The 65,634-nt window shown below is 45.9% G+C and overlaps 4 protein-coding genes across 4 annotated transcripts in view; 1 reads left to right on the top strand and 3 right to left on the bottom strand.

Annotated features, from left to right (window-relative positions):
• numbl (NUMB like endocytic adaptor protein) overlaps positions 1 to 5,451 on the bottom strand; it is a 98,974-nt gene extending 93,523 nt beyond the window's left edge. Inside the window, exon 1 of the mRNA XM_012872658.3 lies at positions 4,986 to 5,451. The gene's annotated coding sequence lies outside the window, so the exon portion shown is untranslated. The remainder of the gene's footprint in view (positions 1 to 4,985) is intronic.
• A 3,773-nt stretch (positions 5,452 to 9,224) lies between these two features.
• coq8b (coenzyme Q8B) lies at positions 9,225 to 23,275 on the bottom strand. The gene is made up of 16 exons (XM_012872654.3): positions 23,162 to 23,275; positions 22,560 to 22,744; positions 22,323 to 22,473; positions 21,240 to 21,427; positions 20,810 to 20,876; positions 18,710 to 18,784; positions 18,422 to 18,541; positions 18,240 to 18,325; positions 18,010 to 18,150; positions 17,840 to 17,921; positions 13,990 to 14,083; positions 13,654 to 13,795; positions 11,860 to 11,967; positions 11,671 to 11,736; positions 11,394 to 11,480; positions 9,225 to 10,232 (listed from the first exon to the last, which is right to left on the bottom strand). Coding segments are annotated over exons 1-16 (1,899 nt in total). The 5' UTR covers positions 23,163 to 23,275; the 3' UTR covers positions 9,225 to 9,926.
• A 14,063-nt stretch (positions 23,276 to 37,338) lies between these two features.
• On the top strand, positions 37,339 to 52,655 carry fbxo46 (F-box protein 46). The gene is made up of 4 exons (XM_012872636.3): positions 37,339 to 37,748; positions 47,282 to 47,360; positions 48,152 to 48,752; positions 49,133 to 52,655. Exons 3-4 carry the CDS (start codon positions 48,276 to 48,278, stop codon positions 50,930 to 50,932), a joined length of 2,277 nt encoding a protein of 758 aa, XP_012728090.2. The 5' UTR covers positions 37,339 to 37,748; positions 47,282 to 47,360; positions 48,152 to 48,275; the 3' UTR covers positions 50,933 to 52,655.
• A 2,679-nt stretch (positions 52,656 to 55,334) lies between these two features.
• Positions 55,335 to 65,283, bottom strand: LOC118566668 (sodium/glucose cotransporter 2-like). The gene is made up of 15 exons (XM_036149568.1): positions 64,633 to 65,283; positions 64,484 to 64,555; positions 63,792 to 63,896; positions 63,322 to 63,381; positions 63,135 to 63,239; positions 62,947 to 63,052; positions 61,009 to 61,089; positions 60,429 to 60,658; positions 58,825 to 58,960; positions 58,532 to 58,639; positions 58,124 to 58,274; positions 56,695 to 56,863; positions 56,399 to 56,614; positions 56,156 to 56,291; positions 55,335 to 56,080 (listed from the first exon to the last, which is right to left on the bottom strand). Exons 1-15 carry the CDS (start codon positions 64,729 to 64,731, stop codon positions 55,866 to 55,868), a joined length of 1,989 nt encoding a protein of 662 aa, XP_036005461.1. The 5' UTR covers positions 64,732 to 65,283; the 3' UTR covers positions 55,335 to 55,865.
• Between the last annotated feature and the right edge of the window lie 351 nt (positions 65,284 to 65,634).

Here is a 65,634-nt window from a genome sequence, read left to right as displayed (position 1 = left end):
TATGTTAACTGGCATCATCTGGTTGGTAAGGCTGTCTGCTCAGGAAAAGCTGGTTAATTAACAGACATGGTGTCTGTAGAGAGCTGGGTGGGTCGCCTTTAGCTGCCACTGGCCGGAAACTGACCGGGCGTTTTTTCCAAAACAGACAAATTTCTCTTTCTTATAAGGAAAAACGTCGCAGCCGCCTTTCAGCCAGTTAACTGACAGTGTGCAGCAACAAGCGTGGGAGGGGCTTCTTTTTGGACGGACCTTAGACGGTACAAATGGTATGAGAAACCAGTTCAGTGTTTTTTTTTTTTTTTTTCAAATTAATTCTCCATACCTTGGTATGCCTTGAAACTGGTAACCTGTGGCCACGCCCACTCCTTTTCACCTCAGCAGTCCACACTGGGCACCTCCTCTTCCTCAATTCCTCTTTTTCCAATTCAAACTCATTCCAATCTCTCTCCTGGGATTACGATCTTCTAACTAGTTTTAATGAGTCGGCAGGCAGAATTATGATACTACCTCTAGGCTTTGAACTGCTTTGACATACATCTTCTGTATGATTAGAATATCACTGAAGACTTAAATCATTTATAATAATAATGACAATGATGATTTCTGTTAATTGTAATTATTATGACCATCACCTAATTAGACATAAAATGAATTCATTATTGCCATTAACTAATTCAGCTCAGATTATTTATATCAGGCCAAAACAAATACATTTCTAATACAGAAATGTCATTTCTATGTGATGGCCTACACACTATGGGGAAGACTGCTGAGCTGACAGGTGCAGACAGTGTTTGAAACCCTCCATGATGACGGTCAGCTTTGATGGGCAACTGCTGAGTCCCTGTTGATGGAAAGTTGAGTGGAAGGTAAAAGTGTCCGAGAAAAAGGTTCACCTTTTTGAAGCAAGAGCCTGGGCAGTATTCATAAGGCATGGATTGATGGTGGAGAAGTGCGTTTCCCACACACAGATGCGTTCATACGAGTAGTACCCCGTGCTCACTGCTGCACCCAGAATATGGAGGAAGAGGGAGAGCTACAGAATCCAAATAGCTTGAGGTGTTGTTTTCAGACTCAGTACAGTACAGACAATGCAATTAAATAAATGTGCATTAAAACAAGCTGGACTTTCTGAACACCAGCAGAACCACAGGCAGATCGCCTCCATGACACTGCACTGATGCAATAACTTATGCCCCGACCATGTATTGTGAGGATATACTCTACCGTACACAGACAGACTTTTAACTAGAATGACTTTTCTCAGTTTACATATTTTTTTGTTTATCGGGCTTATGCAATATTTACATTATCGGAAAAACTGAACATATGGGGTAGAGCCTAAGGATTAAAATGACACGTTATAAATGTGTAAAATGTAAGACATCAGTCTGTGTGCATTGAATTGATATAATTGCAACTGAATTGCAGAAATAAATGAACACGTTTTAAATGGCATAATATGCAGAGGTGGGTCTGAGCAGAGGAAGCCTTCACAGAGGCACAGCGCTAACAGTACGCTCTAAATCCTCCAAAACAAGATCAGTCACTGTGAAGCACTCCCATTATCGAGAAACGTAGCCCAGAGCCGACATGTTTTATAGTTTCCGTCATGCTTTTTTATGCCTGCAGTATTTCACCTTCAAGTCTCGGCAGTTCAAGCTTCACAGAGCCGACAGGTTTCAAAAGCATTGCAAACTAGTCATAAAGCAGCCAAGCACCGTCTGCAAACTGGGAATAAAGTTGACTCGCATGAGACTCCACAGAGCAGAGGAAGGACAATGTGGAGACAGTAGCAGGGGCCGGGGCTGGAAACGGAGCTGACTGTTTAGCAGACCCACCCTGACCAGCTCCAAAGGGCGGGGTGGTGGGGAGTGAGGGGGGGGGGGAGTCTCTCTCCAACCAGACGGCTCCTTGATTGGCCAGCTGGATGACCTTTGATCCCAGTTGTATTGTGGTTTTAACAGAACCCACCCTCCTCCTTGCGTGTGTGTGTGTGTGTGTGTGTGTGTGTGTGTGTGTGTGTGTGTGTGTGTGTGAAAGGAAAGAGAGTCAAGTCCTAATGCAGCAATCAGAGCTGTGGTGGAAGGGAAATGGTCTGAGGGGAAATGGAGAGTGGGTAGACCTGTGTGCGCGCGCGTGTGTGTGTGTGTTTGTGTGTGTGTGTTTGTGTCAATGGGGGCGCTGCAATTACATTTTGCTGTTGATGGCTGAGTTTCAGAAGGGATTCGTTACACAGCAGCTATTTTATGTCCCCCATCATCTACCTGCATCTCCGGATCTCCATCTGGGCAGAAGATCTAGACCCCGACTCTGAACCCACGGGGTTCTTCAAGTCGGAACGTCAGAAACCAACGTCAGGCTTCGTCTAGCCGCGGCTTCAAAGCACACGGGAGCGGACTTTTTGCTTCAGTTAAATTCGAGGCAAATATACGTGCGAACGTTCGCACCGACTGCACCTCACTGTTGGTCTAAACACGTCCGTCTCCTTCACAGTGTTGGTTCCTCCAGAATCACATTGGGAGGCAGTGACTGCACTGAAGTCTGACATCAGTTTGCGAAAACAGTTTAGCTTTTGAAGAGCGGAGACTAAAAACAATGACGGAGGAGAGTCTAAATATGGCTGCGAGTGGTTGCAACGCCTAATAGGCAAAAGGACTCCCGTAGACAATTAGTTTTTTAAAAGAGCAGGGGTCTACTGTTCTCTAACTTTTTCGACGTATTCAAGATTATATAAAGACATGGGCGGTGTGTGCCGCTTAAATTAGGTCAAACTGAAACAATGATTGACAAGCAGCAGGGTTCAAATAGCCAGGCCTTTATGAAGTCAGAAATTACAAAAGTTGTAATGAGATTGAAGGTTTTGATCAAAACGGTTACATGGAAACGAGCGTGTTATATATGTCTCACATGTTCAGCTCTACATTTCATGTCTTCATCTGCCGAGTGTCACTAATCAGTGTCTATGCTTCACCAGAGCCGTTCCCTAAGGGTGGTGGTGCAGTGTTGGTCATTTCTTACCTCCGTTTTTCACGCCTACAGGACGGTTTGGCACCAATCGGTGCATAGCTCTGTACCCGCCATGAAGATGTTCCATAGCTCTTGTGAAAACCGACGACCAAGAGGATCTTTTTGATAATAGTCTACTCTATATGGATGTGTGACAATGCCAAGCCGCCATGCTTTCTAAATAATCGGGAATCAAATAAAGTTAAGCATCAGACTTGAGCTTTTAACTACCAATATTTAACTTCTAAGAGAAATCAACTGAAATTCAGTGGTTCAATACAATAATGTTTGAAGGTCAAAAATGGCTACAAGTCAGCATGTAACGGGGGTGCAAACTGAGAAACGAGCGCCCCCCCCCCCCCAAAGCCGGAGCAAACACAACGGTGTTAGCTCACATCCTGCAGTGGAAAACCACAACTTGTCTTCCCTCTTTTCGAATCCTTGAATGAACACAAGCCCCCATTGTGGACCAAACTTAGGACCCCCTAGCAGTCCATGTTACAGCGCAGCAGGTATGTCCTATATCCACAAATCTACCTTCTTTCTTTCGGTGCTGTTAAATCCGAGATTTCTCAGACACGTTTGGTTTGGGCTGCATGTAGGAAATCAGCTGCAATCGGTTACAAACTTCTGTTTGTGCACTTCATGCAAGAACTAGCCACCCCCCCTCCTGCCTTATATTGAATGGAAATGAGAGGGGAAAATGTAAAGTATCATTTTTCAGTCTGCCATAAACCGCTAACCGCATACTTTTCGCATCGTGTCCTTCCTCTCTGGTGACTTTCTTGGCACCCCTCCACAGAAATGTCAGTCGTAATAGTTCGCCTTTGGGGCACCCGATGGAGAAAGTTCAGGTGCGCCGCCGAGACATTCAAGTGTTCACAAGTGAAACGTGGATGCAGACAAATGTCAGCCTTAAACCAGGTCTCACCTTAGACTAAACGAGTCCTCCCAACCTTCTATCCTCCGTCCCTAAACGAGGCGGCCGATCAAATCAAAACACTGAGAGGCTGGGACACCTTTCCCTGTTAATGCACCTCATGTGACTCTGACCTCGCTCTGAGCCCTTCGGTCTGGACAGACCCCACCACCCACCCACCCACCCAGCCCTCGCAGCATGACTGGCTGTCTGAGGAATGCCTTGTCACGGAACAGATGGAGACCCTCAGACAATAGGGCTGCATGCATTTACAACGGCCTGTGTACCAAGGCATGTGCCAATTGTCCAAGCGTGTGCATGTGTGTGCATTCTTAAAAGCAACCCCCCCCCCCCCTTCAAAAATAACATTTAATGAAAGTCGTCCTGGAAGGCAGGTTTGCACACATATGGCCACGTTCATTTTTCCAGCAGAAAACCAACGCTCAATAGGATGCACTTTGACCCCAAACATCAGGGTGTTTTAAAGTGCGTCAATGGAAAATCATGGAGACGGCTATAATCTACCAGTAGTGTTAAAAACCCAACGTGCCTTGCTTCAGGGGCCACAAGGACAAAAAAAAAAGCTAATTTGAGACTTTACGGCTAAATCGATATTAATGATGTCATCCTCGGGACCATAAGGACGCAATAAACCCAGAATCATGGCAGGATTGCCTGAGCAGGGCTCATTGATGAGGCTGGGTCCTTACAACAGCGCCGTAAAGTTGCATCCTTTGCAGACTGCTTACAGGATGCCCCTCAATCCGGAGCCCTGCTTCAGAAGAGCTGATCGGCCGGTTTTGGTCCTTGATCGTGGATCACGGCTGCATCCAATTATAGGACCGGCCGGTACGGCCCCGTTTCATTCATTTCTCACATAGGGAGAGATGCGTATAAACCACGTTGCAGCAGCACTGGCTGGGATGTTTAATGACCTCCACGCTGAGTAACACACCGCTAGAAAATCTTAACGGGCTCGTTATTATTCCTTTATTACAACGACGTGACCGCGTCACAACCCTGGAGACACCGGGGATTGATGCCAGATTGAACTCACCCAAGAGATCGACGGATGATCGGCTCCCCTCTGCTCCTCCTCTGAGTAAATCCAGGACCCCGGGCGATTAATAAAAATAAATAAAAAAATACTCAAATCAATCGAGGAATCTGGGATGGGGAATTTCACTGAACCTTCTGGATCCGCGTTAGGAAGGCGATGTGTGGAGGCGAAGCGAAGCCGCAAACCGAGCCGCTCGGTGCGCAAGCACTCCTTGGAATAATGGTGATGAACGGGTTCACAGCGGCGGCGCTCTCCCACTCGGAGCGGAATTAGCAGGAGGAATAAACTAGACAGTGTGAGGGCATTCGCTGGGAATTTGGTGCGGCTGTAGTAACCTCGGATGCTTTGGTTGTTGACTGTGCACTTACTGGGCCGCTACCCCCGGCTCCACCCGCTAACCCAGCCTTCCCAGGGAGCCCATTGGCACAGGCGGCCGGACATGCAAATCCAAGCTTCCCATTGATGTTTTCCAAAAAAAAAAAAAAAAAAAAAAAAAAAAAAAGACAGACAGAAAGAGAGAGAGAAAAAAAGAAAGAAAGGGGGAAAAGGGTTCGGTTTCATTCTCTCAACTGCGCCACCGTGCGGTATATTACTCGCCACTGCAGAGAAACCTACCCTGTTTCCCAAAGGGGCCCCTTCACAGTTTCATAACAATATGCTGTTTTAAAGTGTGCGATGTTCCCAGTTACAAATAACATATTTGTAATGATATGGGTTCTGTGACGTACAAACCAATAAAATAATGTACTTTCTACAGTTTTAAAAAAAAAAATAAAAAAAAATAAATAAAAAAAAAATCTGAAAAGTGTGGCATGCATATGAATTCAGCCCATTTTTCTGTGACACCCCCTAAACGAAATCTGGTGCAACAAATTGCCTTCAGAAGTCACCTAATTAATAAAATAAGTGCGCTTGAGCTTAATTGACTCTAAGCAGCGGTGCTGTGAAATGCCTCAAAGGTTTGTTATAGAACATAAGTTTAGGAAAAGAAGAGGACAATGAAGACTCAGGAACACACAACTCTGGTCAGGGAGAACGCTGTGGAGACGTTCAAATCAGAGTTAGGTTACTAAACACTATCTATAACTCACAACATCTTTCAAAGCATTGTTCAATATCCATCATTAACAGCAATCCCAACAAGAGCTGGACGTCCACCTTACGCAGCTGGCTGCACGAGACAAGTGCTAAGCCTGCTTTATGATTGGCGCATTCGCAAATTCATTGTCGCTATCATGCCCCTCCACAGGGCCAAAAGTTTCCGCTCTGCACACCAAGGAAAAGTCCTAACTACTCCGACAGTCCCGATCAGCAGACAAGCAAGCGCTCCTCTTCGTAAATATAGACATCTTTATGATTCGGCCCAAAAAGATCACGATGATCAACAAATTATTAACGATTCCTGGACAGAAAACGCTGTCGCTCTTGGAAGAAAGTAAGAGGCTTTAAAATGTTGGAAACACCCCATTACTGTTTTGTAGTGGGGTGTAGTACTCTTGGCGTAGGAGCACAACACTGCCCTCTAGAGTCTAGGAGAACAGTGCCACTTCAGAGGAAAAGCTGCACGGATGCTGTCGATGTAGCCGCACGTCTCATTTCTGGGCGGGACATACGTGTGTCAAACATAAAGCATCCTTCAATCAGAGGCCAAGAGGCCCATGATAACTCTGGAGGAGCTGCAGAGATCAGGTTGGGTGATCTGTTGACACAAATTAGTTATAACTATGTCAAATCTGGCATTAAGAAAGAAAAAAGCTATTGTTAAAAAAAAACAATTAGAAGTCCCATCTAAAGATGACAACAGGACATGTGGAGCATACAGCACACAAGTATAAGAGGATACTCTCGTTTGGCCTGTATGCAAAACGATATTTGTAGCCAAAGACTAGCCCCGCACATCACCATCCAAACTGATAAAGCATGGTGGTGGCGGCGTCATGGTGTGAGGATGCGTTTCTTTAGCAGGGGACAGGGAAGTTGGTCAAAGTTGATGGGAAAATCCACCTTGCTGAAAGACACCTTTAGTTGAAGGAACTGGGTAACATCTTCCAGAGTTCAGACGCTCACACTGAGCAGAAAGCAGAGGCGAGCTGGAAGCGTTCTTCCTCATTTGACTACGTGGATTTGTGCTTTAGTTTTTGCTCGCCCAGGAGACAACCCTGTATTATTAACGATTGCACTCGCCACTTCAGCGACCAAGCCAGTCGCATTTAACGCAACCCGCTTCATAGTTAATATTATGTGAGCCAGCGATTTCTCAACCTGACGGCAGCATTGACTTATAACTGCTAACATAACAATGAAACTATAAAGACTCTGTTGTCTTTTCATATCCAGCATATTTGTCCTTGGTATTAACCAGTTAGTGTTTGATTTAAAACTAACTGAAATCATCGCGACAGATGTAAAAGCAAGTTAACTTTCTGGCAAATAAATTTCACCTTTCGACATCGAATGCCTGTGAGAACTTCTGCAGCCACCACCGTTTAGTGGGCCCTGAGGGGCCGTTTAGTTTGGTCATGTTTTTGTTCCGCTCAAGTTGTTTTCTACTGAGATTTTATACACATCTTAAAATAGGACGGCATTCAATTTTAGCCCAAATACCATAAAGAGTGAACTACTTTATTGTGGGGGGAAAAAGTCTGTCTCTACTGCTGCACAAGGATCAAGAGGAACCGGAATCTTAAGGTTTTTGCATAAGAAATGTTAATATCTTTAATAAGTGGGCAACAATAAGATCAAATCAAATTGCAAGGCAACTGATCACTCTCACTGTAGTCCATGGTAGGTTTTCTGAGTTTTCCTCACATAAACATCTGCATTCCTCAATGGTCTTCTCTGCACAATGCCTTAACTTCATTAATAAACTGTTTTTTGGTAGAGACCACTTCGTACCCATCCAGTTAGAGTCCCAATAAAAACCCTCTGAGACAAGATTTATACAAAAAAAAAAAAATGTTTAAAAAAAAAAAGAGCCATTTCAGTGAAGCGAGGCCAGCTGCCTCTCACACGCAGTGTAACGCTCCAACTTTCCATCGAGGGAAACTACAAGGAAAGAATGCGCTTTTTTTCTTTCCCCCTCCCCTACATGTGCTGCACTCATTAACTGCGGCCGATTCCCAGAGCTCAGAAAAATAAACTGTGATTTTGTTGCAGCGTAAAGAGCCAGACGCGCTGTCGGAACAGCTCAGCAGATGTTCCTCGCAGAACATAAGTTGGCTCGGTGGAGCGAGGCCTGCAAGCACACACCTAGCAGACGCAGTTAGGAGGACGGGCGCCTCTCGTGTCAGCTGGCATCGCTTTACAGCTCAGTGTCGCTGCACTGAGGAACGAAAGCAAACTGTGACAATTGAATCAATAAAACCTTCACACATTTTAATTGGGTAGATTTAAATCTATGCTTCCGAGCGGAGATGATGTGATCCAACCAGTCTTTCACATGTACTGACTGACAGGGCAGCCCGGTTCTGGGTTCGAATCCCGGCCTGGGGTCTACCTGCGTGGAGTTTGTGTGTTCTCCCTGCACACGTGTGGGTTCATAGGGAGAACACACGGGCATGTGTCGTGTCATTGTCACGCTGCAGTGTCCAGTTCTCCTTTAGCTGTTTGTTTTATGGAAGTTCTCAAATTTTTCTTTCGCATTCTCCGATAAATGATGGATTCAGTGATAGCGAGCTGCAAGGTCCTGCTGCAGCAAAGCCAAACACAAACCATGACACCTTCACCTTCAATAAAGGAAATTATTTTCTATTTCTGTTAACCACAGCCTGGCGCATTTGATTTATGCTCCGTTTTTTTGATAAAAATGATAATAAGGGACGCACCAATACGCAAATCCCACCGGTTCCTAACTAGAACACGCCGGTGTAACGTTATTCCCCGATCTGAGCCGACTTCCGAGGCAAATCGAATGCAGCGTTAATACCCTCCAGTACACTTTTAATAGTTTTTAATGGCTTGTTTGGACAGCAAGCGGCCAGGATTACCTTGGAGGAGGAAAAAAAGCTCCGCTGAACATAGGCCCATCGATGCCTCCATTATCTCAAGGCTTAACTGTCTAAGCCTGTAATTATGCTTGCACATCAATACAAGACAATTGGAGGAAAACGGTAGGGTTCAAACATGGCCTCCAATTAGTGACGTTTCCACAGATGGGTCTAAGAGCTGAAATGGAAAGATCCATCCGGGATGAAGGAAAACCTTTTGGAGGACAGCAGCTAGAAGAAAGGCACACAGTGAAACCCTTACATTTTATTGATACAAAAGCAAGTATGCGAGGAAACTATACATTTTTCCCCCAGACACACTGATGCGTTCCAAATAAGCACACAAGTTTTATGTCAAGTACACTTTATAAAGCAAGGCCATTATACTGCAGGGTTCCATTAGGCTGTCTAATTCCTCCGATAATCTGCTCGTTTAGTCTAGCGGGCATCACATTTAGGTGAATGCTTTGTTCACAGACCCATCCTCCAACAGAGAAAAGCCCAGATATCCTCTGCCGGGACTATTATTTGCAGGCACGTTGTTGTTGTTGTTGTTTTTCTGAAATATGACTGACCTTGCTGTCAAGTGATTTTAAATGTTGCTTCTTTTGTCACTGAAGCCAAAAAAATACAAAGACGTTACATGACCAAAGGATTTGTGGAGTGGTGTTAGTGTATGTGCACAAATATAATTGAAAAATCCAGTTAACCAGTGACAGGCAGTCAGGCCTCAAAATTAATCTTTATCTTAATTTTTTACAATAATTCAAAAAGGACATTATCAGTTTCTCTTTATATTATTGTCTCTACAGGAGTTTAGCTTCACCTCAGCTAGACTTCTCACGTTGCATCTCCACAATCGTGAAGATCCAGAAGACAGAGTACAGTCCCGTGTCTCCACCCGCCCGACTCCTTGCTTATTAACGGCGGGTGTGATCGTCCCTCGGCCCGTCTAGGCGCTGGCCTGCGCCCTCCTCTCCGCCTCCCTCCTCAGCATGTAGGCGTTGTACACGTCCAGGAACATGTCCTTGCAGGGTATTGTGGCCTTCAGTTTGGAGCAGATCAGGAAGGAGCCGGCCATCTTGCGGTGGAGAGAGTAGGTCTCCTCGGGGGGAGGAGTGAGGCGATGGCGCAGCATGACGGGGAAGAGGTCCTGGATGCGCTGCGTGGTGCTCTGTGCGCCGAAGTCGAAGGGCTCGGAGGACGCGAAGGCTTCGCCGAGGATCATCACCGCCTCGACGTGGGCATCCTTAAAGGCCTGATGGTGAACAAGAAGCAGCATTAAAGCTGATTGTTTTCCCTCACTTCCCTGGTCTATAGTGCCTTGCACAAGAATTCACACCGCTTCAGCTTTTTGCACGTTACAGCCAAAAAGTTGGATGTAATTTACTGGATGTTATGTGCAAGATCAACAACAATGTAGGACATCTAAAAGTGGAGAAGCACTTTGCTCTGCACTTAATTGATGTAACTCTGATCATATATATATATATATATATATATATATATATATATATATATATATATATATATATATATATATATATATATATATATATATATATATATATATATATAAATTTTTTTTTTTTTTTTTTTTTATTATTTTTTTTTTTTTTTGCCAGGGAGTCAACACCATCAACACCAAGTCAAATTCCTTGTAGATGCAAACCTACTTGGCAATAAACTTTCTGATTCTGATCTTGTCAAGGGGCAGCTGCATCTTTTCCCCGTGTGAAAGAAGCTCACACCGTTACAGAGTGATTTACCGTGTTCTGCTCAACCAAGGACGGAGAGAAGAGTCGTTAGATAAGGACTGGATGGGACCAGCTGTATGCAACTCTTATGTCCTGGTGGAAGAATGTTGCTCAGGGGAAAAAGACTCCCTAAAGGTGCTCCTCGATAAACAGAGAGTATAAAAGTGCATTGTGTATTTATGTTCTCGCTCCGTTTGCTGACTGCATTGGGGGCAGAGACATTCAAACGCTCTATGCCTATGAATACATTTGCTGAGACAAAGATGCATCTTTCTTTGATTTACTGAGTAGTGTTCTCTTCCTTTTTGATAAAGCTAAATCTCTGACAGCAACCACAGCGGCAAGTCTTTTCAACCTGCTTACCAGCTTAACACATCTAGAGATTTGTTTTGCCCATTCCTCTTTTTCTTTGCAAATGACTTTAAACTCAATCAGATTGGACTGAGAGCATCTATGAATCTCCGTTTTATGTCTTGCCACAGATCCTCAGATGGATTCAACTTTGGACTTTAATGAATGCAGTTAGAAAAGATGATGGGCGACAAGAAATACCATAAAGCATTGAGAGTGCAAATGATAATAGCTGGATTAGACAGAAATACACACTGAATCAAAAATAAATGAGCACAGCAGAAGGCGCAGTAGTTACTAGAATAGCCCACCTTGGTTTCAAAGCCTGTCAGGAACTTCAGGTCCTTGGATTTGGAGAGAACAGTGTCCCGATCGCCAACAGAGGCTGCATAAACCACCTGCATACACGATGAGAGCTCAGACAAAAGCCAAACATGTGGATGCCGAGAGAGACACACTGCAGCTGTTAGCAGCTGCAGTGTGTCTACATGCATGAGGTTTCTGGGTAGCCAAATCCTCAGTGTTCAATTATTCACAGAAAATCTTCCTCCATAAATCATGGATTAGGATCCCCAACAGTCAGCATACCTGTATGTAGTCATCTGTGAATGTTTCTGGGTAACCTCTGCACGCTCCAAAGTCTAGGAGGACGACCTGCAGAGACGATCGGGGTTAGGGATCATTCTGCGATACTCTGATATCATTAGGACATCAGAGCAAGTCAAGTTTAACAAGTTCCTTTGCACTAAACAAGCGATCCAAATGCCGATTCCTCACCTTGTTGGTTTCGGAGTTGTAAAAAAAGTTGGCCCAGTTTGGATCAGTCTGCATGAACCTGAACTCAAATAGCTCCCTCAGACACAGCTGCAGGATGTTGTAGCAGATCTGCAGAGGAGAGCAGATTATGAACCTATTTCTGTCACATAGCACTGCAACAAAGTGCATTCTCTCTGGAGGGGGCAAAACGTTTGGGTCGTAGATTTACAAAGACTATTTCACAGCGTCAAAGCCCTGCAAAAAAAAATAAAATTAATTAAGACAAATGTGTCAAAAGTATCCTGTAACGCATTTGCTGAAGAAACAGAGCCAGCATTACCTGTCACAGATCTCCTAAAGAGCAGACGTTAAATAACACTCATACAAAAAAATAAAATAAAAGCACTCCAGAAAAGTCTGAAATGTGCCAGTCTGAAATTTTCCAGCTCTGGAAATATTTAGTTTCAACTGAAAAATATCAGAGCTTCCAGTCCGCCTCACTTATTCTATAATATCTGTGGCATGTTTGTTTTAGAAGAAGGCATCAAATGCAACGGGGTACAGATCATTTCTTATTCATTTAGCCTCACACTGATGTGTGCGTGACTGAATCTAATCCCTCTATAGGACTGGAATGTAGAATATGATTTGTCCATTCCTGTTTTATTAGTTATGAAATGGACTCAGCTTTCTTGTACAGTGCCTCGAGCTGACGGGTTATTAATGGGAGTCATGTAATCACACTGATTTTTGATTTAACAGATTATAAAGTTAATAAAAAAAAAAAACAATATGAAAAAATGTGGACACCAAGCTCTACTTTAAGTAATCTGTATTTAGAGTAAAATATTCAGTCCACATCTGACAAGTCTGTGGATTTTGGACTCTGTGGTGGCATCAGCCTAGCCTCGTGAGACCATCCTGATCTCGCGAGCTTTCAAGGTTTCACTCGCAGATCAGTCTGGATACTCTCTGTTGAAGAAAATTTGGAGCCGTTCACCAAACGAACGTCCAATCAGCGTTGGCTTTGAGGCGGGTTGAGGTGTGACGCAACGGGAAGCGCGTCAGTTCAGTCTAAAGAACATGGCGGTTTTCAGCCGATGAAACTAGCGTTAGCGTGGCTATGGAGCAAGTTTTATCGGAATTACAGAGTATTTCTTTGCTGAGCTAACGAGCCTTTACCTGCTGCAGCAAGAGTAGCTTGGCTTGTGGTTGTGTTTTCGTCGTCGCTCGTAACAGAGTGACGACGAATCTGATTGGTTCATTTGGCCCGTCTATCACCAACATAGGCCAATCAGCTAACCAGTATTTTCGCCCCTTCCCAAAATTACTTCAACGGAAGGTTTCCAGATGGATATGCGGGGCAAATCTATCTGGCGGAGTCAGGTAAGCATCAGCCATCTTCTATGGTGCAGTTTACTAGAGCAGAAACTCTGCTACCCTTGAGGCAAAGCGGTTAGATAAGCTAATAATCGTCAAGGCCAGCTTTGTACTAGGACGCCCACTCGGCCCTGTGCAGGTGTTGGCAGACAGGAGGACTCTGGCATAAATAACATCACTGTTATGTTTCTGTCTCCCAGCCTGCGCACTGAGCTGTTGCAGCTGTAGAACTTCTTTTGCTTTCACTTGCGCACCGTCTCCTCGTTGATTAGATGACGTAGTGTGTTCAGATTATCTTTGTTTACAAGCACACTACACATGGAGAGAACCTGGCCATCGCGGTAACCTGGCTTATATTTCACATTTGTGCAAGTGAACATACAAATCCTCCACCCAGACTCCTAGCATCCATGTGCTTATTGAGTCAAACAGTACCTGGTTCCTTATTTCCTGGTCCAGGTCGACGCAGCGATCCAGAGGAACTCCCTGCACCAGCTCCATGGATAACACCCTGCGTGCGGACAACTCCTCGATCACCTCTGGGACCTGGAAGTACGGGTCTCCCTCCAGCAGTGCCCTAGAGGCCAGAGACAGACGGTTCACAGAATGGAAATCCTGTGGAACCAGTGAAAAAGCCCGCAGACTGCGGGTGTGGCAGCACAGCCACCCTTTATCTCCACGGTAACGGTGCAGTCACACAGGGCTCGGTCAATGTGGTTTCATTTGGCATCAAATGCGAAGCGCTTTGTGGATAAAGACGTATAAAGTTACCTGAACTTCTTGGCGCACTCTGCTTCCCTCTTGTAGTCGCACTCCCACGCCAGCTCCCTCTGGAGAACTTCCAAGCTGCTGTCTGCAAACAGACCTGTGGGCAAACCGTGCAGAAATCAGCATGAAAAAAAAAAAAAAAAAAAAGCAACCAAGGGGGTTAATTCCCTCTACCGCTGATGTGTGCGGAGCTGCAGGGACAATAAAACAAAAAGGTGAATAAATTAAGACTCGGTGCAGATAATTTAGCCTTGGGATTTACACTAATGCCACAGAGGCAACATTTCCAAGGACGCGCGTTATTAATGAACACCAGGTGGGGAATAAAAGCAGCACTTGTTGAATTAAAGCATAAATTTCCACCTGTAAGATGATCCAAATGGTCATATTTTGGTTTCCTGCTGCTTTATTACTTTTCTTTGCATTTTGGCTTCTGTTAGTTTTACATATAAAAAGGTTAGCGGGGATAAAACTCAATAAACCCAGAGAGCGTTACTAAACAGCTGGTGCCATCTGCAACTATAGCGCCACCCCGTGGTCAACCGTGATGGTGACAATGAATAAAAAACAAAGAGGTTACATTGAAAATATCTTCAATAATGTTACCCGTTAAATAAATTATATCACGGTTGCTGTTTTTAAAATGGGGTATATTGTTATTTAAAGGATATATTCACAATATATCACCTAAACAGCTAATTTAAATGCGCTAATGTAACTTATGTTGATAAAATAAAATAAATGTTTACTTAAGCTTACATTACCTTTTGATGGTACCTTTAAAAAAATATTTACAAGGGAATAAGAAAATGTAATATAAAGCAATCATTTTTAAATTCTTTCCCATTTTCACTTTAGCCAATAAGCTCAATCCTTCTCAACAGAAGGACGTTGCTTACTTTTATCATCTTGACTATGTTTAAGTTTTTCTCTGGATAGTAGAGCTTTGCTGTCCGTTTTAAGGTCCAGGGGGAAGCTCAGAATAAAGCAGACTGGTGAAATCTTGACATCTGAAAATTAAGCTTTTGTACGATGCTCTGGATGTTCTCACCCAGCATGCTGGTGGTTTCACCCTGTCGCCATTGTGCATCTGCAGTTTGGTCTCATTGGGGGAAAACTTTGAAAACTGATTATTTTAAGTCATTTCTGGACATAGTCAACTGTAAGGAAACATCATTATGAGACTCCAAGAAACAATATCTACCATTGGGAGATTGCCCAGCTGTTTTAGTTGCATCAGGATTCATAAGCTGTCATATCTGATAAAGAGTCAGCAGACCCAAATGAGACAGAACCGCAAATGGTTGAAATAGGATATAATACAAATTCTTCAGCTACAATATAAACCTGAGCATTTATAGGATTATTCCTGTTTTAAAAATCATATAAATACTGAAATCTTGACAAATATACTGATATGCAATGGCTAAATTTGTGTGTATGCAACATTAGAAGAAAAGAATAAAATAGTAAGAACTGAGTAAAAAACGGCTGGATGAATTGATCCAGACCCTCCTAAGTATGTGACCAGATTACTTATTAAAGGACTTAATCTGATCGCACCTCTAACAAGGTTGGGCATTTTGTGCAACTTGCAGACACCGAAAAACAATTATGGTTAATAAATAATATACTGCAGGCAGTTAAGGAAGTTTAAAAAAAAAAGAACCTTCTGAAAGTGCTGATTATGGTGGAAATACAAATACAGAATGTAACGTAATCTCCAGAGTTTATAGGAATCTCCAGGAAATGAAAACAGTACCGGGAACATTAGGTAAAAATGGGAGAAACACTGTGGATGTCCTCTTTCAGAGGAATTATGGAATACAGTCATTTACAATAGAGAACAGCAGGTGTTTGGCCGAGCCATGAGGAGGAAACAACTGAACTGCTCAGCAAAAGGTACTGCTAAACAATCCCAGGATGCTCAGCATCAACCGATGTTCATGCTAGCATCCATGAAGAAGGAGTTCCCCACAGCTTGAATCACTATGATGTCATAGAGGTAGAAAAGTGTGAGCAGAGCAGTGCTCTTTCCTCCTTGCCTGCATCTCTCCACGGGCTGCATTGGGGAGAAGACGAGCACGGAGGTCTCAGCCTCACTGGTCCGGCAAAAGACTGCATCCTCTAAGAAATATGGTCTGAGGTTTGTGTGTCCGGAGACAATAGCCTGGGCCAAATTAGGACTAGCTGCCTGATCCTAGCCATCTGAGGTGCTGCAGAAAAGAAAAGTCAGCCTGAGCGGACGCTCGCCCCAGCCACTCGGCAGAGAGCAGCCGCCACCCCTCCTTTGTTCGTCGGACCTGCTGAACTCAACGTGCTCCCCTGTTCATCACAACGGTTCACAGTCACAGCCTTTGTCTAGGCAGGCAATATTAGTTTAGCACCGATGGTCCGTTAACGTGGGCTCGTTCACTTTCATCAGGGTTTCCCTCTAATCTGTTCCCCCTAAGCTGCATAAATGATGTCAACATAGTCCTTATACACATACCAAATAGTGTCTCCCTTATCCCAGCTGCTAATGCTAAAGCTAGGCTAATGCTAACATGGTAGCCAGTTCGATCTGCTGTGCTAACTACATAGTTTATTCTGTTCTCGCCAAATTATACATTGGGATTATGCAACCTTGGTGAAATTTGGGTTAGACACCAGCTCAGAATCGACATATAACACAAATCAAAGACATCCATGGAAAAACAAGCAATGAGCATCCACAGAAAAGACGCTCAAAATTCAAAAACCCAGTAAGAAAAGAAGAATCTAAATTTAAAGTTAAGCTGCAGTAGAGAGACTTTTCAGAAGGGGGGAAATACAGGGCAATTTTAACAGATAATAAGGCATAAAATGTTCATCACTTAGTGACTGTGATGGCTATTTATCACAGCATTCAAAATCTATTGTCCAAAAGGTTAACAACCAGTAATTCAGCTAATTATTTTTAAAAAAGTTTATTAAATAATGTTTTCATTTTCCCTTCAGCTTTGCATTGTGAACTGGGTGGTTGAACACCCAATCGTTGTGGTTTCTGTTAGCCTACAGAGCCAATTTGGCTTCGTCCCCATTTCTTCATAACAAACAGCACATTCACGCTGAACTCTGATAGCACTGCATCGTTTTATTGCCCCGTTGTTGCACAAAACATCTTTGGAGAACACCTGGTTAGAAAATTATGCAAGTCTTTTATTTTACTTGTTTTAAGTTTTAAGCGGTTCCGGCTGAGGAAGAAATTGTTGGTCTCAGGAACCTGATAATTCAAAAATGTAGCGTGTGATCTATGCAGAATCTGTAACTTTAATACACGTAAATGTATAATGTAATTTGGTTTGTCTCATTAAGCAAACCAGTTATAGATGAGGGGGAGGAGATTATTTACTACAGTTTTGTCATAGCAAAAAGAAAAAAAAAAAAAACATTTTTCCTAAAACTCAAAGAAGAAACATTTAAGAACCCTAGAAGTGATAGAAATCAATCAATCAGGATGAAAAATCCTGCTTTTGTTGTTTTAGTCTAGTTTTCCATCATTCATCCTTTCATGTCATCTTTTTGAGCACTCACAAGTCTGTTTGACAATTCTTAGTTTGTATATAAATAATTTGAATTGAGTAACAGATTGATTTATTAATAACATTTGTTTGCTACATACTGGATTTATGTTATGCAAAACATTTGATTTTAGCTAATTTTCCTACTTTCCAGCCTTACTTGTAATTTGCCACCAAGTAAAAAGTGTCCCTCATACAACGAATGGCTGCTTTCTGGTCCCTTCCGTTTCCAGCAGCCTTCAGGCTGGAGTGGACGCGTGACTTAAATGTTTGTGGGGGTTTAGCAAAGGAAATAAACATGCAGCCGTTACCTTCAGGCAGCGCCACACTCATCTTCAGCACAGACATCAGGTTGTCTATGTCACTCTGGATGCTCTCTGCTACTCCAGGGTACTGGGAAGGACATGGGAATAAGAGGCCATAATTGAGACAAACACAGGAGGGAGAAATAGGGTATCTGTGTGCGAGAGCTGTTCTCTACCTGGATCTTCATGGCAATCTCTCTTCCATCCTTCAACACCCCATGATGCACCTGCCCGATGGAAGCCGCGGCGAACGGCTTGTCCTCGAACGACGAGAGCTTCTCTTTCCATCCCGGCCCGAGCTCCTGCTCCAGGACTTTCTACGCGGGCAGAAACACACACACCGTGTCCTTTTCTGTGGTTTGTTCGATTCATCGGTCGCTGTGCGCGTGGGACAGATCGGGCTTACGTTCATCTGCCACGTGGGCATGAAGTCTGCGCTCTGCCGCACTCTCTCAAAGATCTTCTGCAGCTGGGGGTTGATGAAGGAGTTGTCTAAGAACAAGGAAAACAGGCGAGGTTGGAGGACAACTCTCCGACAACGAGGACAGGCGAGCAGGTTTTCCCCCGGGGAGCTGCGACAGCGGCTACCTTGTATGCTGAGCATCTGGCCGATCTTCAGAGCTGCTCCGCGGACCTTGCACAGCGTGTTGACGATCCTCTCGGCGTTGGCCTCGGACAGGAAGGGCGAGTCCATCAGGGCGCTCATGTCTGCAAACACCGCATTAACACAGGAAACAGTCGGGCATGCCGTATAAGAAAATGCACGCTGAAAACATACAGCGCCAACGTTTACCACTTTTAAAAGGGTTATTAAATGCTCCATCCAAAACAAAACGACAGAGACAACAGCACGGTGATGAAGGAGAATGTCTTTACCTCCTTTTGGTTTCCCTCCTAGTGACTGTTTGGCCACCTCTGCGATGGCGCCGATGCCCAGTCCGACAGCCAGCCCTGCAGCAGGGAAGAAAAAAAAAAAACAAATTTTCTGCTGTGGAAGAGTACCAGTCTACTTGAGTGTGGTGTGGGTGTCCTTGTGTTAAACTGTCCTGGGTTACATTCTGCATTTACTAATTATTTGTATTACTGTTCATATTTATGTTTTGTGAGGATCCTCTGGAAAATGAGATGTTCCATCTCAAGGGGTTATCCTTGAAATAAATGAAATGTAATGAAATATTGAAACTTAGTAAAAAAAAGATTTATCAGCACTGATGTGCCTCTGATGCATTTTTAAACTCTGGAAAGTTGCTGGCATTTGTTTGCTGCTGCCAGCATGAGCAGCACCTCGGGAGCTATTGTCTACTGGAATACGCGTTATATAGTGTTACATTGTGTAGACTACATATGCTGCAAGTATGAACGTCAACATTTTTATCCTCCGCTACCGGCCAAATCCATTTATTAGTCGTTTTCGATTTCATGAAGTCAATGAAGATCTATGTAATTTATAAGCCTAAAACTCAATTGCTTCAAAGTGCAATAAAATAAATAAATTACACTATAAGCTCCAGGCTGATTAACACTGAGCCATGAAACTGAGTTTTCAGTAACAGAACTGCTGGCCGGATCTAGTTTATTACTCCTGAGTCGACTGAATGCATGGACTGTAAGGGGGAGAGGTTTCATGCTCTGGGGGCTCTGATAATGCTCTTTACTGACGTAAGGTGATGGGTAAACAAGGAGCAGAGCCGTAACCGTAATCTTGCAGAAGTACTGAAATATGAAGCCATCACTGCATAGATGAGGACCCCCGCATCAAAAAATGCATCCAAATACGGTCCTTATTTTCCCCTCCGTTCAGCTTATTGTCATTTAACTCACGATTTAAATATAAATAAATAAGTTTAACTTTTCAATTACGTTTTTAATCTAAACTTATTAATGTTTTGTGATGCACTGAGGGAAGCTACACTTAAAAAGACATTGCCCTCCAGCATGCATTAAAAGCATCATTTGTATGAATATAGTTGCTGAAGTTTGAAATGTCTTGCTTGTTCCAATTGAAATAAACACAACCACCTCTAGTAAACAAACATACGGAGGTTTGCAATAGTATTCACACCGTAAACCTTTACACAGTTTGTAACTTTAGAAATCACAAACTCAATGCATTGAAATGGGATTTTATGGGATTAACCGATACCACCACCCCCCCAAAAAGAAGAAAATCCAGTGTCATCTAACTCAGCGGTTTTATGAAGACCTCACAGATTTGTTAGAGAACAGTAGGGGAAAAAACGGCACGGCAGACTCGATGTAAAACAATATTCAAAGCTTTGGGGCATCTCACAGAGCTCCGTTCACTACACCAACTGAAAAAAGACACTAACACTGCCCATCACCCTGAACACACACCATCACATAGTAATACATGGTGGAGGCACCATCATACTGTGGAGATGCCTTTGTTTGGCAGGGACAGTCAAGCTGGTCAGAGTTTATGGAAAAAAAGAATCCTGTTAGAGGCTGTAAAGGACACGAGGGTTTTGAGGGTCCAGCTTCCAGCAGGACAACTCCCCTCAGCACACAAGAAGGGACGCGGAGGATTGGATTAGACCAAAGGATTAATCATTCTGAAAGTGAAGTGTGGAGATGCTCACTGTCCAGTCTGACTGTCCGTGGCTATTTTGGTAAGAATGGCCAGAAACGTTACCCTAAGATGTACAGCTGCAGTTCTGATTAAAAAGGCTTAGGGTGGATGAATACAAATAAACGGCACACTTTTCAGACTTACCTATCATATAGTCTTAAAAGCACTTTTCTACTCCACAACTATGGACGACTTTCACATAAAATCCCATTTAAAAGTTGCTGTTTTAATGTGGCCAAAAGCAGACAAAGTCCAAGGAGAAGGATTTAATTGTATTTCCATATTATGCAGCATCTTCACATTGTAACGAAAGGACAGAAGGAAAACAGACTCTCTTTTCATCCCAAAACCGAACCATAACACCAAACCAAAAAGGTCGTCCTTACCACCAAAATTAACGAGCCGGCTGATTCTTGTGGAGGGGACCTTCCTCTCCTTGGCACGCTCAGACAGCTGAAAAACAAGGAGGAAACAGTTACAACAAGTACTCCGTAATGGTGTAATAACGCCTAAAAATTTAATTGTGTCGGCAACAAGCAGCCTTCTGTCTACCGAGACATCCATTTTAAAAAAGCCATTCTAATTCAGATTTACAGCTCAACAGCACTGTTCTCCTCCAGCATCACTCTGGGACATCACTTTCAAATCACAAACAAGTTCAGAGGTAGCCTAAAGTAATCTCCACGTCTTATTTCAGACACCAGGGGCTCTATAAGCAGCGGCTCAGAGAACACTTTCCCTGTATAAACAGTAAACGTTACATCATGTGCAGCGCAGCATGAAACAATATACGGCGCAGGCAGTTTTCAGACCAACCTTCTGTCTGACTGGTTTCACCAGCGCCTGTTTGGCCTCCCTGGCTTTCTTCATGTCCTCCGGCGTGAGCTTGGCCACCACCGTGTCGTGGACGGACCGGCTCTGGCAGTAGAAGAGCTGACGGCCGCGGAGGGTGTGCAGGAAGCGAGGGTTCTGTCCCGACCAGCCGGCTCCGCCTGGCGCCGTGCCTGGATGGGGATGGAGGGCCAAACAGAAGAGGAAAACGGGAAGTTTTTACAAGACAGAGACACCAAGGGGACAACTTGTTGCTCGCTGGGCCTGTGACGCGTGTGTTTTGGTTGTCTGCTACCGAGGCAGAACGAGGGACGCTGTTACCAAATCAACCAAGAAGGAACACGCTGCACTAAACATCGATGCTTGTTCATCGGAGACACCGGCAGGATGACATTTAAAGGGCTGATAAAAGCACGTGGAGTTCATGTTCATTGAGTATTTCATGTCAGCAATGTCTTTTCTCAATGTTTTTTCTTAAAGGACCTCTACCACTCTAAGGCAACATAGCCTGAGTAATTAAATGGAAAAATCTCTCCCTGTGGATGGGGAAAAAACAGAGAATCCACACTGAGTGGCCTTGATCCACAGGCTAACATGATACTGGGACAACGTACAACTTTTACCAAAGGTTATCAAACCACTGAGAGTTTTAATCTGGCCCATGCCTGTTCTGAAGTTAGGAAAACATTTTTAGTCAGAACCACCGCCAGTGGAAATAATAGTCCATCCATCCAGACAGACAGCTGAAAACATTGCAAGAACGATGAAAAGGACAGCTGCCTTGCGGCTTGTGGACTTCCAGCGTCAGATCTACGCTAAAGAGGACAGGTGCAGACAATTTGGATTTAACGGACGATACCGGGGCTTGAACGTGTTCATTTGGTCCGTTGTGACGTACAGTCATAATAAAAATATGACCAATGTCCTGCTTTGAATCAAAGCACACGTGTAGAATAATTTAAACCCGGCCAATCCCTCAGTCTCTGCCCAGGTCGACAGCCCTGGGCTTTAAAGAGCCAGCAGGCTTTGTTGGACTCCCTCGGTGCTCACAGCTAGGGGTCATGGTACCTGTGTGCATCCCTGCAGCCGGTCCCGCTCCTCCGGGGCTTTGCTCTGCACTTCCAGGCGGGAACTCGGACCCCACCGCCCATTTGGCCGATTCATCGGGGTCCATATTCTCCCAGCCCTCTGCATCCGGAAACACGTCTTCCTTTGGGGACTTCAGTTCACACACACACACCAGGCAGCATTTAGACAAGCAGAGCAGTGGTTGAGCAGATCCTCCGTAGTGTGGTTGACACTCACCTGATTGCTGGTGCTGGCCATAAAAGTGGCCGCCAGCCCTTCGGCCACATCCTGAGCGGCTTTGACTCCTGCGCCCACGGAGGAGTTGCAGGCCATCAGCCGGAGCTGCTCCCCCTGGGTGCTGACCAGGGCCGAGCCCACCTTGCTGGCCCCACGCAGCACCTGCACCACCTCGGACAGCATCACTTCAGACACACATAGGAAGGGGGGGGGGGGGGGGAGACACACGGAGCAGAAGGCTTAGAAATGGACCAACGCGTCACACACGGCCACGCTGGAGGAGCTAGACTGAAACGTTTATTCATCAACATCGGAGGCTCTGAGCACGAAGCCCAGAGCCCCTGCAGGGGGTTTAACCTTGGACTTATCTGGGTAAACCAGTTCCCAAACGTGCGTGTTCTCTCATACTGTTCAATAAAAACACTCGGAACCATAATAAACATGCAGGTACACAACAATAACAAGCTCTCGCCTCAGCGTTTGGTCAACCCTACGGAGCTGCGGCGCCGGAACGAGGCTAAAAACTACAAGCTAGCGGCTACAAGCGTACAAGCTGCTATAACCGCGGTGAAAACCCGCCCAACACCCTGCCAGGAGCTCACTTTTATTCAACAGAGTCGTCCTCCGGGTCTTTTCTCGGTGGTTGCCCTTCCAGCGGCTCTTTGCGGTCTGTTTTACAACGGTGCAACACACCCGGAAGCTAAACGCTGACACATTGAGCTAACGTCCAATCACAGTTCCTGGCGGGCGGGGTTTCGATGACGAAACGACGGGCATGTCGTCTTGACCAATAGCAGCACAGAATAACAGATGACGTATCTGCAGCTGGAATGATTTCGGCCTTGAAAGGCGGGTCAGAGCGGAAGAAAGCGTCCAATGAGGGCTTAGAGGCGTTCTCATACCGGAGGAGGGTTGCCACATACAGTACACGTGCTGCGAGAGGCGCAGTTACCTAAGAGACGACCAGGATTACTTTTCACAAGGTCCCCGGTGTCACCACAATGTCCCCGCTTCTCTGTTATCTGCCTTAAGATTCCACGTTTTTCTAGGTCTCTCACCACATTTTGTACGTGGCATAGTAGGCAGACTTGGAAGTGCATTTTTTGTACCACCCTAGAGCTGTAGTAAAAACATGTGATAACCCTAAACACCATGTAGAATATAAGCTATGTTTTTTGGCACATAATACATTATTTAAAAACGGATATTTTATTATATAATAAATAGTGTGTAAAAAAAAAAGAATGAAAACAAGACAAGGTTTCGCTAAAATGTATAACAGATTATTAGTGTGAAAAATAAGTACACAGATCATAGAAAGCACAAATACGGAATGCCCCAAAAACAGATCAAACAGATGTGATTATGTAGAGTGCATTAACGCAACAGCTTTTAAACAAAGCTTTTAAACAGTGTGAGACTGAAAGTTCTGTAGCATTGTGGTTATTCTGATTTCTAAAGTTTTTGTACAATTTGCCTGATGGCCACAGATTCAAATGTTAATAGACCCCTTGCATCTGACGTCACGGTCACGTGATCGGGGGTGCGCGCCTCCATCTTGGTGGGCAGGCTAGCCTCACAGCCCGTCTACTACATGACAAAACGGGTGATTTAGAGCGTACTTTTAGTTAGTTTATTTTTGGAATCTGAGCAATGCCTACGACTTGTTGTGCTCCCGGTTGCACAGAGAGGCATTCCAAATCGTTGGATGTACGTTTCTGTCGTTTACCGAAGGATGAGGAAAGAAGAAAGAATTGGATATTTTCAATGAAAAGAGCGCAGGCAGACACTCCCAATGGACTGGGGGAGCCATCATTCTACGAGAGAATTTGCAGTCTACACTTCATCTCCGGTAAATTACAACTTAATTCGGCTCTAGTCATTGTTCTACTTAAATAGCTATCGCTACCTCCCCTCCGCCGCTGTCTGAAGCAGCAACAGCGGCTCTCCGGCCCGGCCGGAGAGCCGCTGTTGCTGCGGCTCTCAGACAGCGGCTCTCCGGCCGGGCCGGAGAGCCGCTGTCTAAGAGCCGGCCCGGCCGGAGAGCCGCCCGTGTAGCTTCAGACAGACGCCGCTGTCTGAAGCTACACGGGCGGCTCTCCGGCCGTGTAGCTTCAGACAGCGGCGTCTGTCTGAAGCTACACGGGCGGCTCTCCGGCCGGGCCGGGCCGCTGTCTGAGAGCCGCCGGAGAGCCGCCGCTGTCTGAAGCAGCAGACAGCGGCGGCTCTCCGGCGGCGGAGGCAGCGGCGGCGGAGGCAGCAGCCGCGGCGGCGGAGGCGGCTGCGGCGGCTCTCCGGCCCGTGTAGCGATCGCTACACGGGCCGGAGAGCCGCCGCTGTCTGCTGTCTCCGCCGCTGTCTGGAGCAGGACCCGCTTCCTGCTGCTCCAGACAGCGGCGGCTCTCCGGCCAGTGTAGCGATCGCCACCTCCCCTCCGCCCGTTCACGACACCCCCACCCATTTAACAAGACAAAAACACCTAAATAATCCGTAGTGAGTGATGTTTTTTTAACCTACCGGGCGGGTCTTCCTCTCTGCTTTGTGCTGTTGCACAAACATGTCTGAACATCCATCCATTTTCTGACCGCTTAATCCCTCATGGCGTTGCTGGAGCCTTTTTCCTGATTTAAAATAATTGCAGCCGTCCAGTGGTTTCAGGGGCTTTCGTGCTCTCTCGTCTGTACTGGCCTGCGTGTTTATAAGGCAGCTGTGTGTGTCGCGGTACGAAACACTTGGCCAGCATTTCACAGACTCGCTCCGTCCCTTCAGGCTTTTGCTGTGTGGATCTGGCAATCTGATACCATCAACCATCAACTTACTCTTAAAACGATCTTGTGATACGTTATCTAAAGAAGAAAAATACCTGGAGAACTCGTCATTTCGTCAAATGGCGTGCCAACCAATATGGCCGCCACGCAAGGGGTTCTGGGTAACGGCGTCACGTGGTTGCAAGGGGTCTATGGTTAATGTTAATGTGAGGACTCTGTTCCCATAGAAGCTCTGAAACGGATCCTCAGCAGAAGGTTTAGGGACACTGCCATGACCTCTGGCTTCCCTCGATGTCTTTATCTAGGCCCCTTCACTGCCATGTTGCAGCTGGTCCACAATGCTGAAATGCAGGGACGTGCAGAGGGGGGGGCGGAGGGGGCTTGAGCACCTGCCCCTTTGTCCCTTGGTGCCCAAAGTGCCCTTTTGTCAGTTTTTTTTTTTTTTTTTTTTTTTTTGTATGTGTGCGTGTTTGTTGGTGTGTGTGTGCATGGTGCATGTCCAAAAGAATAATAATTTAGATATACCGTGGCTGGTTACATGATCCACATAACGTACCCTCACTCTGCCCTACTTTTCCTCTCGCAGCTCCCAGCTCCGCTGCCTCACGCTGGCCAATCTGTCCTGCCCACTGAGCTATATAATACACTGGAGTGCTAATCACCGTCTGTTTGAACGAGTCGCTTTGAAGCCACCAGCCGCCATATTGGTACTCCCTATTTCCCCCCAGTAACTAGGGAATATGTGCGCTACAGCATCGAATAACGAGGATTTTCTCATGTTCAGGGGGGGGCTTAAGACTTTTAAAATGTCAAATGCCATATACTTTTATGTTATGTTCTAAAAATATCAAGTACTGAGAAAGTCATGTGCTGAAATATTTTGCATTTTATTCATTTAAATAATATGTTTAACATTTATAAATATATAAATAACAATGTACAAAAACATATTTACATATGTGTATACATATATATACATATATACATATACACATACTTATATATGTCATGATTTGTCTTTGGATGAACCCGGACACAGCACGCACACACAGAGCTAGTTCTTGAAGTGAGTTTTATTGCACAGAATGATGAGTGAATGACGAGAGGAACCAGAGTCTTTATGGACGGAGGTGAAGGGTGCGGAAGCTGGCTGGCAGGAGGAGCACGGGAGACTGACCCGGAGGAGACTCGGGAGCGGAGGACTTGAAGGCTTGAGCTGAGTAGCCTGACTGGAGAGCGTAGAACTGAGGAGCTGAAGACCGTGGAGCAGAGTTGCAGAGCTGAAGACCGTGGAGCGGAGTTGCTGAACTGAAGATCGTGGAGCGGAGTTGCTGAACTGAAGATCGTGGAGCGGAGTCGCTGAGCTGAAGATCGTGGAGCAGAGTCGCTGAGCTGAAGACCGTGGAGCAGAGTCGCTGAGCTGAAGACCGTGGAGCAGAGTTGCAGAGCAGAAGACCGTGGAGCTGAGCCGTAGAGCTGAGTGGATTCTTGGAGGTGCAGAAAGGCGCGGGCGCAGGAACTCTGGCAACCAGACGTGGGAAAATCTCTGGTTGCTAACCCTAACCCTAACCCTGAGAGACCAAAGAGCCAGCAAGCACCAAAGGGACCAGAGAACACTAGGGGAACCAAAGGGACCAGAGAACACTAGGGGAACCAAAGGGACCAGAGAACACTAGGGGAACCAAAGGGGCCAGAAAACACTAGGGGACCCAAAGGGGTCAGAAAACACTAGGGGACCCAAAGGGGTCAGAAAACACTAGGGGACCCAAAGGGGTCAGAAAACACTAGGGGACCAAGGAGCTAGAGAACACTAGGGAAACTAAAGGGGACAGAGAACACTAGGGGAACCAAAAGGGGTCAGAGAACACTAGGGGAACTAAAGGGGTCAGAGAACACTAGGGGAACTAAAGGGGTCAGAGAACACTGGGAACCAAGGAGCTAGAGAATACAGGGGACCAAGGAGCTAGAGAACACTAGGGGACCAAGGAGCTAGAGAACACGGGAGAACCCAGGAGCTAAAAACACTGATGTGCCGGAGCACGACTAGGGCGTGGCACATCAGGGAAAGGTCCGAGCGCTTGACAGCGCCGGGGGAAAGAGCAAGCGCTTGACAGCGCCGGAGGAAAGAGCAAGCGCTTGACAGCGCCGGAGGAAAGAGCAAGCGCTTGACAGCGCCGGAGGAAAGAGCAAGCGCTTGACAGCGCCGGGGGGAAAGAGCAGGCGCTAGACAGCGCCGGGGGAAAGAGCGAGCGCTTGACAGCGCCAAAGGGGAGGAACGGCGCACACAGCGCCAAAGGGAAAGAACGGGCGTACACAACGCCAAAGGGAAGGATCGGGCGTACACAACGCCAAGGAACGGGCGTACAGAAACGCCAAGGGACGGGCGTACGGAAACGCCAAGGAACGGGCGTACGGAAACGCCAAGGGGGAGGAACGGGCGTAAGGAAACGCCAAAGGGAAGGAACGGGCGCACGGAAACGCCAAGGAACGGGCGCGCACAACGCCAAAGGGGAAGGAACGGGCGCACACAACGCCAAAGGGGAAGGAACGGGCCAACAGCAGCGCTAAGGAAGGTAACGGGCGTATGAAACGCCAAGGGGGAAAGGACAGGCGGGCTGACACGTCAGAGCTCAACAGCGCAAGAAAACACTGGAGCACAATAACGTACAGAGACACCGGGGGAAAGGAAAGGGCGTGCGAAAACGCCAAGAGCAAGGAACGGGCGTATGGGAGCGCCAAAGGCAAGGAACGGGCGTATGGGAACGCCAAGGGCAAGGAACGGGCGTATGGGAACGCCAAGGGCAAGGAACGGGCGTATGGGAACGCCAAGGGCAAGGAACGGGCGTATGGGAACGCCAAGGGGGTAAGGACAGGCGGACTGACACGTCGGAGCTCAACAGCGCAAGGAAACGCTGGAGCACCACTAACGTACAGAGACGCCGGGGGTAAGGAACGGGCGTGCGAAAACGCCAAGAGCAAGGAACGGGCGTATGGGAACGCCAAGGGGAAGGTACGCCGGAGGGTGAGGGAAGCGCTGGGGCCCAAGGGACGAGATCGCCAGGGCGTGAGGGAAACGCCGGGGCGCAAGGGAAGTAACTCGCCGGGGCGTGAGGGAAACGCCGGGGCGCAAGGGAAGCAACTCGCCGGGGCGCGAGGGAAACGCCGGGGCGCAAAGGAGAAACTCGCCGGGGCGTGAGGAAAACGCCGGGGCGCAAAGGAGAGACCGCCGGGGCGTGAGGAAAACGCCGAGGCAGAACGGGCGCATGGCAGCGCCAAGGGGTAAGTGCAGGCGTACTGATATGCTAGGGCTCAACAGCGTACGGAAACGGTGGAGCACAACTAGCATACAGATAAGCCAAGGAGGAGGATGGGCGTATGGAAACGCCAGGGAAAGAACTGGCGTATGGAAACGCCAGAAAAAGGTACAGGCGGACCATACCACTAGGGCTCAACAGCGTATAGAGACGCTGGAGCACAACTGGTGTATGGTAACACCTGGGGAAAGAACCAACGTATGGGAACGTCAGGGGAAGCAAGAACGAAGGCGTCCTAACACGCCAGAAAACGCGAACGGAGGGCGTCCTAACACGCCAGAAAACACGAACGGAGGGCGTCCTAACACGCCCAAAAACACGAACGGAGGGCGTCCTAACACGCCAGAAAACACGAGCGGAGAGCGTCCAAACACGCCAGACTCAGGGAATGCGCCGAGCAACAACAGGCGAGTGCGCCAGAGGGCTCAAGCAGCGCCTAAACACAGAGGAAGACTAGACAGGAGGACTAGGCCAGGGAAACAATGGACTACTCTATTAAGACAGGGACTACTAGACTAAGACGGTGGCTACAGGACTAGGACAGGGGCTACAAGACTAAGACAGGGCTCGAGGGGATCTACAGGGGCTAACGGAAAAACCAAAACAAACCCGAAAATTAGAAGAGGGACCGAAACCCAGAACTAATACTAATAAACCAAGTAAAACAAGGAGACGAGGGCTGGTACAACTAAACTGAAGAAAAACTAAATAACTACAGCTAAAAATAGAAACTCGAGAAAGATAGGAAATCTAGGGTGAAAACTAAAACTCAGGACCAGAATACGAAAGCCTAAAGGGAAACCTAGAACACTTGACCCGAACAGAAAATAAACCCAAAGCAAAACAGCAACTCAAATACTTCTAAAGAGAACAAAAACCTGCTAAATAATTCCAAAACACAAAATTCCTAGAAAAACCAAACCTATATAAATTATCAAAAAACTGAAAATCTAATCAACTTAAGAACTCTAGAGGAACACTAGAAAACTGTAAAACCAAAGAATACTAAGTAATTCAAAAACTCGGGACCAAAATAACTCAAAAACAACAACTAGAGAACTGGAAGTCTAACTAAAACGAGAATCTGAAAAAATAAAACTGAACTAGGTAACTAAGATCTAAGGTGGGAACTGAGACACGCAGACAGGAACTTGAGATCGCAGGTAGGAACTGGAGACACAGACAGGACGTTGAGAGCGGGGACCTTGAGACACGGACAGGAAGTTGAGCACGCAGACAGGAACTGAGGCGGGGCGGATCCTACCAGCTTCCGCACCTAGGCTCTGTGCGTGCTCGGGTTCATCCTTTGGCCGGCCCGTAACTGTCATGATTTGTCTTTGGATGAACCCGGACACAGCACGCACACACAGAGCTAGTTCTTGAAGTGAGTTTTATTGCACAGAATGATGAGTGAATGACGAGAGGAACCAGAGTCTTTATGGACGGAGGTGAAGGGTGCGGAAGCTGGCTGGCAGGAGGAGCACGGGAGACTGACCCGGAGGAGACTCGGGAGCGGAGGACTTGAAGGCTTGAGCTGAGTAGCCTGACTGGAGAGCGTAGAACTGAGGAGCTGAAGACCGTGGAGCAGAGTTGCAGAGCTGAAGACCGTGGAGCGGAGTTGCTGAACTGAAGATCGTGGAGCGGAGTTGCTGAACTGAAGATCGTGGAGCGGAGTTGCTGAGCTGAAGATCGTGGAGCAGAGTCGCTGAGCTGAAGACCGTGGAGCAGAGTTGCAGAGCTGAAGACCGTGGAGCAGAGTTGCAGAGCTGAAGATCGTGGAGCGGAGTTGCTGAACTGAAGATCGTGGAGCGGAGTTGCTGAGCTGAAGATCGTGGAGCAGAGTCGCTGAGCTGAAGACCGTGGAGCAGAGTTGCAGAGCAGAAGACCGTGGAGCTGAGCCGTAGAGCTGAGTGGATTCTTGGAGGTGCAGAAAGGCGCAGGCGCAGGAACTCTGGCAACCAGACGTGGGAAAATCTCTGGTTGCTGAAGATGTTTCTGTGCAGCCGAGAGGATTCTTGGAGGTGCAGACAGGCGCGGGCGCTGGAACTCTGGCAACCAGACGTGGGAAAGTCTCTGGTTGCCGAAGACGCCACCGTGCAGCCGAGAGGATTCTTGGAGGTGAGGGCGCAGGAACTCTGGCAACCAGACGTGGGAGGATCTCTGGACAGAGGCGCAACAGAGGATGAAACAGACAGAGACTGAACGGGAGTGAACACTACGGGCCGGCAACGAGAGCAGAAAGAGGTATGTTTAAATAGAGGTGGAACCAGGTGGAAGCAGTAGTGAGTTGATTGCAGCCTGCCAGGTGAAACCCATCAGGCTGCGCAGTAACGAGAGAGAGAGAGGGAGAGAGGCTCAGCATGCAGCCCTCACGCTGCATCCTGACAATATATACATATATATATTTAATATGAATAACATGTAAAATATTTCAGCACCTAATTTCCTAGTAGTTGAGTGTTAGTACATCCAATGACTGTACAATTACCTGTGAAACGTTTTTACACAGCCAGAAAACTGCTTGTTATTCCAAGCAAATCCTATGGGATTCTGTGAGAGTCGGGAGTAGCAAGATGGCGGCCAGTGACTTTAGTTTTTCGGCAAAATCAGCACTCCAGTGTATTATATAGCTCAGTGGTCCTGCCCCTTTAAATCTGCAGCACACTTGACTGTGCTCTGTGCTGTTTAACTCCACTGTCATTGGTTATACTGCTTTAAATCCCGCCTTCCCTCTTTCTGATTGGCTGTTTTCTAGTCTGTCCCTGTGCGTGCTTGCTTGGAGCGGAGATTTCAGTTTTGAGTCATACAGGAATACTGTGGTTACCACAATTAATACTAGGCTACGGAACTAGTCCCAGTTAAGAAACTAATTATCTGCAGTAAAATAGGTGAAAGCTGCTGAGTGCAGTTCTGTAAAGAAGCAGGCGAGAGAGTTTTGATTTATGGAACTTGAGAAATGTAAGTAACCAACGTTAGCATCTCAAAATAGCATCTAATTCTGAAGTATAATGCATTTATCAACAGAAACCTAATCTGTTTTATAAAACTAAATATTTTGTGCCAGGCTGGAGTTATGAAGCTGGAAAGATGGAAAAGCAAAGACTGTAGACTATTAAAAATTCTGATTCTTAGCCACAGCTGCCTGAAAAAGAAAAGGTGAGGGTTTCCCTTTTACCAATATTTCGTTGCTATTATTGTTTAATTTTTTTGTTGACCCTCTGATGCAGTTCAGGTATAAATAGCAGGTGATATTTCTTTTATATGATATACAACACAACAACACTATATGCTGCCTAAACAACTGCTATATTTTGTTTAGACTTTTACTTATTTATAATAGCGTAATTAGGATTTCACAAAATGATAGTGCTATTTATTTCACTATTTCTACTTCTAGAATTAGAATTATGACAAATACAACCGAGGAACACTATTTACATTGCTTTTATTGTACAAAGATTTCCACACTGTCTATTAGTAAATTAGTGCAAACCAGGGGCGGAGCTAGACATTCTTATCATCAGGGACTTAATCCATAAAATATTACTTCATTACGAGGGTAATTTGGTACACCAAAAAAGTAAAAAGTATTTAATCTGTTGATATGGTCGTAAAATTAATTTAATATAGGCCTTAACATATCTTAAAGTTTTATCTGCTGCTCTTTATTAGTCTTACTAGTATATTCCAATAGTATATTGAGTGATGAAATGGACAACCACTCATGAAACAATTCAGTTTTGGTGTCACCAATCTTACTCAAAGTACAGTATTGGGTCCTCCATGCTCCTTATGTATTAAGATTTACTGCACATTTAAACATCGACAACTCACTATTGTTAGGGAAATAATTTAATTGTCTGAGAAGATGTAGGTAAGGAGAAGCTGTTATCTACTCTTCAGATATATGATGTAAGAAATGTGTTTGGAATGTTGCAGATGGTAAAAATTGATAGGTCTCTGTTGCTGGTAAGTTCAAATGCAAACTTTTTCAAAGTGGGAAAAAAGTCTCAATTCAACGTTCATCAGATCGGGTGCTGCTTTATAATTTATAATAATAATAGAACTTTATTGATCTCACAATGGAGAAATTCATTTCTGCATCTTTACCCATCCCCTCGGGGAGCAGTGGGCTGCCACTGTGCAGCGCCAGGGGAGCAATCGGGGTTAAGTGTCTTGCTCAGGGACCCAGAATGGTAGTCTGTGGGAGTTGAACTCAGAACCTCTGGGACCCAATCTCAGTGGTCTAACCACTAGGCCACCAGATTAACAAAAAGCATCTAGTGTGTGTCGTGCTTATAAAATTTGTATAAATGTAGTAAGAAATACTGCTTTTCTCTTTAGACAGAAGAAACGCGCCCTGACGCTCAAGTCAAGCATAAAGAAATAGGAGCATGCATACTGCGTAGGACCAATGATGTCAGACCAATGAAGTGTCCCTAGGGTTAAAGTTCAAATCAAAGTTCAAATCAAACCTACGCCCTTGATTCCATGTTACATTCTTTATAGTATGGGTTGGTACATTTCAGCCGGATGTATAGCAAGGTATGTTTCTGTATCGTGTTTTAAATCCGTGCCCCATGTGCCCACTTTTAACTTTGAGCACCCGCCCCTCCAACGGTCTCTGCACGTCCCTGCTGAAATGTGAAGTTATGATGGGCAATAAAATTGTTTCAACATTTATGGAGAAACACAATACGCCAATGACACTGATAAAGGTAGGCTTTAAACAACAAGACAGTACGTGGCCAGATGTGGTCTAACAGGTAGCAAGCATCTCATAAGCAGTGGAAGGTAAACTTGATTTGCATTATTTTCTGATTGTACTCAAACGTATTTAGAAATAACAGAAATACAAATGGATTTTGTACAATAATATATTGTTTTTGTTGAAAGGTTATTATTATTTTTTCACATTTTCTAGTTCTTTAGAGAATTCAGTGATTAGTTTATATCATTTATGTTCATTTGTACTTTACATTTGATTTAAACATACTATCTTAAAAACTAGACTTTTAATGTGAAACTATTGTGATAATTATCCAGACTGTTCAGTGTTGCAGTGGGATAATTTAAAGATCACGTGTAAACTAAGTATAGTTTATTAACATTATATTTATTTCTGTTATAACTCTACAAATTCAATGGTACAAAACTTCTACAATGTGTACAAAAATCTAGTATAAAAATATTATATTATAATAATCAGTCGCTGGTTATTATTCCTGTAATAATGTATATATTAAGTATTTACAAATAGCTACACAAGCTCTGTAAAAATGGAGTTAACAGTGTAAAATAGACTTGATTCAGTTGATAATATTATTAACAACATCAAAGTATTAGTGGTGATAAACAGTAATACCTTCCTTGTACCTTTAGGCGTTTCTGGAAATTACCCTAACCCGTTGCAAACGTTCACTTTTTTTTTTTTACTATGCTATTTTTAATAACTGTACAGCATTTTTTCTCATGTTGTAAATTTGCCCTCATTGTACAATCTATTATTTTTTGCCCATTTTTTTAATTTATTATTATTTCTACCTTTGTGTGTATCTGAATGCTTCAGTTTGCCTGTCGGTTTGCAGCTGGTACAGGTGAATATCCCACTGTGGGACAAGGCCCACTGTGGGGGTATTGTCCCACAACGGGTCGACACAAAGCCAGGCTCTATATCCAGGCTGTGTCTCTGATGTACACCCTACAGTTAGGGGAGCCTGCTACATATATACATATATTTACAAATATGTATGTATGCAAAAAATTACTCTCCTGTACATACTGCCCCTGTTGTTACATTTTCCCTGACTAGTGTTTTTTTGCTGTTATAGATTGTAGTTTGCTTTTCTGCCTGCTGTTGCTCATCAGGCAATTTTTTGCACAATGCGAGCCTTGGAATCTGAAGTCAAATCCCTCGTTTGTGCCCACAAACTTGTCGAATAAAGTTCATTATGACAAAGAATATTTCTATTCTATCCTGTGCTGAATGTGTAAAGTCAAATTGGATTCACTGATAATAAACTCTTATTTTCTCTGATGTGAGGTGCAGGCCAAACGTTGGTCATTGAGAAGACTACATTTGAAGTTCTAACTACTTTTCTGAAATCAGAAATGACACGTGTTTCTCAGGGCTGAGTGATGGGGGAACTTGGTATATATATATATATATATATATATATATATATATATATATATATATATATATATATATATATATATATATATATATATATATATATATATATATTTAAATACACAACTTTCAAGATGCTCTGGTCTTTTTGGTAAGGGTGTTTTTTTTCTCTTATCTTCTTTAGGGTTGTAAGATTTTATCAGCAACACTAGGTGATTATGGTTATAAAGGAACCACAGCTGGGAGTTAACAAGGACTGGATACCTGGATGGATGGATGGATGGATGGATGGATGGATGGATGGATGGATGGATGGAATACTGTTGTAAGGGGCTGTATTTGGGAAAAGGCTGTTTGCAGCTCGCACTGACATGCAGCGTGAGCACACAGTGGTATGTGGCCCTCTGCTGGACAGACATTAGGACTCTGGCATCTTCCCAGCTCTTTTTCTAAAGCAGCTGTGCAGAACATCCTGATCACTAGGTGCATCTATTTCTTATCCTGTAACAAGCCATAGAAAGAGTTAATGAGTAGCTAGCCAGATATAGATGATGTATTTCACAGAAAGACGGGAAGGCTTTCTTTAACAAGCTTAAAAGCAGCAGCGGGTGTCAAACGTATTTTTTGGGAAACATTAAAGAAACATTAATGACCCTTGCTTGTCTGTTTGCGTGCTTGCTGTGGGACACAATGTGTCAGAAAGTGAAACAAGAGAAACTCGGCTCAACGCTGTTGGTTTCAGCGGCAGGCAGGAGTCAGAGAGCTGCATCTGCAAAGATGTCACAAAACATGAATAGTTCATATCACTTTTTAGAAACGCCCCATAGAGAACATATAGGGGGGCATCGCAAAGGAAAGTTCAAGGTTTTTGTACCATAAGAATCAAAGACCACGACGATTCCTTTTAAATTTGTTGTTTCATCTTTAACGTAGGATACATCCTTAGCCACTCAACTGAAAAAACATATGTTGGGGGTGGGGATTTTAAAACAAACAAAACAAATTAAATATGCATCATGGTAAAGCGCAGATATTAAGTGATAATTGCAGAAAATGAAGGGACAATAGAGGAAAAAATAGGATGTGTGTCCAGAATTGCTGAAAAAAAAAAGACCAACTGGTCAGAGAGACTGCCAAGAGTCCAGAGACCACAGCAACACGGAGGGACCTGCAGGAATGTCTGCCTGGTGGTGATTGTGTTCAACACGGCGACAATAGCCTGACTTCTTTGGATGTCGTCTGGACTAAGCGGTAAAACATTCAGGCCTGGCTGAAATCCCTCCGAAACCTTTGCGGGGTAAAGTGTTACGGTCTGACGTAGCCACGCATACGTTTTTACAGCCATAATTAAAAAAAAAAAGTGTTTGGCAGGAAAACAGCTGTGCTGAGTGTCCCCATAAGAACACGGCGTCCCACAGAGGAACATGGCAGTGGCAGTGGCAGTGGCATCATGGAGTGAGTGGGGTAACTTTACATTAGATGGAACAGTTGCAGATTAAATTATGAAAAGTCCCAGAGTCAGGTTGGAGCCAAAATCTTAAGTTATCTGATATTACTATATTACTATTACTATTACTATATTACTAATAAACTGGAGATGAAGAAGGATTTCATTTCCCAGCATTAAAGTGATATTAAGAAAGCGTTCACATAAAAAAAAAGGTGTCTTCATCTGGAGACAAAAGCAAAAATCTGACTCACAAATTGGGGATCATAAGAATAGAAAACAATGATACATTTACATTGAAGCATTTAAACATTGATTCAATAAAGTAAGTAAAGGGGCGTGGACATTTATGTCATCACATCATTGTATGTTATATATGTATGTTGTATATTATTAAATATTATTATTATTATTATTATTATTATTATTATTATTATTATTATTATTATTATTATTATGTGTCCCCCCAATCGATTTGCATGTCTCTCACTTAAATTGTACAGGATATATACAACCTATTAACGTCTGTAAAAGTTTTGAAATTATTCATCATGATCTAATTTCATAATCACACAAACCTGGATTTTTTAACAGCGGCGTGAGCGCTGGACATAAATAAATAAATATTTCCCTTTACAGTCTCACAGGGGGGGAAATTCTTCCCTCCGTTTAACAGGAGCGGTGTTCTGCCAGCACTGAATGGCACACAGGGAGCAGTCTGTGGTTAAGGGTCTTGCTCAGTGACCCAGAGTGACAGACTGCGCTTCACACCGACAACCTCTGGGCCCTCTCCAAGAAGCAAATGCCTGGCTCTTTAACCACAAGGCCACCACTCACGTTGTGCGTCGCCGACGAAACAATAAAAGCCTAATAAAAGTTTTCTGTCGGTGTAATAACTAGAGAACTCCCTGTAGACCTGAGGTTTGCCCCGAACCACACCATGCCAGGCTGGCTTTCCGCTTCCCCACCTGCCTTTGACACAGTGACCTTTACATGTCGGGGTGTCACGGTGTGGCCCGCTCTGCTGTCCGGGGGGAGCCGCGCGGAGAGGGAGGGCGCGGAGCACACACCATATATGGGCACACCACCGACTCTGCGCTGCCATTGGCTGCCGGACGTATGCAGCTGCTTGTCAACAAGATGGCCTTCCTCCCCTCGCCGTTTTAACACAGATTATTTTGGTATCCCCGAGAACATACTGTGAAAGCCCGTGACACTTCTAAACAGACAGCGGGGGAGCGGCTGCCGGGAGGCCCGCTTTGGCGTGCGGTCAAGTGGACCGTGTTAAGGGAACGGACAGGCCGAAACGCGGCGACGGTGGCCAGCACTAAGCAAGGTTGATAAAACAGAAAGTAGCTGGGGGCTAATGTCGACGTTAGCCTGCTAGCGGGTTAGCCTAGCTACGTGGACTCGGGATAGGCAACTCGTGTCACCTGTACTAGTTTGGTTGGAGGAAAACCCAGCCAACCAGGACTTGTCACTGACCTTCTGCTCACCGTGGGGTTTCTGTGGAGAACAACATAACAGGTATTTTTTACTCCTATAACATAAATTAAAATGTTTTAGTTATTTTTTTTAATCGAGGGTTGCTAGCACAGCTGAGAGCCCTGTCTTATTATTGTGCAGGTAAGTTGTGCTGCCCGGCTAGCTAGCTCGTTAGCTCAGGAGGGATCCGTTTGTTGTTACAATTTTCCTACTCTACACCCAAATGGATAATCGTTTTGTTTATTTTTTTTATATATCTGAGTTGAATGTGTAAATGAAATACTGTAAGTCGCTAGTTTCTGTTTGACGTGTAGTCTTCTGGACGTTTATGTTCCGGCGTCGCTGTGTTAGCTAACCGCTTGACCAGCTAGGAGTTGCTTTAAAAGACGTTTAAATGTTAATGACGGCACGAAAAGTGTTAGTTTGGGCTGCCTCGTTGCGTTTTTGGTCCCGTTTCCACCTCATGGTTGTCACATCAGAGGCGTGTATCGTTTCAGCCTGCTCAGAGGATATTTTCGCAACTTTTAAAACATTTACCCAAATAACCGCTTCGGTGAGTTGCGGCCCTTGGGTTTTTTTTTTTTTTGGACTGGGAGGATTATTGGTCTGATGGCTTTTAAACGTGTGGCTGTGACCAGGGGGGTTCTGTCCCAGAAAACATCCGGGATCAAACGGCGGCGTTGGACATGTTGGACGAGCTCTTGGTGAGGTCCTCTGTAGTCAACCAGCTGCTGAGATGCATCTACAGCACATTAAAGCCGCTGGCCAGACTTCATCTGCAAAGCCAGTCCGGCTCGCTTTTAGATCATCCATAGAACAGCACCTGTTTGGTCAGTGTTTTTCCATTTGTTTTTGTTGGGATCAATCATTTATTCAAGATAAAAACCTCCCCTCCCCAAAAAAAAGCACAAAGCCCACACGCCTCGGGTCACAGCCCTCCTGTTTAGTCTGCCTGCCCACTTTATTCAGGCTCTTCCCTAAATTCTTCCTAAATTTGTGCTGATTTACATTCTGTATGGTTGTGGTACGCCTGAACGCTGCGTGGCTTTTAGGGGAAACTTTGCACCAATGACACGCATGAAAGCGGTTTGTCCAGAGGACTGGACAGTATTTTGGTATTAATTATAAAGCTCTTTGGGAATCATGTTTGCCAAGTTGTTGTTAGAAACAATTTAAGATGATTGTTGTTTTTCCAAGTTTAAAAAAAAAAATGTTTCCCGCAAAATGTCTGCATTAACTATTACCTGAAGATGATTTCCAGACAGATTTATGAGCCCTATTCTACTAGTTAGCCCCACTAAGCTGCAGCACAGCCCTGCACCATCATTCCAGCTGACCCCTGAAGGAAGATGTAAGAAACTCAGCAGAAACAGAGAGAAGTTGTTTAACTAAGCTAAGGCGGCATGAGTTCAGACTGCATGCAGCGTCACTATGCCTGTGCTGCCAAACCACGTTACTATTAAGGGAGGCATAAGCACGGCGTAACATTAACTCACTTTACGAGTAAAAAATCTGCACGGAAAGCAATTGGATGACTACATTTTGAGCAGAATACAAAGAATTTTGTATCAGTTTGAGCTTTGCCATCCACCTTGACTTGGGGGTCATCATTCATACTCAGAAAGCCTGAAGTTGAAAGTCTAATGCGACAGAATCGGGTAGAGAGATGTGATTAATTTGAAATGGTTCAGGACTAGAAAATGTTGACGAGCTGGCAAAACAGAGAAGTCGTGTAGCCGTCTATAATAAACATTCTCCGGATGGCAGGTTTATGCTCTTGCTCAGTCGCATAAGTTTCGTCTTCCTTCTCCTTAAATAATAATTTAAAAAAAGCAGCTTTATGAAATGCTTACTGGTTTTACTGACTAGCACGGTAGCAGTGAAGCTTGAGTGTAGTCAGACAAAAACAAAATGACCGTTGGAGACAGCAGTGTGAAGGCTGGGTGCTGTGATTCATCCCTGACTCAAATTATGACGTTCTGAGTGTGCTGGTCAGAGTTTTATGAAATGATTAAAGGTATTATTGCAACATCTACCACCAGTAAAAACGCTGATATCGATGCTGTGATGAATTTTCATACACTAATCAGGATTTAAACGTTCCTACTGTTAAATTTGTATAAACGGGACGGAGGGAAAGTTTGTCTTTAAATATATTTCTTGTCAATTGTGCTTGACACAAGTAGATAAAATAGTTTGAACTGTTGATACTGTTTAGAAATGTTCTGTGTCCCAAGTTGTGCGTTTATATTTTTGTCTTCAAAAGTTTAGATTTTTATAATCGGGAAGTTGTAATGAAATCACAATTACTACTGTAAAAAAAAAAAAAGTATCTCAGCCCCGTTGTGGTTGTCCAAAATACACACAAAGCAGAAGGTGTGCTTTTTAAAGGCTTTGTATTTTAGTGAAATCCTACAGTGGAAATCCATAATTTATCGCGCAGCTGTGTTTTTATTGTCAGTCTACATTTATTAGTGGAAAAACAACACACCAGTGGACAGCATCCTTTAATAAATGAATGTTAGTCATAGTAAAAGCTCCATAAAAGGATGTTGTACGCTATGATGATCGACTTATTCAGGGCAACAGACTCCTGCTTGCTCTTTTTATTATGATAAATTGGACTTGTAATGTGAGGTCTGTGAGTTCCTAAACACTTACCTCAATAAATAAGTCTATACTCTCAGGAAAATCAGTTTTTGTCACTGCTGTAATGGTGTTCGTGTGGTTGAGAGTGGTTTGATGGTTTATTCAGACAGTGCGTGATTTCAGGTGGTCAATAGAACGGAGCGCTGTGCTGACACAGTGGTGTCAGTGGACGTCTTATCGAAGCTTGCCTCACAGTCGCGACCTGTGACGACGGTTCAGAACAAACATGCCGGCACTCACACATGCAGCCAGGAAAAAGCTTTTATTGGTGTTTAATAGGGGATGTAGTCTGAACACACCTGCCCAGCAAAGGGAAAACATTAGGTGAGCACTAAAGGAAGCAGAAATCTACGGTTTCTACACAGGATGGAAACGTGTGTGTGGAATGTTTTTTTTCCATTTTCAAAAAGCTGAAAATTTAAATCTTTTAAAACGTGTAAATAAAAGGAAACACCGTTGCCCTCCTTATCTTTGTCTAAGACTTTCAGACCGGGGTCCGGACCACCCACCAGAAATTAACTGAGAAATCTGAGTGGGGAAAAGGATGATAGTGAAGTGGAAAGTGTGGAGGAACCCTGGAAATTGGGTTTTAAATTGTAATGGCACAAAATGATTGTTTCAGTTGGATATTTCCCTGAAGTCATTCTTGTAAAGCAACTTGAAGTTTTGGAAACTTAACATGAAATGTATAAAAACGACAAATATAACCTCTCACAGACCTGTTAGTATTTTAACAGTTTAGTCATTTACATATGTTGTTGCCTTGTCGCTCCTTGGTCTGTATGATTTTTGCCAAATATCAAAATTGCATTTATATTTCAACCATAATTGCGATTTTAATTTAGTCTTTTCTCCGCATTAACCACAAGCAACAAAAATGGTCCGTAGATAAAGATGTTTGTAACTTAAATAACGACTATTTAAAACAAGAAACTGAACTGTTTTTTTTTTTTTTTTTTTTTTTTTTTAATTGATCAGAATATTCTTACTCAAGAGAATAGCTTGTTGCATCGGACATCAATCCTCGTTGAACGTAAAGTGCAACCAATAAACAAGTCTATGTATTAAACAGCTTGACCACTACTTAGTGTTGTGGTGAGATTGAGTATGATTATATAAACTCTAAAACAAATAATAAAATCAGATTATTTCACTGCTGCGATTCTCTTCCCTTCTGCATGGAGGCAAACCCACTTTAAACATTTTACTGACACCTAAAGGATCCAGTAATTGTTACGTAGCCAAAATTACAGACCTCTGCCATTTTTTTTCTATTTAACTGCGATTATATTGTAAATGTAATTAATTGTGCTGCCCTAGGCGCTCCTGCGGCTATCCACTGGTTTTTGATGGTTGGAAAGAAGCTGCTTTGCGTGTGGGGCTATCCTGCAATCACAGAAAGCCCTCCCCAGTCTTCAGGACGGTGGAGGAATGTTGTACTCTGTATTATTGATTAACTTTACTGACGTAGGTTAGATAACAGAGCCTCCTATCGCCTCTCTGATCCAATTAACACAGATTTAGATACACATTGTGTCCTTTGATTTGACCTTTTTACGTACCGCTACCCCCTAAAGCACCCTTATCCCCTAGTTCCAACTCCAACCACTGCTGAATAACGTACCTCAGCATGTTGGGCTTTCCTGGTGGACGACTTTACAAACTTGCCCATCTGCATGCCTCTTTTAGTGCTGGAAATTTCCGGAAAAACCGTCCCTCCCTGTTGACAGTTTGTCAAGCGGGTTGGGTACCTCACCATGTAGCGTCGGGAGCCACCGGCTGCCACTCAGCTCTGGCCAGATGTGATGGATTAGGTTGTTGCAGAAAGCCGAGGCCTTATTCGCAGAAATTCTTGTGAAAAATGCCTGATGCAAACCAAAAAAAAAGCACACGTAAATGTGCCTCATCTCCAACTTTGAATAGTGTTATGGTACAGATGGAAGAGAAATATCCTTACAGCTGTCTGAGGCAGCCAGCATAGAAAAGTCCCAAAGTTTCCCCGTTTTTAGAACAAGGGCACATCTGGTAGATGCCTCCCTCTTTAAAGTCCCTAAATCTGAATGTCAAGAGGAAGTACATAACAAAGCTTTGCAATGAGACTTGGGCCAGTGTTGGATTTTCACACTAAAGAGTTAATGACAATTTTTTTCAAAAAGTTTGAGTCTTACAATATGTAAAACGTGATCGAACTAGACCATTATTCCTACTGCATCAAAGTTGGGGAGCATATTGATTATTAGTTCTAATGTTTTTAAAGTGTTGATTGTAATGCAGAGTTGTAGAACAACAAATCTGCTTGAGTTGTTTGACTGGTTATTGCTCAGATCATAATACCGTTCCTGTATTCTGCTCTTTACAGTAAGTGGATCACCTGGTTTAATTTGGGCGAACCTGTTCATGTAAAGTCTGCAGTTGGCTGCTTTCCCGTGATGGAAATTATGGCTTTTAGACCCACACCAGGGCTCCCTTATCACAACTGGGAACGTGTCCAAACAGCCATGCTGGTCGGGTTTATAAGAGGGAGGAAAGTGTAGCAGCCAGCTGACCAGCAGTGTGCAGGAACACTGTCCTGCTCTTCTCTGGCTACCGCCTGGAGGAAACTGGTGAAACCACTGGAACCATATGTGTTTTTTTTTTTTTTTTTTTTTTTTTTTTTTTTTAAACCTCAATATACTTTGACACCAGTCACCAACCCAGGCTTTTTTCTAAGGCCACAAATATATCGTCATCACAAAAGCCTGTTTGAGTGCAGTAACTTTTAGCCAATCTAGTCTAAGTGCTATGAATTAACCTTTTCCATGCTAATGTACTATTTAGCCAGTTGGACAGTCTCATGACAGCAGAGGCTCACACCAGACAAATGGCATTACCCACAATGCTAAAGGGCACAGAGTGGTGGAAGCACAGATGAGAGGAAAGAAAAAAAGACTTGTATTGCAACTATTGTCATCACAGTATTTACCAGTGTTGTCACTAGATTTTCTAATAATATCTTCCAGTCCTACTTGTTTCTAATAACCAGTTAGTTTACAGGTGTCAGTATGATTAGCTGTCTCCATTTATGGTTTCTTGGATTAGACAGAGCTCACCATAAAGTTTCCATTGATTCCTAAAGGGTTGTGTTGCCAAGCGACATTTCATTGTTGAAACTAATCTTAAATCGCCTCTTAAAATTTCTGGCTTTTAGACTCTGTTCTACCCTCATGTAGTCTTCTTTGTCTGACAATAGAGACGAGAGGCTTTTCATTCTTTGTTTTTCCTATTGATACACAAAGCATGAATTTAAGAGGAAGTGCCATAGTTTAAACAGAACAAACCTGATTATCCAAGATGGCGGCGCAGAAACTTGCTGCAGCCAGAGGCACTCTGCTTTTTTCTGTTGCCACTGCAAGCTCTAAAGTACGGGAGAGAAGAGCTACTTGATCTGAGACCACACTCAAAAATCTGTGTTTTGTACCGATCGCCGAAACCAGACTCTCTTCCACCCGAAATACAACAGGGCCATCGCTCCGCCCACTTCTGAAGCCTAGGCAGGAAAAGATGTGACGGCCTCCGCACCAGGCAAAACCCTAATTCACACCGACCAGCCCTGCCCAGTCTCCTCCTGGCAAATCTTAGATTCATCTCCAATAAAATGGATGAAATCCAGCTGAGAATCGCCTCTAACGTAAGTTGGACAGCTGTGTAGCGATGTTCAGAGACGTGGCTTACCGAGCATGTGCCGAACGCCAGAGTCAGGCTAGCATGCCGCTCTTTGTTCAGAGTAAATCGTAATGAAACGGCAGAGAAAAGCAAAGGTTGAGGCTTATTAATGTACGTCCACATCACCTGGTGGACAGAGATGATCCACTACAGAGATGAGGGCCACAATCTGACACAGTGGTGATCCAGGAACAACCTCATCCTGAACATCAGCAAGACCAAGGAGGTCATAGTGAACTACAGGAGGTCCAGGAGGACTGAACACGCTCCTACGTACAGGAGGAGGTGGTGGAGCGCATGGACAGCATTAGGTGCCTGAGCATTAACATGTCCTACGACCTCTACTGGACTGTGAACACACCCCACCTGGTGAAGAAGACCCAACAATGACTCCTCTTCTTCAGGAAACTGAAAAAGTCTGGACTTCCCACTAAGCTGTTAAAAAACAATTTTTTTTTTTACTTTTTGTTTTATATCTCAGCATAACTGTGGTATTTGAGCTGCACAGTACAGGAGAGGAAGGATTTAGCAGGGGTGGTGAGAACAGCAGAGGGGATTGTGGGATGATGTCTACAGGATCTGGACTCAGTTTATGCAGAACGAGTCCATAGAAGGGCCAGACACATCTCCACTGATCCCACCCACCTGAGCAATGCGACGTTTGCCCCTGTCTCATCAGGTAAACGCTTTAGAAGCATCAAATCCAGAACTAATGAACTCAGAAACAGCTTCTTTCCAAGAGCTGTGAGGGTTATCGCCCCCTGCTGGGAGGTTTGTGCTCCATCATGTTACAATCATACTACTGTTATTGCCTATTTGCACACTCTTATTCTTAGGTATATCAAATTGGACTTTCTGTTAATGAAGACCCAAGGTCGCTGCACAAAAATTACCCCTCGAGATTCATGAAGGACGGCCTAATCCATCTAATGTGGTTCATGTCACTCGCTAAGGGACTGATATCAGAACTACTTTTTATCGTTTTGCAGGCACTAATGTGTGGAAAAAACCCTGTAAACAAGTCTGTTGGATGCTGTTGGTTGATTGTTATTTCTTTTCTTTTTTTACTGTACATCCTAAGCCGGTGTCTGCCTCAAAGGCACTGTCACCATGGTAACACATGGTGACAATAAAGGATTCTTACTTTCATGTCCTCATCCTAAAATGCTCTTCCTGATGATAGTATCTTATCTCCCAATAAGTTAACAGAAAAGCAGAAATCCCATAGTTCTCCTCTTGCTCTCCCTGTGTTCCTCATGATGGGAGCGATGTACAGCATGAATTTGTGGTAATCGAGGTGGATGAGGAAAACAAAGTTCTGATTGGTCCAATGGTTGAAGAGAACGCAGTTAAATGGCTCTTCAGCCTCCTCGCTGCAGTGTAATCTGTCTGCTCTTAGTTGAGTTGTTGCTGTGTGATTATAGAGGAAGCATTTATGCTGGTGCACCACACTGTGTGGGCGGTGTTTGCTTTTTGCGCCTCTCTCGGCCAATCCATTAGTCCGACTGTACAAAGCACCACCCATGCAGTGTGTTGCACAAAAAAGGAGCAAGTGACCCGGTGAGAAACGTGTCAGTTGAGCACTAAAATGGGCAAAACTGAGCGAGCCAGGCTGTTGTTTCCTCCTAAATATGGATATTATTCATTAAATAGCCCAGCTGATCATCCTTTTATTTAGAGTAAGGCTGCGTGAACATTTTTAGGCTGTACCGTTGGATTTCTCTCCCCTTATAGAGGCTCTGTTTACAGCCTTGTACTGAGTTCATATTGAAGAAGAAAAATTATTTACTTGGTTTTTATGTTGAGACTGGACTGGGATTTACTAATAATTGGTGTCTTCTCTCAAATAATCACTTCTCATTCAAAAGACTGACAAGCGTCGCTTAAAAAACGGAAAGCTTCAGAGCCAACAGGCCTGCAACGGGACCAATGAAAGGTTCAAGGTTGGCGCTACAGGAGATCCTTCAGTGGCAATGATGTGGAATACTGCGATGGCAGAATAGACTCTGATTCTCCGTCTTCCTCGCTCCTATTTTATTACAATGCTTCCAGCCCTCTAACCTTTAGCATCTTGGGCACTATGACCCGTGGCAGATCTTGGTATCTACAGTAGGGAAACTCTGTCCGGTTGGAAATGATCATTGGCTTACAAAGTATAAACAAACAACTAGAATATTACCAAAATATTACCAAAGAGAGGTTGTTTATATTGTTCCTCATTTCAAAAAGGGGAGCTCGTGCCTTAAGTGGATTTATTACACATGGTCTTTCTTGTAATTGTGAGGATTATGGCTCGCACTAAACTTCAGTGCTTCAGACAATTAGAAAAACATGAAATGGTTAAATATTAGAAACGGCATAATGGACTAATTAACTCCAAATGCCTCCGGACGCTTCCTGAGCCTCTAAATGATCTCACTCTGGGGTCAGAAGGCGACGCATCATGGAGATGACTCTTCTGGACATCAAGACAATCATCGACCCCCCCCCCCCCCCCCCCCCACAACCCCACAATCAGGTTACGTTGCTAAAGCCACGTCATGCACGGCTCCACCGTGGTCGTTGGACCAGAAGCTCACTGTCAGCATTGTGCAGTTTCAGTGTTTGTGGAATCTGCAGCAAGTTCAAAGTTAATACTTCATATTTAAATGTCCAGAGTTTTAGAACGGATACAAAAAAAAAGGGTTGAGTTTTGCGATGAAAGATGTGTAAGAACTCTGCTTTGGTACATCGTCAATATGTTCCAGACCTTTGGGATTCATCCACAGAGATTGTACTTTTGCTAGAGGGCACTCCGTCTGCTACGCTGTGCTTTTGCTTTGTATAGATCATCTGTAGCGTCAGAAACCAGCTTTTATTCACCTTTGGGTTTCAGTTTGGTGAAACGGGTTACGATGGTGTACCTCAGGTCTTGATGTAAGTGACATAAGTGGGTAAACTTGCACCAAATGATGAAAATCTGGTCAGAGTTGGTTTTAAGCCTAAAGACCAGTTTTAATATGGATGGATGTTGGTATTTTTTGGCATATTTTAGTCTTCTAAATTGAAGTCATTTTGAATGCATCATCTTAACCAATGCATTAGGGAACATGTGTTCCTAATAAAGTCTTTTAGCAACTTTTTATGCTCGACCTGAGAAAACATTGTTTACATGCTAAAGTATTAAACAGACGTGCTTTGCCTTCAGGCTCTGTAAAGTGTTTCTTTGTTGTTTTTCTTCCCAGAACTTGGCTTCCCAGAAAACCAGAACGGATGATTCTGTCGGAGTAGCGTCACCGTGTAACCTCCATCCCCTCCGCAAAGGTAACCGTCTTCAAACCACTTTGTGCGTTGGCTCACTTCGGGCAACAGCCGAGGCACTGAGCAGCTGCAGGCAGCAGTGGACCCAAACGTGTTGCTTCACTGCCACTCGTGCCTGTCCTCAAGCAGGCTAGCAAGTTCCTGGCATGCCCCTGCAGCTGGCCTGGCTACAGAAGCAAAGGACGCTGGGAGAGCAAAGAGCCCCGCCCCTCACGGGTCTGTAGTATAGTCTGTTTGGCAGAGAGGAGGTGAGGATAGCAACAACAGTTTCACTTGCAGCCCACCCCCTGCTGCTGCTTTCTAAAAATAGGTCCAGCATATGCCTGGATGCTCCTCCCTGTGTTGCTTCCTATTAAGTCAAGTCCTCTTTGAAACGCCGAGAGGGTGAGGAGGGTCCGTTTGCTGCTTTTGTGCCGCTCCTTTCATCCTGACTGCCGAAATGCTATCCCTTTAATTTAATCTGCAGGCCTCGGCGTGGGGGAGATGGTTTTGTTGCACAGAAGCAAATGTAACTGCTGATTAAATTTGGCCAGAGTCTGAGGCGGTGGATTTGTGGTTGGCGTCTGATGGTCTGTCTTCTGAACGCCAGTGGTTGTGCTGCGGGCTCCCAGTGCTGGCAGCGTGTGTGCTCACCTCAGGGCCCCAATTAGTTATTCATCATCAAAATGAATCCTCGTGCCGACTAGCTTAGTTAATCTGCCCTTTTTAAATGATTTTATAGTTTTATCACAATGCTGTTTTCTCTCACCCCCCACCCTTCATGCATTTAACCTTTATCTGTCCTCTTCATGCAGGTTTTATGCCCGGTGTCGGTCTTACTGCCAGCCTGTTGGCGACTGGAACAGCGTGGAACCATGAGAGCTCCTGGTGTTTGCTGGCCAGCATAGATGCAGATATGCCACGGTGGTCCCCATCCTGATGGACCGAGACACCTTCTCCCACATCCGGCTGTGGTGCCCCCGCCCCTTCGGCACCTACTCCCAGAACAAGGCTCGGAGCCCGGGCTCGGGGGGCAGCAGTGGCGGCGCCAGTGGAGCGGGATCCCCCTCGCTCTGCAAGGCGGAGCACTCTCAAGGGGCCAGGAGGGCCCCGGAGGAAAGTGAAGATGTAGGGATGATGGTCGGGGTCAAGGAGGGAAAGGAGGAGGAGGATGTGGGGTCGGAGAACACGCCGCCTGATCCCGTGCTCGAGCCTAGCTCCGTGCCACAGAGCCAGGCCTCTCAGCCTCCTTCTGCTCCGCCCTCTCCGCCCAATGCAGGGTCTCAGATGCAAGATGGCCGCGTGCTGCTGGACACCTGGTATGTTATCAAACCAGGGAACACAAAGGAGAAAATAGCCTTCTTCGTTGCACACCAGTTCAGTGGAGCAGGCCAGCCCAGACCGAGTGCCATGAAGGTGAGAACCCGACAGAGTGGGGGATGAGCCTCTTCTAAAATGTCCGCAGAAACTCAGCTCAGATCGCAGTAACGCAATTTATTCATTTGCCAGTTTAATGTCTGCGTCCTGCAATCGCTCAGGACCGCTTGGATTTTAGGGGCCACACATAGAAGCAGCAAATATGTTTGAGCATATGTGGAAAGATTTCCTCAAGATTTATGACAGATCTTGATGACTAACTGAAGGTCATAGAGAAAGAACAGTGGACCTGCTCCTCTTATACAACGCTCTGCATTGTGTTACTTTGTAGCTGCACCTGTGTACTGACAATGACCTTGAATCTGATGGATAATATCGTCGTGGCAACATTGTGTCATGATGCCCTTTGTTTCCCACAGGTCAAAGGTAACTGGGCGACGGACTGCAGCAAGGCCAAACGACGAAGGCGGTGTTCATCTTACGACCCTCCAACGCGCTCTCAAGCTCCGACTCCCGACGGCTCCGTTGGACCTCCGAGCCCCGACGACAGTCTGCAGCTGGGCGTGAATGAGACGGATCTGCTTTCTGTGGCAGAGATGGTTGCCTTGGTGGAGCAGAGGACCGCCATGGCCCTTCAGGGCATCGTGGCCGTTCACGGATCCCAGCAGCACCAGTCGCTCCCCACCACCCACAGCCAGGGCTTCGCCCCCGGCCAGCACACCGTGCTCCGAGGCAGAGCGTCTGACCCCTCTCCTATGCTGTTTGAATCCGACAGTTCGGACGGTCAGGCCTCCCGAGAATCCCAAAAGCCATCGTCTCACACCCAGACGGACCAGGAGCTGGAGGAGCAGCAGGAGTCGTTCAGGGTAGCTCAGGCCATTGCACACTTTGAGTCTCAAACCCTGGAGAATCGCCTCCATCTGGGTAATGGACCCTCGGTGCACGGCAGTAATCAAGGCGGAGATGGGGAGCCGAGGAGAGGAGACGCCCTGACGCCGCCCCCGCCGCCCAGCCACAGCCACGGGGAGGTGAGGATAGCTTTCAGGGTGTCAAACATGGACCCCCGCTCCCAGCTGGAGCCCGCTGGCCGGTCCCGCTGCATGTTTATGAGCTGCGGCGGGGGGAGCAACCAGGCGGCTGCCAGGGCCAAAGAGAAAATCACCTGTGACTTGTACCAGCTCGTCAGTCCGTCATCGAGAGACCCCGGCAGTCTGCTGCTTGCTGCCACGGCTTCGGCCCCCAAAGCAGACGGCGACCTCCACCAGGACAAGCCGAGCTGCGGCAGCCCCGACCCCACCCAGGAGCTGTCCACGGGGGAGAAAAAGGCTGCGGGGGTGGGGCGGGAACGCGTGACCGGCTTCCACGTGGAGGTGGTGGTGACGGGGGCCGTGGACCAGTGCGTCTTCTACGGCAAGGACAGCACAGAGAATGTGCAGGAGGAGACTGTGTGTTTCGCTATGCCCGCGGGGTCGGGGAGCGGCGGCGGCGGAGGCTCGACTGACCCGCTGTCGGACGACCCCCCTCCCGGACAGCTCTTCTTCCTCCAGTCCCCTAGGGGAGCGGAGGAGGATGTAACGGCACAGACCTCTGGCAGCGGGACAGGAATGTGCTCTTTGGACTGTGCCAACAACAACAGTCCGGGGGCAGGGGTGGCGGCGGGCTCGGGGGAGCGGGCGGCGCGACCAGACTCCCCCGGCGTCGGGGAGGACTGTTCGGACCCTTCGCTGTGTCGCCTTTACCGCCACGTGTCCCACGACTTCCTGGAGATCCGCTTCCAGATCCAGCGGCTCCTGGAGCCCAGACAGTACATGCTCCTGCTCCCCGACCACATCATGGTGAACATCTTCAGCTACCTGCCCACCCGCGCCCTGGCAGCCCTCAAGTGCACCTGCCACTACTTCAAGGCACTGATCGAGACCTACGGGGTGCGGGCGGTGGACTCTCGCTGGAACCAGGACCCGCTCTACAGGGACGACCCCTGCAAACAGTGCAAGCGGCAGTATGAGCGCGGGGACGTCTCTTTGTGCCGCTGGCACCCCAAACCTTACCACCACGACCTGCCTTACGGACGCTCCTACTGGATGTGCTGCCGGCGGACGGACAAGGACACGCCGGGCTGCCGGGTGGGGCTGCACGACAACAACTGGGTGCAGCAGCCGGCCGACGGCGCCCAGCCCATCCGCCCCAAGAGGGAAGAAAGGAGGGAGGAGGCCAGGTAGAGGGGAGGGCGGGGGGGTGAATCCGCCTCATACACATCAACTCATCTCATAGCTTACCTCCTCCTCCTGCCTCTCCGTCACCGGGCTGAGAACTGGGGTCCAGAGGGGGCGACAGGGAGGGATCAGCACTCCCTGACTGTTTGCTCGTCTCCTCATCCTCATCCTCACTTTCTCTCTGTAAGGAGGTGGAGATGCGAAGAGAGGAGAGCGGCATCACACTCCTTGCCTTTCTTTTCCCTCCTTTCCAGCTCCAGAACCCCTCTCTCCCCCGACGCTCTGGAGCGGGTTGGGGGGGGTCCCCTCCTGCTGCTGTCAGTCTCGCCTCTGCCTCTGTCTGAATCTGCACATGGATGTTACAGTAGGCCATTTATGTGAAAACGTTGCAGTGTTTTGGATTGAGATTAGCATTCTTAAAGTGACGTGCAGAAATGTAATGCCTACCAGCGTGCTTTGGGCTCCCAACACTCGTCCCGGGCGTCCGTGTCAGCTGTACAGAGGGGAGGGAGGGGGGGCTGCGAGGGCCGGGGAAAAGCTTTCGGTGCAGAATGTTTAGAGTTTCTACAGAAATGTGATTGTAAAAAGCAAACTTGATTTTATTGTTTTTCCTCCGTTGTACAAGATGCCCTCTGTAGCGGTCCTGCACCACGCATTGCTCTGTTCTGAATGTGCTGTAACGTATTAAGTGGATGGGTCCCCTGATGCTGCTGCTGAACTCCCGGCTCGTCGCTGACGTGGGTTCTGAACGCGGCTCCCGCCTCTCCGACGCTCCAGAGCGCAGCCCGACCTCGCTGACCAGCCATAAATAGGAGCCGCTGTCTGGTTTACAGAGAATTCTGGGAGACGGACTTGAATGGGATTTAAAAAGAGAAACTAGATGTCACTTTGGAAAGGCCTGATGTCACTTTGTATGGTTTGATTGGTTTGTGTGTTTTTTTTTTTTTGCCATTTTTTTGTTTCTTTCGTTTGGCTGTTTTTATTGGGTTATTTTGTGTCTGAATGTTTGCTGTTGTATTTGCTTTTATTCATGAGGATTGTGTTCTTCGTGTATCAGTCTGTCATCCTACTGAAACAACAAAGTATATATATATTTTTTAAACGGTCATTGTTTTAACCCCCGGCTCTCTTCCTTCCCTGCGCCTCCACAGAGCCATCGTTCATACGTTGACGTGTGTCCAACTATCCCCCACAGACAGCAGAAACTCTCTATACCAGCTTCCAGCCTTAAAAGCCCCCCTACCTCTTACCCATCCTTCCAGAGACTGAAGCGTCAGATACCTCACGGATGATCAGAACATGCTGAAAGTTGCACAGAACCGCATTGTGGGGCTGGGTTTTTTTTTTATTTTAATTTTTTTTTGTTTTTCTTCCACACTCCATCCAGCACCGCTGGATCCTCTCAAAAACATTGAGTGCCTGGTGATGGCTCTGACTCTTCAATCTTGGGGGAGGGGTGTTTAAAAAAAAATGGAGCCTATTTATCCCTACCCTCCTCTCCCTCGCTTTTAACCTCCCTGACCACCCCCCCCCCCCACCCCCACCCCTGCAAAGCTGACAGACTGGACGTTGAACTGATGTGATGAATGATGCTGAAACTGTGCATGGAGCTGGGAAGATGGTTGGGACGTCATGGGAGAGCTCTGTAGGTTGCAGATGTGTACAATGCTAATGGGAAATATCTGCTTAAATAAAAACAAGTGATGATTAAAACTGGAAATCTGAATGACTACCTGGTCAGCGTGCTGTTTTTATAGCTGGTTTTTCCTCTGACGATGATGATGGGGGGTGTAGAGCAGCCGGGCGGGGCCACTTTAACGCTTTTATTGATTTCCTGTAAGCCAAAGTTTTAATAGGTTGGGAGCTACTTTATAAACCCATTTGCGAGCTACTTAACGTTTGTGGCTCAGCGTCTCCTTCACACCTTTACCGATGACTGATTGGATCAGAGTGTAAGCAGATCCTGTAATGGCGTGCAGATCTGGTGACGGTGGGATCGTTGGGGCTGCAGAAATGGAAGGAAGACATTTGAACCTCCTGCCGAGGTTGTGTGTCCGGCTGAACCTTCGCGGTTACAGGGGGGTTGCTAAAGTATCCGCGCCGCGTCAAACCTTTCCTCAAGTGCGGTGCTTGTTTTCAGGACCCCCGAGTCTTAACTTTGTGGAGCCAGGCATTGTGCTCAATGAACAGGTTAGGTTTGGGCTTTGACTAGGCCATTTGAACACATGACGGAGTTTCAGGCTGAACAATTTTGTCGTGGCTCTGGTTGTGATTAAGATGGCTGTCCTGCCTGGTAGGGGACCCTCCATCCTGCTCTCGAGTCTTTCAGTAGTTAGCTTCGTCAGTCTCAGCGCTGACTGGCCTTGCTGTGTCCCCACAGCATGATGCTACCACCCCCATGTTTCGCCGCGGCCCTGGTGGGTTCAGGCTGTTCCTCCGCAGAGAGCATCTCCTCTGAACAGGGTCTCTTCTTTCCTGTTTGCTGGGTCCCCCGACATGACTTCTAACAGTTTTCTAACTACGCGTTTCTCTCCAACTCCTGCAGAGTTGCTGTGGCCGTCTTGGCTACTTCCCTGGCTGAAGCGCTCCACGCCCTGCCTTTCAGTTTAGCTGGCCACACCCTGCTATGTTGTACCATACTCTTGTTTTATGGTTATTGAAGAGCGGATGGAAGCGTGCCTGTGTAAGACATTCAAGCTTGGGATATCGTTTCATCATCTACCAACTTCCTGACCTGACGGCTGGGCTCCTCATTGGCTAACAAACCTCTGAACACCTCTGCTGAGATCATATTAGGCACAGGAGGACAACAATATTTACTAAGCAGACGATTCCTGAAGTTGCATCGTCAAGACCACCGAGTAGAAATGTACATCCCATTTTTCCAATTTTTATTTGTTAAAAAAAAAATAGAAAGCTGAAGGATTTCTTTTCCTCTTCAGATAAACCACAGGCCCAGAATTTAGAAGTGACTGAAAGTTTCTTTTCACAGATTCTTTCTAAAGAAGCCAGTACACTTCCCAAGGCATGTTTTCAATGGATGTGTGTAGACGTAACCAGACCACTGTATAAAACAAGTGACTGCTTCCATGATGCGGATAACCCATGGTGGTGAGAAGGCAAGAACAACCTAAATGATAGTGAAACATATTAATTAGTTATTTCTAATATAAGGTTTTTGTTGCAAAGCACAGAACAGGTTTGGTGCTACTGTGAATAGTTTAGGATTGCGCTGGAGGGCTGTAAGTTTATTTTGGTGCAATGACCAAACGGTGCCAGCAGATGGCACTGTTTCATTAGCTGTGTGGCAGTCCATTAAGAGCCTGATCCCAGTGCTGTGATCAGCGTCACGGCAGCTCACGGTCACGCTTGGATTCAACATATGTTATCATTACGAGGGTGATTTGGTACGCCATAAGAAATTATTTCAACTGTTGGTGTGGTCGCAAAACTAATTTAATATTTGCCTTTACATATATTTAATCTGATGTTTTTAAATAATCGTACTAGTATATACCAATAGTATATTATGTTCTCATTTAAATGATGAAATGGACAACTAATAATGTTAAAATTCAGTCCTGGTCAGTGGTCTCACCCTTCTTACTCAAAGCACAGAATTGGGCCATCCATGCCACTTATGTATTAAGATTTATTGCTGACTTAATCATTATTGACAGCTCGATACTGCTAGGCAAATAATTAGTTGTCTGAGAGGATGTAGGGAAAGAGTAGACCTGAATATGAATGACTTATGAAGGAGAAGTTTATCATAGTTGCAGGACCCGGAGACACGAAAAACACGACATTGTGTATAAAGAAGGACAGAACTACATTAAAACCAATCATAGCCTCAGCCCAAACCAGGATTCATTTAGGACACCAGTCCATCACTCTTTGAGACAATCGCACCCAACTAATTCACTGTTACTGATCAAAATGTAGGGCTATTGAAGCTAAAGTCATTTTAAAGTGTATATTGTGTATATTGCCAGCAAACAAACAGAATTTTTAGTCAAGCTTCCAGAACCGGGCCACAGGCAGCAGGTCTTCACCATTTATCCGGTTCTTTTTCTCGGTGTTCTCCTCATTCTGGCCTGTTTCTCTCTCTTTCTGCTGTCTCTCCCCGTCTGCGCTACATTCATACATCGATCAAAGCAAATTATTATTATTATTATCCAGTGTTATATGATAATGTGAAATTGTCTCTAGTTCTCTCACCTGAACTGTTCTCCTGTCTTTTTTTTTTAAAAAAGGACCCGTGTCCATGGTTGGCAAATAACTAATAAAAAAGTAGATATACATTTTCAAATTAAGCAATACTGGAATTAATAATAGGTTTAACACTAGAATACATTCCAATACCCCTAAAATTGTCAAATGAGATAATTTGCAACAGAGTCAGTGATCCAAAGATGCAGTAAAGTTGTTCTAATTTATTACTAAAATGGGTCTGGACCCACTTTAGGAAAAGACAGGATTTATTTTGACAGAGATACAAGCATTTAAAAGTCATAGGGGGTAGAAGAGGGTTAGAGATATTTATTGGGCTTAGTTCCTCACTGCATGTTTCTCATAAACCAATTCTAATACAGTCAAGTGTGTAATAAAACTCAGCAGCGCCATATTATCACATTCTACCACTAAACACGTTCCTTCATCATGCTGAAATTCACGTCTGTGCTCCCTGCATAACAACATAACATAATATCTAGCAGGGGCCAGAGTTAGCAAGAATTACAAAAACAGTAATAAACTGGGTGGGGACACAGGCGGCGTCATCCTTCATGACAGGTTTGTTTACAGTCAGCGCGTGACGTGACCACTACCAGATAAACGTCTGATCGTCTGCTCTGGCTCCCATGGGGAATGAGCCCATGGGAGCTCGTCCCCAGCTAAAGCGACACAGAAATATTTAGCTGGGGACAAACGGGCGCGGTCAGGCGAAGTATCCCCACAGAAAAACAGCAACGGCCATCATGACCAGCGCGTTGGAGTCCACGGTGTACTTCCACACCGGCTCCTCGCTGATGTCAGGCATCGGCGGCTCTGGGGCCTCGGCCGCTTGGTCATCCTGAGCCTGCAGGTCTGCGCTCAGTCCACAGAATCCACCAATCAGGCCACAGATTCCCGACTTTTTACCGCCATCAGCTTCTACAAGGAAGAAAGACGTTGTGTTTGTAGCCGATTGTTTCTGTCTGACTCGGTGTTGTTTCCTCTCTTGCCCACCTGTGACTGCGTTAGCCTTCTCTACCCTCCTGTCCTTGGCCTTCTTCTGGGCTCCTCTGGCTCTTTCTTCCTGCTCCCAGTCCAGATCCTTCCTCTCCTCCTTAGAGTGCCGAAGGCTGAACACCAGACGATGGAGCTGAAAGAAACAAGAGGCCGTTTTTGTTCCCATCGTTGCACTGTCCGGATGAGACCTCTCCAGGCGTTCTCTGCGGTCTGAGCCGGGCGTTCAAACCTCGCGCTTACATGCTTATCTTCGATGGGCTCCGTGCAGAAGCTGACCAGCAGCACCAGCACCGACGTGCAGCAAAACAGGATGATGGCGAAGTGCAAGTAGTGGACGCCGCACACCAGGAAAGGGCACTGAGAGGGGAAGATGCAGCTGCCCGTTCCAAACCAGAACTCTGGCAACATCCGGCACAGGCCCATGGCCAGACCGCCGACCAGGCCCCAGAAAGCCCCCTGAGGGAGAAAAAAAAAAACCCAGCGTCGTTTGGAGGGTATGACGTGAGATAAACTAATATCAGAGGAAGCCTTCTCACCGTTTCGTTGACCCTCTTGACGAAGACGGCGAGCAGGAAGACGGAGGCAATGGGTGGGGACAGGTAGCATGATACTGACTGGATGTAGTCGAAGAGCTGACCGCTCTGGGCTGCCTGAACAACGGGGATCCAGCAGATGCTGATGGCCACGATGCACAGGACCCACACACTAAAGAGCAGAGGAACCATCAGATGTGGCACACCGGTACTTGGTCATGGAGTGTCTTTCACGTTTTGTGCATCCGTGTGTGTGTGTTCATTATTATGCGCCACACAGTTGCACCCTGTCCCCAAGCCAAGCCTCCGTGGTCCCCTAGAGTTCCAGCTGCATGTCTTTCAGGTATTTCCATCTATCTTCCTGTTAACTCTGATTATCGTCCCTGATGAAGAAAACCATTTCCACGGCAGGAAGCTGCCACCGCCGTGGCTGTGTCTCATTCCGAATACTTCCGTCAGTGCACTGCTGATGTGCACTGACCACTTACTGCCGTAGTGCCCACTTTCGACCATTAGTATTGTTCCAAAAGGAACACTTATGTTGAAACACTTACCGGAAATGATGGGATGACGTGACGAACGCAACACACGTGACCGCGAATTTTTCAGACCGCCAAAAAATATGTGCCGCGTTTTTTTTTTTATAAAAACAACAATCGTTTACATTCACAGCATGTTGAAATTACATCGCCTCCGACGTCAACGCAGGATCCTCCAAATATTGGCTGAACATGAGGTATGTTCGTGTATTTTACAAACACCTATCGAGTACAATGCCTCGTATTACCACCATTACTTACATTTATATGCGGTGTCGCAGCTCCGGCTGTCTCGGCTGAATTGTCCGCCATTATTTTCAAAATTGGAACATCTTCCCGACGTCCCTGGCCCCTCCCTTTCCGCTTTGTAGTCAAGATGGCGTCCGTTTACTGCGAGTAGGGTCCGTCGTTACACACTGCGTTTTGTGCCCGTTTTTAGGGGGTCATCCGGGTACCTTCAGTGCACTGACTTTTTGTGTTATCTACACTATATACTTAAAACTAAGTGTTCGAAGTGTAGAAGTAGGCGGAATGAGACACAGCCCGTGTTTCATCCTAGTTTGATCAGCGACGTTTACAGTGTTTGTGCCACAAAATGGGCTTCTTTTTTTTTTTACAGGCCAAAAAAACTTCCATTGTGGTCCCATCACTGAGAGCCGGGCATTGTTTGTTGCTTAAAGCTCAATCATATGAACTCTCCCAAAATAAATTGAGTTTTGTGTTGTGTGTGGAAAACGTACAGACGTGTGACAGCTTCGCAAGGCTCTGGAACTGGTGCGTCCACAGAGATCCTTTTAGCAGTCAGGCAGACCGGCTGTGTTGCTTTTTTTCCATTTTGGCACAAAAAAACAACAAACCCTTAAATGTGGCCGTCCGTTTTATGGTCCGCTTACCGGCCCACCACGATGAGCTCCCGTTCGGTGGCCTGCGGTCTGATGCGGGTCCAGATGTCCATGGTGAACAGGGTGCTGCTGCTGTTGAAGATGGACGCCAAAGACGACATGAGAGCAGCGAGCATCACAGCCAGCATCAGGCCTCGCAGACCTGGACAAAGGTAGACGGTCAGGGTGAGCAGCTCCCATCAGATGTTTACACACACACTCATCACCGGCAGGGTCCACAAAACTATTTCTCTATGCAAATATAAGTCTAAACTCTTAATAAACTGAGAATCGCTGCTGTGATTCCAGCCTGAAAGAATACGAGCTAAAAAAGCACCATCACAAGCCCAGAACAAGTGTGCCATTCTGGCAGAAGATGGGTGTATGTAAACTTCTGAGCCCAGCTGCGTTTGTCCTTACCGTTGGGCATGACTGTGACCACCAGCTTAGGGTAAGCTATGTTGGAGCAGCCCACTTCGGTCCCGCAAACCTTCTTACAGATCTCTGGGACCACACAGCCAACCTCGTCTACAGATAGAGAGAGAAAATAAAGGCGTTTACACAGATTTCCTGTACAGTTTCACGTCTACGGCCAGTCAGCGGTGATCCCGGTCGGTCAAAAACTGGCCTTGAAAAGTGGCTCATCAGAATGATAGCGCTGGATTTCATAGATCTCTCTGATTTAAAACATTTTCAGGGGTGGGGGCGCTTACCTGGGTAGAGGATCCTGCTGATCATGCCGGGGAACACCATGAGGAACATGGGAAGCAGCTTGAGGTAGCCACACACGATGCAGCCGGCCTTCACGTGGGTCAGGCTGCGAGCTGCAAGGCATCGCTGCACAATCACCTGCAGACGGGCACGGACAAACACACCTATGACCAGCCTGGAGTCAGCCTATGACTGAACCTGTAAAGGTTTCTGGAATGCAGTGGTTCGGTGTGTGGGACCGCAGTGCGTCCAGTGCCTCGCAGCCCCGAACCTCAACTTGAGGAAGACAAAGGATCCAGGAGTTCCACAATGTATTCGAGAAATAAAAACTCGTTAGACTCAGTGGTGCACAGGAGTTTTCATAATTGGGAATTTTAATCTGGACTTTGACTGGACCATTTATCTAAAGCATTTGATTCCAGCTCCATGTGCTGGATGGTGAACCTCCCCACAGAGCTTTGGAGCCTCAGCCTGGTTGCCCTTTGTGTAGCTCTACCCATGTTCCCATCCCATCCGACCATCTTCCCTGTCCCCAATGAAGAAAACCATCACATCTCTCTAGCTACCTGGATTTAAATTTCTGCTGTGAGAGCAATCCTTCACAAGTGGAAATCTTTCATGACTGTCTACGGTCATACCTGGAGTCAGCTGGACTGGCAAACACCTGCCGGTTCCTTCAGAAAACACGGCCTGGGGACATGGCTTCAAACTGCAAACCTACATCTGAGCAAAACACAAGACCTGTGGGAATGCGTCTTTAAACAAGGGGTTCCCAAAGTGTTGGTCGCGAGAGGATTTGATGCTGATGTGCTCAAAGATTTAGTATTTGCTTATTTGTGAAACCGATGTCAAAGAATAACATCACAAGATGCTCCACGCTCCTCATGTTAACGCAGGAGGAAGGCTGCACTTTTTTGTAAGAGTTCTTACAAAGTATCACTTTATTCTCGTGATCCTCCCCCCTAGAAAATATGGAAAAAAATCCCACTCACCAGCCCGTCTCTGGCGCTGTTATTTTAAGGGTCGCAGGGGAACTGCTGTTCTGACGGAGCGCACAGCTCTACCTGTGCAGACAACCCAACACGACAGCGGACCGAACCTCCCATGTGAGAATGGCATGACGGGGGACAGCAGATGCTTCAGGCTTGTTTGCTGCCACAGTTTTCAGGGGTTGAACAATTTTAAGACCTGTTGAGGATCAGATCCCTTTGGGCCCCCTGGGCCATAAGACCTTAGACCTGGAAGAGGATGTATTCGTTTCCACATGACCGACTACCTCTCAGCAACAGTTCCTGGACATAATACACGTCAGTGCCCTTTGCCCTAATCTTAAATCCTGCAGATGTTTAACCACAGAAAATGCTGCAGTGTAGACGAGCCCTCAGGATGTCGTTATCGCCCGTCCCCTCCACCGCAACCCAACTGTGTCACCATGCCGCCTCGGATCCGTGCTTAAAAGCTAAATAGACAGGACATTCATGCATTTGTGGAAACTATGAAGTCTTTGTCATGCACACTTTTTATTCACACATCTCAGCAGCGAGGTTGTAAGAAGCTGGCCGGCTCAGCCGTGGAAAGATCTCCCCTCCACCGCCGGGTCGCTCACCTGATCAGAGCACCAGTACCAGATGCCCCCTATTGTCATCCCAAACAGCACGCCGGGCCAAGGGAGGTCCCCCGTGGTCGGGTCCCTCAGCATGCTGAAGGCGTCCTGCCTGGGGGTGTAGCACTGGGGGGAGATGTTGTAGCGCTGGGCGTCCAGGGAGGAGAAGTTACTCGGCACGGCAGAGCTGTACTTGGCGATCAGCGCGCTGTAGCCGCCGATTTCAGCGAAGGCTGAAGGTGACAGGCGCAAAACCACAGAGAAGCCATCTTAGTGTCAGTGTGACGGTCCAGCTGCGCACCCTCAGTGGTTCTGTTTCTGCTGTTTCTATGATAGGACGTATCTTCTACCCTACTAACAGTGCACCTTCTTATTTACAGAAACCAGGAAGAGCATGACGGTTTAGCTGTTCTTTCCCTCATCCAATGAATACGTGAGTTTACAGCCCCTGGTTAAACTCTTTCCTGGTTTCCTTGCTGCTGATAGATCCAGACAAAGGCCTTGATGGCCTGAAAACACAAACTGCGTGGTTTGAAAACCAGAAAATAAAATTTAATTGAGACCCCGGACGGTTTTTACTTACAGAAGCCGGTAAGGACGAAGGCCCCGGCGATGATGACAAACGTCTGAAAAGTGTCCGTGTACATCAGAGCTGCAAGGCCCCCTGGGAACCATACACAAGGAAAGTCACGAGGAGAGACTAGAAGGTGGACGGGCTGGAGCAGCTTGTTCTCACACGGTTGAAGATGTGCAAGAAGCACGTGCAACAGGCCTACTCACAGTTCTTATTCTGCATGAAATGTGTGAAAAAGCATCATTTACAAGTTTTATATCAGTGACACAATCTCACACTGAAACATTTACAAAGATCCAACCCTTAAATTGAACCAAAGAATTATTATATTTTTAAATCACAGATGTCAACTGGAGGTGTGTGTGAAGCACATTTATCTAGCCACCAAAGCTGGTCGTTAGAGAATCGCAGCAAACAGCAGCATCTCCACAACGACCATTAAACGGCATGGAGCGGGGGATCTGTGTTGCTCTGGGCCCGTTTCTCCTCCAGAACCTGGGAAAGGCTTCAGGAACCAACTATAACACCGGGATCTAAATAAAAACCTTGTAAGGAAGTAAAAGTAGTAACTAAACTTTATTCATACGGCCCCTTTTGGGATATAAAAATCACAAAGTTCTTCACAAAAGACCAGAACAACAGCTAAACAGACGAAAATGCACAAAAAACCCCAAGAGAAATTAATGAAGGGCTGATTTAAAGATGCATTTTTAACTGGCTTTTAAAAGAGACCATAGAGTCTGCCAAGCTAACGCCCAGAGGAAGAGCGTTCCAGAGTCTGGGGGCCACAGAACAGAAAGCTTGGTCCTCTTTTGTTTTCAGCTTAGTATGGGGCACCATCAGCGGGGCCTCAGGGACCCGCCAGGGGCACGTGGGTCTGCAAGCCTGTGGGTTGGCAGACTGAAAATCTGAAGAGAACAATACCATACCATACCAATTTTATTTATAAAGCACTTTAAACACCAGCAGGAGCAAAGTGCTGTACCCAGTCATTAAATACAAATGATCACTCATAACACAATAAGCAAAATACTATATAAAAGTAGTAATAAAAAGGAAAGTAAAACACAATAAAACAAAGTCAACGTCTCAGATTGTGTTAAAAGCCAAGGGAAATAGATGGGTCTTAAGACGGGATTCAATGACCCACGGCTGGGGAAACGACTCAGAAAGGGTTCACTCGATATAAAGTCAAGGTTTCCCCTGGAACTCTGCCCTTCAGTCCCAGGCTCTCTGGGCTTAGGGGAAGACCACGGACTCTGGATCAGTGGTTCCCCACCTCTTACACTGGGAGCCTCCCCTTCAAATGACGTGCCCCCCACCACCATCACAAATACACACCTGAGTGAATCAGTTCTTTCTTTGTACCGTACAAAGACAGAAAGTCGTTCTTTCTTTGTACTGTACAAAGAAAGAACGACTTTCTGTCTTTGTACGGTACTGGCAAAGAAGGTACTGTAAGACTGGCTCTGTGTAATCCTGGTGAAACAGACCTAATTTCTTCATGAATGGTGTTGCGACGCCACACCGAATGACACACACACACACACACACACACACACACACACACACACACACACACACACACACACACCAGGCCTTTTCATTATTTGTTGTACACCGGTTCGTCAATCAAGCTGCCCGTTGATTTCATCCTGAAGCGGGACGAAGACGTTCTTTCTTAGCAGGTTTTTTGGTCACTTTAATTCACGTTGAAAGGTTTGATTTTTCTAGTGTTTAGTCTGAAATAACGTTGAAGCGCGGAAAAAAACAAACAAGATTTTAAGATGTTTTGCCCTTCTCTGCTGGGGGCAGTGATAAGTATAGCGGGGACTGAAACTGTGACCATGCTAAGGCCAATGGGGTCAGCTAAAAATATCCTGCAGGCTGTGCTCAGCACTTCATGTGAGAAAGACCTTTGGGCAGCACACACACACACACACATACCCGTGACGGTGTACAAGGCCGTGATCAACAGCAGGGCAATGACCGCCACGTAGATGTTCCAGCCTAAGGCCTGCTGGATGAACACGGCTCCAGAGAACATGTCCACCTGACGGAAGGGAAGGAAGGGATCAGAACGAAGGACGCAAACAGGCGGCCTGAAGTTTTACAGAGCGGGCGGCGGGACTCACTGAGATCTTGGTGAAGATGTACAGGAACAGCGAGATGACGGACAGGTAGAGGCTGATCCTGGTCCCGCCGAAGCGCTTCTTCAGGTACTGCGGCATCGTGATCACCTGCAAAAAACGCAGCGACGGTGAGCGACGGGCTGGTTTGTCACACGGCGCGGGAAAAGAGTGCGCGGCCCGGCCCTCTTACCCCGGCTGTGAGGTAGACGGGTACGAAGAGCCAGCCCAGGAGCAGCACGATGAACAGGGCCTGAGACGTGAAAAGCAGCAGCACAAAGTCACGTGGCACACACCGTCTCTAACTCACCCACGCAAACTCCAACGTGGCTAATTTTTTGGGATCAAAACTAAGGAGTGCATCGTTAAACGAGAAAAGGATTCATGGTTCCTAACATGTTCTTTAAACAAAAACCCTGTCCGTGCTGAAAAACATATCCCTGGGCCAGCATGACGCCGCCACCACCGTGTCTCACCATGGGAATGCTCACACCGCATGCTACAATTTTTACTTAACAATTTTGTGCCATTTGGTGTTGGTCGATCACACGGGAGCGCCATCCGATAGATTACTTCAGAGCACTTTATTGGTTGTACTGTGAGAAATGGTGAAAAGGTTCTGTGACGTGCCGGATCGGCACGTTTTGGAGCGCTGCTGCTTACGTTCCACTCGAAGCCTCCCACGGCGATGCCCCCCGCCGCCCCGGTCCCTGCCAGGCCCACGAAGTGACCGCTCCCGATGTTGCTGGCAAACAGGGAGGGCCCAACCTGAGAGAAGAACACTCAGTGCTGTGAGGGGATTTAGAGCAATACAGGAGTTTCAATAGAAAATAAATCAAGGTAGGAACACGCACCTTTCTTTTAGACTCTTTGCTCGGCTAATTGATAAAAATAAAAACTGTTTAAAAATATTCTCCAGATAATTTTGTGTTCTTCAACAGTCCAGAATACTACAGGGAGAGTGGAGGTCTGGCCTTAGCAATGTTAAATCTGAAAAGTGTGGCTTGCATTTCCACCTCCAACTGCCCCTTTCACTCTGCCACCCCTAAATAAATGCTATGGCAAAGGTAGAAACTGATTTATGAATCTGCCCTTTAAAGCATGTATCATGTAAGTCAAACAGATAAAAACTATAAACCGGTTGCACAGCTTGGTAGAAACGTCGTAGGAAAGAGCATTTCCTCAAGTAACCCTGAGGTGAAAAGAAAACCGTCCGGTCTTCGTTTTGCTCAACAAAGCCCGTCATCTTACACTATAATCACTCCTCAGCACCTCTGCGATGAGGGGCATTATTATATATTTTTAAACAAACTATAAAACATTTCTTTAGAGGTTCTGTTGCCCTCTAAACTCACCGACCACCAAGCCATGGAGCGTCCGGCCAGGAAGTATCCCCCCACGGTCCCACGGTTGGTCCGAAGCATGGACTGGAGCACACAGGGAGTGTTAAAGAGTTTTCCTGCTCCGTAGCCTGATGGACTGCCACAAAGTGTGAAGGACTCACCCAGACGCCAACGGCGATGACCATGAGGAAGTATCCGACGATGACGGCGATGTCTGCCGGATTGTTGATGGAGACTTCTTCGGACGGGGGCTCCTCCATCTCTGCTCTTCGGTCAAACCTGAAACTTTCTGCCGTTCTCACAGCAACCGCAGCTTCCCGGGAAGCCTGGCGCCTCTCATGCACGCCTCCATGCGGGCGCAATGGTAAGGCTGGGCGGGACAGTTCAGCTTGGTCAGCTTGGACCGAGAACTTTGGTCACATGTGGTAATATGCAGAATCAGCTGTTTATTTATTAGAGTAATTATTAACACCAAACCATGAAAAACACCGCCCGTGTTGTTCTGGGTACTTTTTATAGAGGATCAGGTTTTTTTGCTTTGACAACCGACAAAGACTAAATTGCCTCAATTTCTGTTTCTATTTCTGCTTCTTATCATCCAATGATTCTGTTTTTTGAAAAAACTCACAAACAGGCAACATCCTCGACCGGTCCTTTACCCAAGCGTCCTCCAAACTTTTCGTTTCATTAAGGTCAAGGAGGGCAGCTTCTTTTTTAACGTGCCCCACGGAGTGCGTGTGTTGGGTTGACCAGCTTCAGTACGGAGAACATGCGGTGCTGGAGAAAAGTTTGCATACCTTCACTACAGACCACGGGTGTCGTATTCGTTTTGTGCTTTTTTTGAATTGTGTGAATGTTTTTGCCCCCTTACATGCCGTCTCTCTTCTTGCTCTTTTGTTCCATTTTAATGTTTCAAATGGTCAAAAATGTTCAGCATCAGACACTAAAGGTAAGCCTAGTAAACACAAAACGCTTGTGGCTGACACAAAAAGGTTGTCCTAAACGGCTTTCCCTTGGTGAATGAGTGACTAAATGCGATCTTCCTCATTTTGGTTTAAATTCTATTAGTTACATTTAGGCCTGAACACCGTCTGACCTGCAGAATCAAGCAGAACCTGCATGAACAACATGACAAAGGATAAAGGATTACAATGTGGGTAGTG

This window comes from Fundulus heteroclitus, chromosome 18, assembly GCF_011125445.2.
Source record: "Fundulus heteroclitus isolate FHET01 chromosome 18, MU-UCD_Fhet_4.1, whole genome shotgun sequence".
Taxonomy (NCBI): Eukaryota; Metazoa; Chordata; class Actinopteri; order Cyprinodontiformes; family Fundulidae; genus Fundulus; species Fundulus heteroclitus.
The sequence above is the reverse complement of the archived record's forward strand: the minus strand, read 5'-3'. Positions and strand labels throughout refer to the sequence as shown.

Excerpts from the sequence above, each read along its gene's own strand:
- coq8b (XM_012872654.3), bottom strand. Across the intron at positions 18,326-18,421 it reads CCAGATGCTCAGCATACAAG|ACAACTCCTTCATCAACCCC; the intron begins GTAGCCGCTGTC and ends CCTTGTTCTTAG. Across the intron at positions 18,151-18,239 it reads TGCCCACGTGGCAGATGAAC|AAAGTCCTGGAGCAGGAGCT; the intron begins GTAAGCCCGATC and ends CTGCCCGCGTAG.
- fbxo46 (XM_012872636.3), top strand. The coding sequence starts at position 48,276 with ATGGACCGAGACACCTTCTCCCACATCCGGCTGTGGTGCCCCCGCCCC. Across the intron at positions 48,753-49,132 it reads CCAGACCGAGTGCCATGAAG|GTCAAAGGTAACTGGGCGAC; the intron begins GTGAGAACCCGA and ends TGTTTCCCACAG.
- LOC118566668 (XM_036149568.1), bottom strand. The coding sequence starts at position 64,731 with ATGGAGGAGCCCCCGTCCGAAGAAGTCTCCATCAACAATCCGGCAGAC. Across the intron at positions 64,556-64,632 it reads TCATCGCCGTTGGCGTCTGG|TCCATGCTTCGGACCAACCG; the intron begins GTGAGTCCTTCA and ends TGTGTGCTCCAG. Across the intron at positions 58,961-60,428 it reads GGTACTGGTGCTCTGATCAG|GTGATTGTGCAGCGATGCCT; the intron begins GTGAGCGACCCG and ends GCCCGTCTGCAG.